We start from the raw sequence: 72089 nt of genomic DNA on the forward strand, positions 1-72089 counted from the left end.
TTTGTGCTCATCTTTCCCTCTCTCATATTCACAAAAACACAACATGCAAAACCTCCATTTTGTTCATAGTTTTCTCTTTATCAAAATATGAGTTTTGATTCAATTTGTTCATAAAGATTACTAATATTATTAGTGTAATATATGAGTATTAGTAATCAATTTTAAGGTAAACTACTAAACAAATATCTAGCAAATATTATTTAGTGGGGATAAGGGATAATCTTGGGTGCAATCAAGAGGAGTGACTTCTATACTTGAGGTCTTTGGAGGATCATCCTAATACTCATCATAGCTCAAGAACAAGTGAAGGTAGGAGACCTTACTTGTGCCCATAAACCGAAATTTACAATGTAAGGGACATTGTTTTCTTCTAAATCTTTCATTTTGTTAAGCATGCACTAGATCTAAAGAACATATAATTAACAAGTTAATTTGTTCACTATTAGAGGAGTCTAATAATAGGTATTTGAACCTAACAGTATCGTCATACAATTAATCAACTTTACGGATAAGGGCATCATCCTTTAGGTGTGACCTTAAGGGATCAACTGACCACCACCGTCCCACGACAGTAACGTCAAACTCTAGCAAGCCAATCGTTACCGATTAATGTTGATCAGTTGATTATAAAATGAATCATCCCATACGTATTCTTGATATGAGTTTTAAATATGTGATCATTATGATCAACAATTATGATCGCATTATTGTCGGAGGACACATATTCCAACAGACCTCGACTTACCACTAACTAGTTGTTTGTTGAGTATTATAAATGTGTTTGATTGGATGTGTGACGACCAACTCTTGTCCCATCAAAATGGCGCCGTTGCCGGGGATGGTGCTATGTGATTAAGTTCTTACTTGTTTGTCTATTTTGATTTTGCTTTCACCTTGAGGAACTTGTTCCTCAAGGATTATTCTTACCATTTTTGTGTAGTTTCCATGCTTGTAGTTGTTTCCTTGTCTTAGCTATGATGGCTCAAGACTTAGTTTATGGAGTATGTGGTGGATCTTTTGACTATGACTATGGGTATGGGGAGTTTGAGGAGCATGTCAACACAAACCTACCTTACTATTCATACAATGAAAATCCTAACCACTACCACAAATTTTCCCACCAAAATCACCACATCCGATATCCACAACAACCACCCACTCAATACCCACTCTATAATGGATTCCAATTGCCACAATACAACCACTTTCACACCTACCCACAACAAGAAGATGAACCCATTCAAAATGTGATTCTCCAAATGATGGGAGATCAACAAAACTTCTTCAAACAAATGCTAGAGGAGAGCCAAAAGACGGACAATGTTCTTCAAGGTATTGTTGCCCAAGGTGAGGAATTAGAGATTGAAATTGCCCAAATGAAAGAATCCCAAGCAATCACTCCCCACCGTTCTTGGGACATTGATCATGAATGTGAATTTGAAGTAGTGACTTTTGACATGGAAAATGAAAAATGGGAAGAGCCAACCTCATTGAGCTCTTGTGAGTATGAAAGTGTGATGTTTGATGAAAAATACATGAGGTTGAGTAAGCCAAATACTCTTAGCCTTTGTGAGTATGAGGGTGTGTCTTTTGATGTGAACATTAGGATGTTGGAGAAAGAATTGCATGAAGCGCCCACTTATGATTCATATGAAGATAACAATGATGACAAAACCATAAAAGGGGCTTACGAAGAATACGTGTCTTACAAGGACCTTTGGAATAAGGGAGAGGAATGGACTTGTGATATCACCTTGCTTGAGGAGCCTATCCTAGAGACATTCGAGATATCTTATCACGAAGATGAATGTCCTTTCCCTATTTTCCATGAAGACTACTTGACACCAACCATGGAGCCAATGATTGTTGGAGAGGATATGGTGGACCTTCTTCAAAAGGTCAAAGTATCATACAAAGGGTACTTGGTGGAAATGCTCAAAGAGAAACTTGCACGTGAAGCCTCTTGTGGAAAGTTGGCACCCACAATGTCAACCTCTAAGGAACTCGGTCATCAAGGTCATGAGGATTCTCCTTATACTCTTGAAGGATTTATAAATTCAAATGCTATCATCTTCACCAAAGCGGAAAAAGAAGGTAGTGAATGGAAGTCTCTGGTCAACCATGAACCATACTTCTTACCTTACAATGACAAGAATCATGGGTTAATCGGTTTGAAGCATCGTGAATATTCAAATGCCAAGAAGAGGAAGAAAACAAGAATGAATGACAAATTCCCTTGGCCAAGCTTCGTCTTGAAGTTAAGCAAACCATACTTATGCTTATTTAGAGCTTGTTCACAAGCTTTTGTTCTTCTACTAAGAGCCTTGAGCTCTATGGACAAGAACCTCTACAATTTGAATTAGTTTGGTGGAGTCCTATCTCAAACCACCATTTGTAAGATATTTCTAGGACCTTTACCTTGTATAATATTGTACATTTTCGCATTTTTGCTTACAATTTCATACATGAGAGTAGTGAGAGAGAGTTTTCTTACATTCTTATTGAGCATAATTTCAGAAAAAGATAAGGAGGAATATCAAAAGGGTGCAAGGGTACGATCTTGCAAAAGAAAAGGAAGAAAAGTTTGAAGAACGGAGGAAAACGCTCGTCCCGAGGCCTGGACTGTGGGGTAATATCCGTATAAGACCCTCTAAATTTAGGATTATAACGTAAATTTAGCATGTGAAATATTGTCATAAACGAAAAACAACAAAGAAACAATAAGGATTAAGAATTAACCTCGGGTCCTTTGTAGTGCGGCGTAAAGAACAGAAATCAACAGAGATTTCCTCCTAATTGTTGCACCCAAGACCGTCTGAGACTATGCCCTTGTGCTAGAAATGCTCTCTAATTGACTTGCAATATCGAGAGAGCTATTGTGAGGTTTTACAGATGTGAGATCTAGGAATTTCAGAGAAAATGTTCCGAAACCCTAATTATTTTTCACTAATGACAATTAGGTTACAAAAGAGAGGAGGGCTCCCTTTTGTTCCCTTGGTTCGGCCGAGAGCTTTACATGGGGAAAGTGGGCTTTCCACTTTCTCTAATTTTTAACTCATGGTACGACCCGAAATCCGCTAAATGTATATGACACGGTTTCATTATAAACTGTCATCGGTTATCGGATATTAAAGCATCAACTAATAAGACGGATTAGTTGAATTATTAATACATGTCCGACAAAGACAATATTGTATAATTATATTCAATATACATTAATCAAATATAAATCGCTTATATTTAATTTTACGAATTAACTGTTTAATTCGCCTTAGCCCATTTTATTTAATCCGTATAAAATATAATATCTCAACATCACATTTTGACTAATTACTAGTCAAATAACTCGGACTAATCGGTTAGTCAAAATTGGCATCAACATGATGATGTATTTTCATACTTGTCATATCTCTCAAACGTATCCTATAGGTGTGACTTTTAGGGACCAGTTGATCACCGCCATCTGTATGACAATAACGTCAAACTTATCTAGCAAGCCAACCGTTATTGATAAACGTGGATCAACTGATAATAATACCAAAAGTATGCCCTTTGATCCTTTTAGAGGTTTATAAGTCCTTGCACTAACTGTTAAGGACACCAACCCCAACAAGCTCCCACTTGTCCGTACAAGTGTATGTGCAATGACGTTATCCGCACTAACTGGAGGACACAAGCTCCAACAAACTCCCACTTGTCCGTACAAGTGTATGTGCGATAACCGATTCTCATATTCATTTAAAATTTCTCCCACTCAATGTAAAACAATTTGCAGATCCGGATCCGCAAAGGTCGTATTTTTACAATCGATCTGTATCTAGAGTGGTTTCCCTGACTAGAGAGTAACTTAACTGATAAAACGAATCCGTATCCGAGCATGGCCATGCATTTCGATTCTGACTCCTCGAGTGGCCCGAGAAATATCGAGTACCGATAAAGGTGAATATTTCCTTCAACTCGAACTCCTTCCGATCTAAGCACAGCATGAAATGACCCAGAAAAAATCTACTTGGCCCCCTGTTACGGATGACCGTGAGAAAGAAACCAAAGTCACCCAAAATCGGCCTTAGTCTCAAGAGACAGTCGATAGTCAAAAGAATCGACTCTTAGGATCACCATGGAGGTCCTATCCACGACCGGGCACCGAATGTTATAAAACATTTAGGACTCCACGTCGATGTCACAATTGTGTCCTACGAAATATCCGTATAAATCGCCTCTGTGATTGGTCAGTCAACCGGTTGACTTATGGCTCGTTGAACCCACCATCAACCAACGTCACAAAATAATTGCGAGTTATCACTCATGTGGGCAATTAAGGATGAAAAAAATATAATGTTTGTTCAGTTCACTTTGTGGTGTTCAAAATTGTCGTACAATTCCACATGAAAAACAAAATATATAAATATCAAAACGATGATGTTGTATAGAGTACAAAAGGGAATGAATCTGATCCATAAAAGGGTTCTACAACTTAGGAACACGTTTAATTCCCATGGAATTGACGTGCCCTTCATGCTTATCTTGTCGTAATGGTTTAGTGAGAGGATCTGCTATGTTATCATCTGTAGCAATCTTTTCTATCACTACTTCCTTTTGCTCCACGTAATCTCGGATTAGATGAGCTTTCCGTTGTACATGTCTAGACTTGTTGCTAGACTTTGGCTCCTTAGCTTGGAAGATGGCACCACTATTGTCACAATAGATGGTGATCGGGTCATTCGAACTAGGCACTACAGATAGTCCATGTAAGAATTGACGCATCCATATCGCTTCCTTTGTAGCTTCAGACGCGGCATAGTACTCGGACTCGGTCGTAGAATCTCTTGTAATGTGATTTGTTTCGAACTCTTCCGGTGACGCATAGCGCCATTAAGAGTAAAAACGAATCCGACCGAGATTTCGAGTCATCTCGATCCGTTTGGAAGCTAGCGTCTGCAGAATCGGTTGCGCATAGCTTTTGAGGGCCTCCATAAGTCAATGCCCAATCTTTAGTCCTCCGTAGGTACTTAAGAATGTTCTTGATGACTAACCAATGTGATTCACCCGGATCTTTGTTGGAATCGACTTGTCATACTCAATGCATATGCCACGTCCGGACGTGTGCATATCATGGCATACATGATTGATCCTATAGCGAGGCATAAGGAATCCGTGTCATGCGCTCTTTTCTTAGGTGTCTCGGTGCCTCGAGACTTGCTCAAATGCACCCCGGAGCCATAGGAAGGAACCCTTTCTTGGAGTTAGTCATGCTGAATCTCTCTAGGACTTTGTCTATGTAAGACTCTCGATCGAGAGATAGCATCCGTCGTGATCTATCTCGATAGATACGGATGCCTAGAATTCTCTCGTGCCTCCCGGATCTTTCATCCGGAAATGGTTTTTCAACCATACTTTCACCGAAGTTAAGAGAGGTATGTCATTCCCAATCGGAGTATGTCATCGACATACAATATTAGGAAGACAATCTTGCTCCCACTCGACTTGATATAAAGACATGGTTCCTCGACCGATCGAGTAAATCCATTTTCTTTAATCACTTGGTCGAAGCGATGATTCCAACTCCGAGATGCTTGCTTAAGTCCATAAATGGAACGCTTAAGCTTGCATACTTTCTTAGGATGTAAAGGATCGATGAAACCTTCGGGTTGTACCATGTACAACTCTTCCTCCAAAAAGCCGTTTAAGAAGGCGGTTTTCACATCCATTTGCCAAATTTCATAGTCATGAAAAGCGGCGATCGCTAAGATAATCCGAATGGAACGCAGCATGACTACGGGTGCAAAAATTTCATCGTAGTGCAAACCTGGCACTTGGGTGAAACCTTTAGCAACTAGTCGTGCTTTATAGATATCTTCTTGACCTTCCACAGAATGCTTTATCTTGTAAAGCCATTTGCATTGAAGGGGACGAACCTTAGCAGGTAAGTCAACAAGGTCCTACACGTTGTTCTCATACATAGAGTCCATCTCGGATTGCATGGCCTCAAGCCATAGCTTTGAGTCAGAACTAGTCATGGCACCTTTATAGGTTGCGGGCTCACTACTCGTTAAGAGTAGAACGTCATCTATGTCATGTTCCTCGACCATACCAATGTATCTGTCCGGAGGAATAGAGACTCTTCCCGACCTCCTAGGTTCCTCAGGAATGTTAACCCACTACTAGAATATGAAGTTATAGCAACACGATGAAAATGTTACAAAATGTGTTAAAAATGTTGCATTATACTTTAGGCAACATTTTTAGCAGTGCTGCTTAAAACTCCGTTGCAATAGCCTCATGCAACACTTAAAGCAACACTTTATCATCTAAAGCAACACTTTAACCAAATGTTGCACCTGCTTTTAATATGCAACACTTTTTTCCAGCAACACTTCTATAAGCATATGCAACACTTTTGTTGTTTGAAAGGCAACACTTTCTTAATCATTTTGCAACATTTTTGTTATTGAATAAAGCAACACTTTCGACAAATAGATGCAACACCTTTGTCAATCACGCAACATTTTTCTATAGACAATGAAACACCTTTGTCAATAACGTAACATTTTTCTATAGACAATGCAACACTTATGCAAGAGGCCAAAAATTTAATTCCATTAAATGAAATTGTAAATACAATGTTTTAATAACTGTATATATTCTATAAATAACAATTGTACTAGTATTAAATTACAACTTGCAACCTTAAATAGAGTTCATAGTCTAAGGCGCGTCTTGATTTTTAACTTAATCCTCGTAGTAAGCGGCTCTGGCCTGCCCGATAGCTCAGCATCTTTATTTGTAGCAAAGCCAAATCAACAACTCAAATGATCACTTTCCCTTTTAATCAAGATCGATGTTATACACCACAAGGAGCACTAGTTGTCTAGTTGGAACCTGAGTTCCTAATCGGTAATTCACCAAAGCCAAACACTTCAGGCTGCATAGCTGCAACAAAACAATAGATGGTTAACATTCTTAAGAGCCTACATAGAGCAAATACAATCACCATCTTGCACCAAACCCATTTTCATATTACTTAATCGATCTCATTTTGAAGAATTTGAGATAGGTGTGTTAGGCTGGACAATACGAAGGGATGGAGTAATATAAAACACAAACTATTGAAACGGCTATACCTTTGAGCGATCACCATAGCCTTTACACACATATGGTTGCTTAACGCCTCAACTTTGGACCTACTACCAACCTACAAACATATAGTAATTGACATTAAACTCGCTTAGGAAATTAAAATGATTGGATTGAAATACTAACTCTTGTCTTATAGTCTCATATCATGGCGAAGTGCTAAGAGCTAACAACTAAAATCAGTTAAATTAAACAATGAAAGCACTACAGACTAGCCTAGATTTTGGTTTGTTTAATGCTAGTCTAAGTTTCAAGAATGATTTAATATTAAATAGTAGGTATATACTCACTAGATATCATTACATCCAAGTTACCTTGATTAAATGAAAGGTTGAAAGGGATCATTGGGGCTTAGAAATGAAACAAATATCTTGATACCTGTCAAAACATTAAGCAAATGAACCTTTCACTCTTCTGCAATATTTTAAACTCCTAAATCAAATAAACAAACCTTGTTATTTTGATTCTACAAGCATTCTCATAAAAGTACCAATTCCTATTTTGATTTATCACAAATTTTCAATTGTGACGGACAAAATCCGTCACAAGCTTGTGACGTGACACAAAGAGACAAGTGGGAGGGGCGAGTGGGACTGTGGGAGAGGGTTGTGAGAGGTCACAAGCTTGTGACTTTTATATAAAAAGCCCAATTTTAATTGTACACATTCATATTTTAATATAATTAATTTGAAAGTATTAGTCAACTAACGAAATCATATTTTTCAAGAAATAACTCGCAACATCATTTTTTTAATTGACCAATTAAAAAAGACGAAATGACAACAAAAGTACCTCGGTGCTACTTGGATAAAGAGGACGACAAGTTGCAGGTTAGGCAATAGTAGGTACTAGGTGGAAGCTTAAGCGGGAGCAGGTGAAAGCAAAGGCGGCGACATGTCAAAGTTGTAGTTTGGGATGTGCCTAAAAGGTTCGACGAGTTGTGAGTGTTGGAGAAAATGAGGGCCTAAACTATGACAAATGAGAGTATGGCTACTAGCTGTACGCAGCTTAAACAAGAGAGACGAATGAAATTTCTGACCTTAAGATTGCATATAAAAGATGTGAAGCAAGTACCTAATATTTTCAGGCTTTGACAAATATACTTTCCAGTCCTGTATTACCAAGTAGCCATCTAAGGTTGTGAAATCAAATTCAATAAGGACAACGATAAATGAACTAAACTTCCATCATATATTATCCACAATGTATTCAATAAACATAGTTTCATGAAAATAGCCACTTAATATTAGTTTAAAACATGTATCCATAACTTCATTAACAATGCCAGATTCTGAAAATTAGCAGTGATTCAAACTCAAACTAGAAATTGAGGAGGAATGACTGACCTTACATAGGTGCGGTCACGGAGGAGGCATTATAGTGGAAGGCAAAGGAGCGTAGATGCGATCATGCGAATTTGATAACCGGGTTAGGTTGAGAGTAGAAATGAATAGTTAGGAAAGGGTACATTAAAAAAGGGCATGTTGATATAGTAAATTACTATGCAAAATATACTCTGTTAGAGATTTCCTCTTAGTGAAATATTAACTCTCACCTAAAGTGTTACTTGTTGCGGGTCATTGGGTTGGTTATGGATCAATGGGTCGACAACATAACACAACCAAACACGAGCACAAGCACGAAGTGCCTTCACTGTTTATTATTCCCTCCCTTAGTCTCATTCATTTGTTTACCTTTTTTATTCTTTGTGAGGAGTATTTTAACCAAAAGTAAAGACCAAGGAGTAGTATTCAAATATTTCAAAACTATGATTCTTTCATTTTCTATAGATTGACAGTAACTTGACCAAAATATCAAAATGCCTAACGTCTTACATCTTATAGTTAATTTATGTAAAGATCAAAACTTAACCTAATACTCCTAAAAATTATTCTAACCTTTATTAGAGTATCAAACACAAGACCCCTACATTAATCATAGATCTAATTCATAATGTGCTCAAATTAACATCAACCCTTACGGAATAGAATTACATAAAAACAACTGCACAATATTCAACTCTAATTTGATTTTGCGATGAAAGCCCCAATTTTATTCGAAAATTTGATCCCTAATTCTAAAACATACAAATTTTACTCTTTTATTCATGTCAACAAATTTAGTTAAACAATTAAACTTGGGTTTTATTCATAAGGACTCATAATAAGATTAATAAAACAAAACTGACATCAACAAAAAGATAGAAGGATAATGACACACACCTCATGTTTGATGAATGAAAGTAGAATTGATAACGGGGAACTAGTTGTAGGTTGTGGCGTAGACGGAGGCACGGAGCCGCTAGGGCGAAGAGGGTTGAGGTATTTTTTTGCCGCCCCTATTCATGGAGGGTCAAGGTTTTCTTGTGAAAGTCGGGTGAGAAATGAAGGGCTCCTTTTTTATTTTCTTTGGACATGTGAGTTTTATTTACATTTTCTTGAGTAGTGTTTGTTTAACCGGCTAAAGTCTAAAAATTATTTCCCAATTTCTTTAATTAAAAAATTGTTTCCTACTTATTTTGTGTGTTAAATAGTATAAGGCCTATATAATATATGGAGAAATTGTCCGTAAAGATGAAGTCTACTGGTTAAAAGTTGGGTGAAATTTTCAAGAGACTCAGCTTTAAGTAGAGATGGAAGTTGGCACACGGGCTGTTGGGCTAGCACAGCCCATCCATTTAGCACGACACGGAATTGGCCGACACGGCACGCTATGGGTCGTGCTTGGGCCGTCATTTTTCATTTGACTGACACGGCATGACAAACTTGGACACGACACGCTCGGGCACGCTCAAAATACAAAGAAATTGGGTTAAAGTGAAAGAATTGTTAAGGCACACTCAAGTACGGCACGATACACATGGGCCGTGCTTGAGCCGCCATTTTCATTTGACTGACACAGAACGGTACGAAGCCCACTTTCATAGGCATGGGCCGTTCCATTTTCTTCTCCAGGCACGGTGGACCGGCACGAGGCACGACCCACTTCCATCTCTAGGTTTAAGCTTCGCCAAGAGAAATGTTGTGAAGTGTTAATAGCCTGAGGCTATGCCTTCTACACTTCAAGCTCGTCACTCTTCTAGAGTGTTTATGGCATGGTAGCTTATTTATTTGGTATACGTGTTATAATTCGGTAAAAAAAATTCCTCAAAGTGATATATTTAGATATTTATACAGTCATTAAAAGATCCCTTTTAAATGTTTTATGGTCATATACATGATAACTTAAAATTTATTACATCGGATATTTTTCATTTAGAATAATTTAATATAAGAATTTTGAAACATGGCAGTTTCTTAACCACTATACTTTAAAGAAATTAACACTTTATTCTAAAAGAGTACAACACTCCAACAAAGTGTTGCATTTCCTTAAAACAATTGCAACAATATCTGAAAGTGTTGCCTTTATCTTTAACATATGCAACACTTTTAATAAAATGTTGCAATAAATCTTATAGAGCAACATTTTTTGTCCAAGTGTTGAATACCTCTTATAAGAAGTAAAAAATGCAACATATTTTGCTGGTGTTGCATGCTAAGTGTTGCAATAGATTCATTTTGTAGTAGTGACCGCAGCCGGGATTGAAGGAATAGGTTCCTCCAATAGTTGCTCGGTACTTGGTTCTGGAATCTCCGACAGTTAGAAGGTTCTATCACTCTTTGCATTCTCGAGAAATTCCTTCTCTAAGAATGTCGCACTAGCCGCAACAAAAACACGTTGTTCGGTTGGCGAATAAAAGTAATGACCAAGCGTTCCTTTAGGATAACCTATAAAGTACGTCTTGACTGATCGCGGGCCGAGCTTATCCTCGTGTCTCCACTTGACATAAGCCTCGCAGCCCCAAACCCGTATAAAGGACAAGTTAGGGACCGTTCCCTTCCATAGTTCATATGGAGTCTTGTCATGAGCTTTAGACGGACTTCGGTTAAGTATTAGAGCAAATTTATTGAAGAGCATAACCCCATAATGAATCGGTAATATCGTGTGACTCATCATGGATCGAACCATATCAAGTAGTGTTCGATTTCTCCGTTCGGACACACCATTCATTGAGGTGTTCCGGTGGAGTTAAGCGTAAGGCAATCCCACGAGTCCTTTAGGTGTTGATCAAACTCGTGAGAAAGATACTCGCCACCACGATCTGAACGTAGTGTTTTAATCTTTCTACCTAATAGGTTCTGTACCCTATTTTGGTATTCCTTGAATTTCTCAAAGGATTCACTTTTGTGTTTCATTAAGTAGACATAGCCATATCTACTTAAATCATCCGTGAAAGTGATGAAATACCTATAGCCTTCTCGTGCGGTGATTGACATAGGTCCACATACATCCGTGTGTATGAGTCCTAATAGGTCAGCAGCGCGCATTCCAACACCTTTGAAGGAAATCCGAGTCATCTTACCGATGAGACATGATTCACACGTGCCAAATGATTGAAAATCAAAGGCCGAGATAACTCCATTTTTGATGAGCTGTTTTACGCGTTTCTCATTAATGTGTCCCATACGGCAGTGCCATAGATACGTTTGATCTTTGTCACCAACCTTTAACTTTTTATTCATTACGTGTAATATTTCGGTGGTCTGATCTAAAACATAAATTCCGTTCATGGAGACTGCCTTGCCATAAATCATATCGTGTAATGAGAAAATACAAGTATTATTCTCTATTACAAATGAAAATCCAAGTTTGTCAAGTGCAGAAACTGAAATAATGTTCTTAGAAAGACTGGGTACATAATAGCAGTCATATAATGACAACTCAAATCCGCTAGGAAGCTGGATCACATATGTCCCCTTTGAGACGGCAGCCACTCTTGCTCCATTCCCAACACGCAGGTCCACCTCACCCTTTACGAGGGGTTCGATGTTTCGGAGCCCCTGCACATTATTACACAGATGAGAACCACAACCAGTATCAAGTACCCAAGTTCCGTAACTTGCGTGGTTAATCTCAATCATATGAATAAAAGTAGAAGAGAGAGAAGACATACCAACAGGTTTAACACGACCTGCCTTTAAGTCCTCATGATAAACAGGACATGTACGCCTCCAATGCCCAGTCTTGTGGCAATGATGGCACTCCATGTTTTCATTCTTGCTCTTTGTCGCGCCTGATGAGGTGCTCGACTCACCAGGCCCACTCTTACCTGAACCCGACTTCTTGAACTTCGCCTTACCTACTGTTAGGTCTGCTTTAGCTTTGCCCTTGCCCTTGCCTTTGTTTGACACAACGAGAACATCCTGTTTCATGCTCCCACTGAACTTCATGTCCTTCTCGGTCTGTACGAGGAGGGAGTGCAGTTCATGGGGAGTTTTCTTCAAATCATTCATATAGTAATTCGCTCTAAATTGCGAAAAACCATCGTGGAGTGAGTGAAGCATGCGGTCGATAACAATGTTCTCGCTGATCTTACAATCAAAGGTCTCCAGCTTCTCGACATTCTCAATCATCTTTGAGAATGTGTGGGCTAACTGGTTGGCCCTTTCGGAGTCTCGCATCAAAGAAGCGAGTGGTATGCTCATAGGTCACGATTCTCGGTGCTTTCGAGAATTCCTTGGTGAGCGTGGTGAAAATCTTGTTCGCACCATGGGCTATGAAGCGTTTTTGCAAATTGGGTTCCATTGCAAAAATGAGTACGTTTTTAATCGCACCCGCTTCCATACAGAAATCATTAAACTTGGTGATTTCAGCAGCTCTAGCCGTGGGACCTGGGTTTGCCGGGATGGGCTCTAATAGATATTTGAGCTTCCGTCGCAGCCGACAAAAGATTCCGTAATGCCGCCTCCCGGTCCGCGAAGTTTGATCCATCATTCTTGATCGAGTAGACCGATTCATCCGATTCATGAAGATCCGGCGGGACTCACGGTCCAATGTGGCACTTGGCATTGGGTTATCTCGTAGAACCAGCCATTTGTTTTTAGCGAGTTTAAAAGTTCGTGATCTACACCGAAAAGAAAGAAAAACAAAAACGAAATAAGAAACTCATCGAGGTGATTTAAGTCTATTTAAAAATACATTTTAACGTGTAGACTTGCACACTTGCATAATTGATCTCCCTCAAGAATGATACAAGTGATCCCAAGACTCAATTTCTGTAAATTGATAAGCCAACTGTTTAGCTAATTCTTCCGGAAGAACTCTTGGTCGATAGATTTCCGTAAATCCTATCTATAGTCCACCATAGTCACAGGATCGTACGAGTGACCATAGTGTTGAGATAAAATAGGTCAATCGGTTCCAACTTACCCGACGTAGAAGGGGTCATATTATGCCTACCGACGAAGAAGGGACTCATTGGAGTTTGACCTATAAAGACCGTTCTCAATTTTGGTTTATACGAGGAAGATCCCATCAACTTAATTATAATTCATTTTAAGTGAACGAATAACTAGCGTTTGCGTGAATGAATTAATTTAGGTGATGGCTTAGCATAGATCGTGTGACATGAGAATGTCAAAGAAAACTAACTCGTGACCTCTAAATGTGTCAGTTTTCATGCAATTATTAGGTGGTTTGGTTTTTAGGCGGAATATGATGCATATTATCGTTACGAAAAAAATAAATAAATGAATGCAATACGTAAATAAAAATTCCTAGTGTGGCCTATCCTAGTAAAAAGAACATAAAACAACTTTGGAATCCACCGTTGGACCCGAGAAGCTTGCCTTGATGTTCCATCTTGATCCATGTAGCGGGAGTGAGCGTCCGGTCTCCATCTTTGGTCTTCTCAAAAATTACAATTTAAAATTTACAAATATAAACCTATTTACATTCTAAATAAAAACTGTAATTAAAAGAAATAAAAATGGAGATACGAGATCTCAAAATACAACCAAGACCGTGTTCCATCATTACGGTAACACGTTCTACTAAGGCCACACTAAGTTACAACCGTTTGCAAAAATAAATAAATACGTAATTAAAAGCATTCAAATTAAACAAGAACGATAAATAAAATGCATCAACTAAATTTAAATTTATTCGTGACATAATTCCGTAATTATGTTAAATTTATCCAAACCACCAATTAACGATTAAAATTCATGTGATAAAACCGCTTCTATCAGTTTAATTTTAATCTAATACAATCCGTTACTTTAAATACGCTTTAAAATAACTCAATGGTACGTGTGTGAACCGTTTCACAATCATAGCGAGTGTACAATATCCGTATAAAGTACATATTAAGGCCAAAAGAAAATTTAAAACAAAAAGAATAAATTTTCAAAGTCGCAGAACAAAAATCCCTCGATCCAGGGACAAAAGTGCTCGATCGAGGAACAAAAGGGCTCGATCGATCGAACGCAAGTCGATCGAGAGGATTACTAAACGAGAAAGTGCTCGATCGACTAAATGGTGGTCGATCGAGTACTTTTATCGACAAATCTGCTCGATCGAGTACGAGGACATCTCGATCGAAAGCGTCGTGGTTTTAAAAGTGGTCGATCGAGTGCAGCTGAGGACTCGATCGAGTAAAACAAGACAGAAAAACCACTCGATCGATTTAAAAACTTGCTCGATCGAGTACAAAAATTTCTGGAAATGCAAAACCCTCGTGAAACATTTTGTCAAAACAAAACTTATTGCAATTATGATCAAAACCTTGTAAAATTAAATCAACAAATTGCAAAACATTAACATATTGCTATAATGATCGTGTAAAATAACAATATGCAACGGACAATAACCGTATCAGCCGTGTAAACACAAGACACGGTTTTAAAACCGCAACAGCCAAAATAAAAAAATTCTGCCGTGAGAATTACTGCTGCCGCACGGATTTTTAGACAAAACAAAAATCGTTTCAAAATCGTTTGATGAAAAATCACAATGATAAATTTACGTGGCCTCACTCTGATACCACTTGTGGGGTAATATCCGTATAAGACCCTCTAAATTTAGGATTATAACGTAAATTTAGCATGTGAAATATTGTCATAAACGAAAAACAACAAAGAAACAATCAGGATTAAGAATCAACCTCGGGTCCTTTGTAGTGCGGCGTAAAGAACAGAAATCAACAAAGATTTCCTCCTAATTGTTGCACCCAAGACCGTCTGAGACTATGCCCTTGTGCTAGAAATGCTCTCTAATTGACTTGCAATATCGAGAGAGCTATTGTGAGGTTTTACAGATGTGAGATCTAGGAATTTCAGAGAAAATGTTCCGAAACCCTAATTATTTTTCACTAATGACAATTAGGTTACAAAAGAGAGGAGGGCTCCCTTTTGTTCCCTTGGTTCGGCCGAGAGCTTTACATGGGGAAAGTGGGCTTTCCACTTTCTCTAATTTTTAACTCATGGTACGACCCGAAATCCGCTAAATGTATATGACACGGTTTCATTATAAACTGTCATCGGTTATCGGATATTAAAGCATCAACTAATAAGACGGATTAGTTGAATTATTAATACATGTCCGACAAAGACAATATTGTATAATTATATTCAATATACATTAATCAAATATAAATCGCTTATATTTAATTTTACGAATTAACTGTTTAATTCGCCTTAGCCCATTTTATTTAATCCGTATAAAATATAATATCTCAACATCACATTTTGACTAATTACTAGTCAAATAACTCGGACTAACTGGTTAGTCAAAATTGGCATCAACATGACTGTATTTTCATACTGTCACATCTCTCAAACGTATCCTATAGGTGTGACTTTTAGGGACCAGTTGATCACCGCCATCTGTATGACAATAACGTCAAACTTATCTAGCAAGCCAATCGTTATTGATAAACGTGGATCAACTGATAATAATACCAAAAGTATGCCCTTTGATCCTTTTAGAGATTTATAAGTCCTTGCACTAACTTTTAAGGACACCAACCCCAACATGGACGCTCATCCTGAGCCTCCCTTAATGTGATGTCCAGTTCTGTAGTAGAATCCGAGCGGATTGAAGAATGAGACGCTCGTCCTGAAAAAGACGCCCGTATTCCTTGTAGGACGCTTGTCCTGCTTGACACCTGAAGAAAAGTCTAGGACCGTAACAAAATCCGAGCGGATTTTAAAGAGAACTCCCGTCCTGATTAAGCCGCTCGTCCCAAAGCAAAGACGCTCATCTTTTGCTGCTCCCAGAAAAGGCAAAGACCCTGTAAGGAAATCCGAGCAGATTATTCACACGACGCTCGGACCATCTAAGATAAGAGGCTCGTCCCACACGCGAAGACGCTCGGATTCCTGCATTTTTCTCAGATTATCCGCCCAGGCTCGACCCGAAGCTGCTCGTCCTACCCTCTTTTCTATAAAACTACCCCCACCATCCCTCATTTCCTCATCTTATCTAAACACAATCTACTTATCTTCATCCCAAAAACACTCCCTTCTCAACAAAAACAACAAAACCCTAACTTTCTCAAATCGAAAATGATGAACATCAAGGGAAAAGCCAAGAACTTGTTGAAGACGCTACCAAGAAACGCAAGGGCTCATCTTCGTCATCCCCTCAACAAATGGTGATACCAAGAAACTTTCATCCCGTGATAAGAGGAGGGGTGGAGCAACTTGAGTACTATCCGGAGGTACTCTTCACATCCGATGCCCACCGTACCAAGTTCGTCAGTTTGCTAGGTAAGCATTACGAACCGACTCAGTTTATTGATACTAGGGTGTTAGAAACCCTAGGGATAAAGTACCAGACCAAAATGTTCTTTGACGGTCTAGGGATAGGGAAACTATTCCATGCCCATGAAGAGACGTACCTTAGCCTCACCTTTGAATTTTTGAGTAGCCTTCGCATTGTTTCGAACACGAGGGTGAATGTTGGTATAGAGTTTAGGTTATGAACATTGACCATAGCCTATCAGTTGACCAATTTGCTCATATTTTTAGTCTTACTGTGCCAACAAACAACATCAACAAACCCTCTGATTTTGATGTGGACCTATTATGGAAAGCTATTTCCAGGAGGGATTTCATTCACCAAAAACAATGCCACACCTTTGCTATTCAACACCCGGTGATTCGGATCACGGAACGTTTCGTAGCCGGAACAATAAATGGGAGATATGAGCAAGATAGGTGCACTCTCCTCGATTTGACATTCCTTGAGTCCTATATAAATGTTCGAGGGACAAGGAGGTACAACTTCAATACCCCCCTTGAGATGCGTACGAGATTCTTTGATTTCTCTCAAGGGAACACCCAACTTAAGACCTTCGTGATGGGAGGTCTAATTACTATCTTGGCAAACTACCTTTGTCCCGGGTTCAACCAATATGGGACTTATACACCCCTTGTGGGGAGTACTTTGATTGATGAGGATGCTGTCTTCAACCACCACCGGTGGTGTGCCTACACTCAAGAAGGGAGTGTAGAATGGTTCACAAAAGGGTGCACTTCTATTGTTCTTTCGGGGTGGAATATACCCGGTACCGACCCAAGGTTGAGCCAGTATTCGCCTAGGCCGAGCTACCTTCTCGACATCCAAATCCTCGGTAACCCCCCTCCAAGAGAGGAAGCACCCCGCCAACCACCACAACCTCGTGGGATACCGGCAAGGCCCATTCCCCCACCATCCTATGTGCCTATCCCACCATACCCTACTCCTCATACGCCATTCGAACCACAAATCCCCGATACCCCGGGTATTAATGACTTGATGAAACTTATGAATAGAGTTGATCTTGGGGTGCATGAAGGGAGGGTCGATAACTACATGGCCCTTTATCCCCAGTACTATCAAATGGCACAAGAATGGTACATTAACCCTAATGGCCCTCGACCATCTTGGGCTCAACCACATCTTTTGTTCCCTAATCAAGGGAACCAAGCCGGGAACTTTGGTGGTCAAGGTGGAGGATACCGTGGTCAAGGAGGAGGGTATGACCAAGGAGGAAGCTCTAGTAGGTATGGCTACCCCCAAGATGATGATGACGAGTTAGACATGCCTATCTCACCACCTCCATTTGTATGATACTCTTCTCTCTCTCTCTCTCTCTCTCTCTCTCTCTCTCTCTCTCTCTCTCTTGTATAATGCATTGCATTTAGTTTAGCCTTCACATGCGCTTGTATTATATTTAATATTGCATTTTCATATAGTATAGTTTGCATTGTAATATATTTCATATGATTCATGTAGTTAGTTGCATATAGACTAGAATTCATGCATAATCACTAATGACCAATCCTATTCTTTTCTACATTAGAGATAGTGTTTAAATCGGTTTGAGGAGGTTTGATCATAGGTGACCATAGTTAACTAGAAATAATGCATCATATAGGGTAGTGTAGATTGCATTCATTTGTTATATATGTCATATAGAATTGCATTTAGTTAGAGCATGCATTCATTCATATCATTGCATTTATTCAAAAATCTAAAAAAAAAAAAACATGTACTTTCATTTTCATTCCTACTCATACATGTACATTGAGGACAATGTCCAAAATAAAGTGGGGGATGGGAATTTATATTCCAAAAATGCATAAAAATTGAAAAATTTAGAAAATCCCCAAAGATATGTTCTTTACTTTCATAAAAACAAAACCCATAAAAATTTAAAAATTGAAAAAATCCAAAAACATGTTCATTCCCTTTTTAGTGTTGTCTTGTATATATTGTGTTTGTTCATTCTTGTTCACATTGATTGACTACGCCACATCCGAGACATGAGGATATTGAAGACCGCATGGTATGATCTTTCCAATCTCCTTTTTCCTCTTTATGTTAATGACTATGTGGCTTTATCTTGATTGATGCGGTAAAACCAATGTGAATTTAGGATTGCGTTTAGATTATTTTGCATACTAGTTGGTAGAATCATATTTATTAGGATGTATATATGTTAGTTGCATCATGGCATGTAGTTTGCATGTTAGAAAAATTTTGTGAAACCGTCTACTTGGGAAGCTTGAAAAGTGTATATAGGCCCTAGTAGATGCTTTTTATTCTTAAGACTTTGCTTGTTAGAATACTTGTAAAACACCCTAGGATGTGTCATACTAGTATCCTTTGACCCATGGATTAAGGCCTAGTCAAGAGTACCTTGTGGTGTGATAACTGCTTGGCTACCGTTTATTCCAAGGTGACCCTTGAAACCATGCAACCATCATTCATCCATGTTCTACCACATTTTGTTATCAAAGGGAATGGGCACAAAAAGAAATTGTTCAAAATTGAGTTCAAGAAAAGAAAAGAAAACAAAAAGTTTTCAAAATTCAAAGAGTAGTAACAAAAATAAAACTCCTATGCTTCAAATATAAGGCACCCTCGTTACTAATTGGGGTGACTTGGAAAATGTTCAAAAAATAAATGCAAAGAAAAGTTGAAAGTTGTCAAGTATTGAAATGCCAAACATCAAAAGAAATGGCAAAAAGAAAGGGTTCTCAAAGTGTTATATGCCACAAGAAATTGGGGGGAAAAACAACAACAAAGCAAACTCCCATATGAAACTCAAATACTATTGATCCCTTTTCAATCGTATCCACTTTTGTGCATGGTAGAGAGGGGACGACCCTTCTTCTTGTCTAGGCAAGAAGGGGAATTCCGCGATCCTCCAGTGTTTCTAACACCATAAGGAGTCTATTCTTGACAAAAGCATTTAACGACTGAGGACAAAGGTACCCTAGCTTGACACAACTTGGAGGTGATTTATTGAAATCCTTCTAGGCTTAGTAGTTTGAAGAAATTGCATCTATAAAGGAGTGTGTACCCTTGAATTGCTTCCCCTTTAGATAATATCCGTCACTTAGATGAGGAAAGTGGCTATTCTTTTGTAGATGCAACAATTACTTGATTTTGTGTGCTTTAATGATTGGATGTGTCGCCATTTTGGCAAGACCCACCTTGACTTGCAAGAAGGCATCCTACCTCATGGTTGTTATGTTGTGAGTTGAAGGAGTGGATTGAGACCCGTTAATTGTCTCACATCGGCTATATTATTATGTTAGTTTAAATAAAGGTCTAATTTTTGTCACCTCTTTACTTGGGACGAGTAAAGGTTCGGTTTTGGGATATTTGATGTGACCATTATTTGCGCACATTTAGTCCCCTACTTGAACCTATTTTGCATATTATTATAGCGTCTCATAGCCATTTTTCCCGTCAAATGCTTCCTATTTTGCTTTCCTATTGCTTTGTGTTTGATTTGTTGGAAAGGAGGCAATTAGGCAGAAAATTCCCGTCTCTTGAGCTTATTCGGAAGGACATTGACGATCTTGGTTGAACGGGTATTGAAGGAAGGGCAAGAACCAAAGACTAATATTGGGAGAATAAGGAATTTGTGAAGAGAAGGATTCTGAAGAAGAATCCGAGCGTCCAAGAAGCCAAAACGCCCGTCCAAGAAGCCTGAAATCCGAGGGTCCAAGCCCTTCAGCCGCTCGTCCCTCCATGCAACAATCCGAGCGGATTCACCTTTTGGACGAGCGGATCGTGGCGTCCTCAGCAAAGATGCTCATCTCTCCGAAATACTAGCGATTCCCTGCTTAGAGCTTAGAATTGTTAATTACTAGTTTATCCTTAGTTAACCTAATCCCCACTATAAATACCCCATTTGGATGATAATCAAAGGGGGGCTTCCACATTAAAAAAACTCTCTTAGAATAGATTTAAGAGTAGATTAGAATAGAATAAACCCAATCTTTCCACAAAATTACACATTAATCTCTCCTTAATTATTGTTCAAGTTTATTACTTTTGGGTAATTAATTATTGTTCAAGTTTATTACTTTTGGGTAATTGAATATTATTGGGTTATTATTGGAGGATTGAAAACCCTTCATCAATCAATCAAGTTCTCTTCTTTTATTCCTTGCTTTATTATTTGCATCATCTCAAGTTTGGTATAATTCCTTTACTCTTTACTCTTTATTGTTTATTTCCTTAAGCTCTTATCATATTTATACTTGTTGGTATGATTGACAACCTTGTTGGCATGTTTCCTATGATAATGAGTGAGTAGTCTCTTAACTAGGATTAGTGGGTAATTAAGGGAAACCAACATGGGATTGATTAATGCTTAATCTAATATGTTTTCATAATTAAATTGCTTGCTTGTTGTGATGTCAACCTACACACATGTTATGTTTGATTAAATGCTAAGCCTATGAATCCTTGCATTTATAACCATCACTTACCTTTTCAATGAGACTTGTAAGATATAAACCAACTCGAGTCTTGTTAGACCATACATAGAAGTTGAATAGGAGGAAAGTAAGTCGACTTGTAGGTGTTATACAATATAATCGATTCAGCTCCGGGACCCAACTCTTCCTATGAACCGTAAGACATAAACCAACTCGGTCCCTTTACAACATTAATTGCATGCAACTTTGTAAACATGTTTGTATGATCAACACCATGAATCCCCTATGACCCCATGACATCCTAGTGCGTTTAGTCATTTGTTTACGTTTCCTAGTTCATTGTTTGCTTTAATTTATTGCTTGTATTAGCCTAGGACACAACTACAAACCCAAATCAATCGTGACACTAGCAGAAATTGAGATAGATAGACTTAGAACCCAAAGCACACCGTCCCATGGATCGACCTCGACTTACCACTAACTAGTTGTTTGTTGAGTATTATAAATGTGTTTGATTAGATGTGTGACGACCAACTCTTGTCCCATCATATTGTCAGCAGGGATCGAAAAGAAACACTATTTGATTTCCTCAAAAGATACTGAACGCAGAAGCATACTAGATAAATGATCATCTATTACTCTCCATGTACGCACAGTAGCCTTATGCACCTTAACAGTAGGATTACTTGTTCCCAAAAGACTTTCATAGTACTCTAAAAAGAATTTTCTATCCCTGAGGACCTTGACGAGTGACTCCATGAACATCTTGAATTTGAAAATTTTTATTGTGAATCTGTCTTTGCTTGATCTGGCTAAGGAAATATCTGGTGTTTTCGTCACCCTCTTTTAGCCATTTTGCTTTAGATTTTTGCTGTAGATAGCTATATTTGGCTTATTGCAGAAGGGTATATAACACAGCAGCTTCTCGTTCAGCCAGACTGGTATGGTGGTCATAAGGATTTTGTTGCAGTTTGGATTGAAGCTCATCCAGTAGAACTTTAGCAATATCAGCAGAACGTTCTACATCAGAAAATTGATGCTTATTCAGGTTCTTCAGGGGCTGTTTAAGATTCCTGAGCTTGGTGACCACTTGAAACATTTTAACTCCAAGGACAGGTTTGTTCCATTGATGTTGAATAATTGTCTTAAAGAAAGGATCAAGGCTCCACATATTAAAGTATCTGAAGCAAGGCTTTCTAATGGGTTGGTCAATAGTCTTATAACATATGCAAGGGCAATGATCAAAAGTGCCCTCATTCATGAAATAAGCATAGCTATTTGGGTACAATATCATCCAATCCATATTAATGAGGCACCTGTCAATTCTAGAAAACACTCTTGTAGAAGGGTTTTGTTTATTATTCCATGTGAAGAAGGAACCATGAACTTGAATATCAGTAACTTCACAATAGCTCACACACTGCCTGAACTCATTAATTTCATGCCATGCCACCTCACTCCCAATTCTTTCATTAAAATTCAGTAAGGAGTTGAAATCACCACAAATGCACCAAGGACTAGTGCACATATCCTTAAGATTTTTCAACTGATCCCAAAGAGCTTGTTTTTCCCCTTAAGAGTTGAAGCCATATACTACTGTAAACCAGAAGGGCTCACTAGTTCCAATTTCAGTAACCCCCATAGTGATATGTTGGTTAGAACTACATATGATATGAACAGAGAAGAGTTGAGGCACCCATATAATCCATACTTTTACCCCCTGGATGATGAATATTATTATTAACACGCTCCCAATAATGACCCAGATAAAGAAGAACATGGAAAAAATCTTACTCCTTTATTTTAGTTTCTACCAAACCAAATAAACCAATTTTATTCTGATGAAGAAATCTCCTAATATCTAACTGTTTATTTGGATTATTCATACCTCGCACGTTCCAGAAGCTTAACTTATCCATTATCACTAGATATAAGGACTCTAGACAACCCTTGGTTCTTGCACAATACTCTTCCCCTTGTCTTTTGATGGTGAGACTACCTCAGCATAGTATTTCGTAGGGCTAGAAGGAGAAGTGATTACATGTTCCTGCCTAGACACTTGAATAATTGGGCTGATTGGAGTAGGTAAAAGTGAGGATTATGGTATGTGGGACCACCAAAAGGGGTTTCAGGTACAGGAACCACGAGAACAGGTTGAGAGGGCATAGTAGACTGCACTGGAATTGGCCCAGATGGTTTCACCACAGGCCGCCACACCTGAACAATCCTTGGTGCAGCAACCTTCCTTCTGCAAGCCTCTTTAGTGTGCCCTATGTCTTTACAGGCACCACAGAAGACTGGTTACCACTCATATTCCACGCAAACACGAACATCCTCCCCCCTTTCATCCTTGAAATGAATTCTTTCTTGGAACTCTTAACCCGCTTGCACTTCCACCATCAATCGAGCATAGCCAATTTTAGTTTTATCCATAGTGGCAGCATTAGCTCTCATATATTTTCCTACAAGTGAAGCAATTTTCTCCAGACAGTGTTCTCCCCAGAATCTCAGACCAAGTCCATACAGACGAATCCATACAGGCATAGCTTTAACAGGCTCATTTGCCATAGAAGTTGTTTCAGTCCATGGTTTGACAACAAGCGGTTTGTTTTCCAACATAGGGAATCCCTATTTTAACACTAAGTCCTTACATTCCATAGTCGGGAAGTGTACCAGAAAATCTCCATTGGGTAAAAATGACACTTTGTCATACTTGTATTTCCCCCAAATAGTATTAATAAGACCAGACAACTGTGCCCATGGAGGATTTCCACCCAATACATAACATATGACCGCAGTTGACCAATATTTAAGTTCTGGCTTAACGTCATCCACCGTAATTTGAATTGATTGCATAGGTTTGGGAGATTTACGCTTACCTGTAACTTAAGTCCATCCAGGTTCCTCAGCAATAGGATCTTCTTCCTCCTCCGATTCATCAACTGTTTCAACTACATCATCCAGATTGAGAACCGGGATCCCCACAATTTTACTGACCGGTCTTGAACTCTTCGCGTCAGCAGTGTGTGGAATCACTGGAAACTTAGAAGTGGAAGCCGGCATAACCAAATCAGTTGGTTCCCTCATATCGTCACTATTATCAAGGTGTAAATTTTCTGTATTAGTAAAGGATAGTCTTAATTTAGCTTTAGATTGTAATTTTTGTTTGTTGAAAGAAGTTTTTGATCGAGATTTCTTTGCCATATTGCAACTGAAACCCTAATTTTCTAGAGAGGATTTTCTCTCTCCAGAATTCATTATTTCTTGACAGTGTTTTTACAAATAAAAACTTGTACCTTCGAGATAGGATGATTGGTCAAATAGGTTTGGGTAAGAGCCAAGGAAGGCTAGATAAAACGACTTAAGAAGGTCGAGTAATGAAAAATTAACAATTGTCTCATATAAACTATTCCTAACCTTGTTCAAGTTTCACCCTAGGTAACACTAGACTTAGTCTAAGTCTATCATCCCCAGCAAAGTCGCCAAACTATGGACCAAGCCACTCGCACCCGTGCGTTATGGTATCGTGGCACTTATCCCACGGAACTTTGTGAACAAAGCACGTCATGGGTCGTTACTGATTTGAAAGGCATTGAAACCGGTGAAAGGTTTGAGCAAGTCTGCATTTGTGGAGTCGCCACAAATGTTTATGGGAAATTGGAATAGTTCGAATACTTTATGCCATGTCAAGACACAAAGTAGTGACATGAACACTAAGAAATCTGTTACCCTTAGCATTCTATGTCTAGAATGACTCTTGTGATGCTAATAAACACGGGTGTCCAAAGATAAGGGGTGAGGATACATATTAAGAAGCACTTTATTTGATCACCTAATCCCACCCGCCTCGATAGCGGCTTCTACTAATGATTAGGGAAGTCATTTATATTTGATATATTATTGATTGTATGCATGCGATGCAACATCCATGTTTTAATCCTAGCATGTGAATTTTAAATAAGTCGGTTGAACATACAATTTAGTAAACAATTGCGGTCGAATTGAATATTAAGGTTCATTTACATGCGAATTGCCATGAAAATAAATCATACAAAGATGAAAGAGAATAAATAAATTATAATAGAAGTAGATTACGATGAATTTACGTCATAAATATGCTCAAAAGGATTTAGAAAATAATAGAAAAAGAGTAAGAAAATAAAATATGTCGAATTATTGTGGTAATAAGAATAATATTCAATTAGAGTCCTAATTAAAAAGCCTACGTCAAAGTGAGGAGAGTCCAGAGGCTGAATCCAACCCATAATAGATACAGCACTTGCAACGTCCTCTGGAATAGGCGCATCAGATGATGCGTCCTCTGAAAGAGTTGCTGTTTATGCGACTGCTCAAGAGCTGGGCTCTGACTGTGAAAGTCAGACCCGCGAATTAGTTAATGTTTATTGGTTTGTTTATATTGATTATTGCACATGACTCAAGTGGAATTTATACACATTAAAGAACGTCATGAAACGAATTTAAACAAATTATACAGCGGCTTTTTATGAACTACGATTAACTACAACGCCGCATTCACAAAAGCTTGAAACTTGGATTATAAGTTGAATTTAAAGAAAGGTAAATGGGGGAAATTGGAAAACGATTAAAAATAATGTACATACCAGATTCAAACAACTCGATATGTGAAGATCGAATCCTTTGAGTCCGGGTTTGTATAAAGTGACAAAAAACCCGCAAATATTTACTATAAGGGATTTAATTAAAAAAGGATTAAATAAAATAATTTAGGAACTCGAAAGTTATGAAAATTGCAGAATTAAAGAAAGAGAAATGAAAGAAGAAAAGGAACAGATACTCGAAAAAGAAGAAGAAGAGCAGCAGCAGAGAAGTAGCCTCTGGAAGAGGCGCAGCAGATTCTGCGACTATTCCAGAAGGCGCATCAGCTGATACGTTTTACTACGTCGTCTTTCGCTGCTGTTTCGCAAAAAAGGGTTTAAAAGATGATTTAAGCATGCTCATGATATAAATTCGTACAAAAGTATAATTACAAAATATAAACAATATTTGAAATAGGTTTACACCCTCAGACTTACACGTTTAATGAAGCGAGTCTTAACTAAGTTGTCATTCAGTGATTGCTCGACTCGGTGTAGGATTGAAAGTGCCTTTTGAAAAGGATTTAGTAACAAATTGATTAGGTTGATTGAACGGAGTTGGTCAAATTGTTCAGTCAAATGCAACGAGACTAATACCTAGAAGGATCTGGGATCACGTGGTCGAGTGATCAAGCACGTGGGCATCAAAAGCAATAGCAAAGGTTTAGAATGCAAAGAGAGAAGAAAATGGTGGACACTCGTGTGAAAAATATGTGAGGCGAAGGCCTTTTTCTATACTAATCATGAGGTGGAATTTTAGGAAAAAGATAAGATTTGAAAGAATTCGGAAATATTTTGGAAACTGATTAAAATTAGCCCAGGAAGAAGCGTAACTGATGCTGCGACCTTTCCAAGAGACGCAGCACCTCCTACGTCCTTTCCTGAGGTTTTTCCTCCTCAACAAGAACGATTTCCGAGTTTTAATTTAAGAATTAGGGTAGATGTAGGCTTCTTTATTCCGTAAGAAAAGATATTTTCCGGAATTTAATACTAAAAATAATATTTAGGAATAAATTCTACAATACTCCGACTCGTACTCAAGACGATTTTAGAAGATGAATATGGTTTTTGACTAGGACTCCAAATGTACTCTAATTACTATTAAAACAACCGTAAGGACACCTAGATGGCGACTAAGGGGTTGACACGCGTTGATATAGGACACCTACATGCCAATCTAAGGATATCCAGTGGTCTGAAAGCCACGTTCGGGGACGTAGAAATGCTTTCGACCGGATCGCTTTAGATCGGTCAGTTTCGTTTCGATGAAGGTCTCGAAATGATGCAGAAATGTTCGGAGTCGCCACCAAGTAATTATGGAATGCCTGGAAAGCATTTGAATCCACTTTATACCTCAATCAACCGAAGCACAAAGCAGAGCTTGACATAGGTACTAAAGATAAGGATTCGTCCATCTTTTAGCATCCTATCGCCAAAATGACTCTCGTACACCCTGGATAAGGCCATTCACTATCTAAAGGTTCTGAGTAAGAGGTGAGAGTATGAATTAGGAAGCTCTTTAATCGAAAACCAAATCCTGCCCGAGGTAGCGGCCTCTACTGATCGATCTTGGTTGGTTAAGTGCAAAAGTTGATAAAACGGGTTTAATTCATGCATGCGCATAAACAAGTTTAAACCTAACATGTGATATTTTCTATGTCGGTTGTTTATTCAAATATCAATTAATTGATGTCGAGTTATATTTAAGAGTTGATTTGCATGCAAAGACGAAAATTAAACATCCATTTACGAAGTTAGGTTTACGGTACTTACTACGAACCATTTGTTTAAAAAGGTGTGTTTAAAATGTGAAATGTAGAACATAATATCGCCAATCTGATCCGCCATGTATTCGGGTTAACCAAAATTATGATCGTCCTAGACAAGTTCTGGAATGAAATAGAAGCAATGCCAGACAACCTTTTAAGGCGCGAGCTTATTGGCGATGCAAGGGGGCTTCCCCTGGTTTTGCAAAAGTTGAAGAACAAAAGGGTATTGGGGCTTGTGTTAGACGACAGCCCAAGTGAGCCTTCTGGGCTTGCAAAAGGTTTGTTAAAACCGTTTTAGAAGGTAGTTTAAAGCCGCTTTTGTTGAAAAGGTCGTTAATACCACTTTTGTGTTATAGTGTAGAATGTGACTCGAAATATTCATCATTATGTTGATGGTACCCATCGCAGGGTTTGAATTTGCAAGCTTGACCTGGATAGTTTTGTAAATAAATATGTAAAATGTAGTTGCTCAACCATTTCATCACCGTACTCGAATTAAGTCGACATGGCATATATGTTAGCCAAGGGTGACATGCAATATGGTTAAGATAAAGAGAAAATAGAAATAAAATGAAAGGTGTTTGATATGAACTAATTATATTAAGTTCATTGCTTTGTAATTAGTAGATATTTATCATCGTCCTCAAGATTAAACCGACATGGTATATGTGAACCAAGGATGATTATGAATATTACCAAAATGCTTACAAATGTGAATAAATGAAAAAATGAAAGAAATAGGAGATTAAAATGTTCAAATCTCTGTAAATTTGTTATTAACCAACAATATCATTGTTACACGGGATAAAACCGTCATGGTATAAATAACCAAGGCTGATTTCGAAAATGGTCAAAAATGTTTTTCGTAAAAATGATTTGTAATGGTAAAACCCGTTTAGAGAAAAGAAAGAATGAATGAAATAAAACACGAGGAATGATGAACTCAAACACGTTGAGTTTTAACCTAAAAGGTCATATGAGGCGCGAGCCCCTAGGCGAGGCAATAAGCCTCTGTCTCAGGCCAAAACTCGGTTTTAGCATGATCTTTCCATGTTTTGAATCGTGTTATGCATGTTTTATGATATTAAAGTCATGAAAACAGTAAAGGAACATGAAATAAGAGGATTAATTACACCCTCATACTTAGAAGCTCAGTTGCTTGACAAGAAATCGACAAAGTGTAAAACTTCAGAGTCGGAAAGCTCGATTTGAAAAACCGTTTGGTAAATATGGAGTGTTACTTTGCTTTAATGTGGGTGTAGTTTTTCAAAGTGGTAAGTCAAGTGTTTTTAATGCACGATGACGGCACCAAACAATGCGTAAGGCTCGTGTTTTCAATCGGTAGGTCGAGAACACGTGTCGGTTTTTGACTTTAAAAGTCAAGGTCAAGAATTTTAAGGGAGAAAGAAAAGACGGACTCTCCCGTGCTATGCAAATGGGGTGCTAGAGGGGTATTTATAGAGAAATGTGGGATGTTAGGTCGGTTGAGTTTGCATGGAGGCTAAGGAGGAGGCCAATTAAGGCGCGGGCGACTTAGTGCCTCAATGGGGTGTCATGTCCTTTTTGAAAATTTGGAATTTGTGTTTCTTTTATCCTAGGTTTTGTTAGGATGTGTTTTCTGGTTGATTGTATTTTCTAAGCTATGTAAGCTTGTGTTTGGGCGTTATTTGGGGTTGATATTTGGTGTTTGACTCGGGTTTGATTTTGTGTTGAGTCGGGATTTGAATTTTGAGTTGGTTTTTGGTCCAGTGTCGGTTTTCACTCTAATTAGTGTCATTGCGACCCCGTCGCCGTGCATAAAATACTCCAGGTATTTTTGACATGTTTTAGCATGCTTTTCATTCTCGAAACCACTTTTTGAGCTTTTCGACATGCAGTTATACAAACCATCGACCAAACGTAGCAATTTCTGAAACATGTTGCAGTCCGATAATCATCAGGTGTTTGTTGGGGATTCCACAGATACCGGGTATCTACAGAGCCCCCACTTTGACTGAGGCTTAGACAGGGCGAAAGTAAAAGTATAGCCTCATGGTCAATCGAAGATTACAACCCGAAGATTATTGCGACGTCGAGGCGAATCAAAAGGGTTTGAGTAGAGGACCTGCCATTAGGAAAGGCGACATCAAGGCGACTCGGGGATTCGAGTCAACGACTTGCCGTTGGGAACAGTTTAGAGTCTGTCGACTGTCGATGCAGGTTGTTTAAAGTCTGTTAAACTACGTATATAGGCTCGCCAGCCACAGGAAGGACTCATATCTTCGGGATATGTCCTTGATTTATTCTTGCACATGCGTAGTGGCTCGCCGGCCACTGATGGTCGAGTGATCGACTGCGGGAAACGGCCTGAATCATCGGGCCTATTTCAAGAGGTTGTATGTTGTCGGTGTGTGGAGACTCGCCATTCATTGATGGTTGAGTGATCAACTGCGAGAAATGGCCTGAATCATCGGGCCTATTTCAAGAGGTTGTTTGTTGTCGGCGCGTGCAGACTCGCCAACCATTGATGGTAGAGTGATCGACTGTGAAAAACGGCCTAAATCATGTGGCCTATATCAAGAGGTTGTTTGTTGAACCGACCTATTGGGGAGCGATGTTGGTGCCACCGGGGGGAAGGTGCTAGATTTTGCTTTGCTTGCCGCCCCCATCGTTGCTGCCTATGCAGGTAGATTTGCAAGTTAGTTGAAGGATGACTCCGTGGGGAGGTCTTCAGGGGTTCCGCTGGGGAATTTTTGTGTTTATGGGAGTTGTTTTTAGTGTTCGGATGAGATAGGCCTTTTGTAACTTGGGCCTGGCTCATGCGGATGGCGGCTCCTATTACTTCCATTTGTAATTTTCAATTTTAAGGAGAAATAGCGGTTTTTATTGCCGCCATTTGAAGTTTTTGCGAGAATAGTGAGTTTGAATTTTGCTACTTGTTGTTTTGAAAGCTAGAAAATAACGATTTTATTTCCGTCATTTGAATTTTGTAAGAGTAGCGAGTTTGGATTTCACTATTTGCAATTGCAAAGGAAATAACGTTTTTAATTTCGTCAATTGAAATTTTGTGAGAATAGCGAATTTGAGTTTCGTTATTTGTAATTGTGAAGGAAACAATGGTTTTTTATTCTGTCATTTCAAATTTTGTGAGAATAGAGAATTTGAGTTTCGTTATTTGCAATTTTGAAGGAAATAACAGTTTTTAATTCCGTCATTTGAAATTTTGTGACAATAGCGAATTTGAATTTCGCTATTTGCAATTGTAAAGGAAATAACAGTTTTTAATTCCGTCATTTGAAATTTTTGTGGAAATAGCAAATTTGAATTTTGCTATTTACATTTGTGAATAAAATAACGGTTTTTATTTCCGTTATTTTAAATTTGTATCTGCGAAGGAATAATGATTGTACCTGTGTTTGGGCCAAAGCCCAAAATTTTGCTGAAAATGATTGAGTCATACCAAAGAGGCGCATGCTCTGGGCGACATAAGGGGCTTCCTCTATTTTCTTAAAAAGATGCGAGAAGCAGCAGCTCCTCATTCACTTCGTCTTCTTCGAAAAAAAATCAAACAAAAGCTCTCAAATTGCCATTATTTATCTTGCTTGTCGCTTGGATTCATGCTATAATAATTATGTCATCTGAAGGTATGTCAATCCTCTTGATTCCACTTAGTTTTGTTTGCCTTTTTGTTATTTGAATTAGGGTGAAACCCTAATTCGTCTTAAACCAAATTGGACGTTTTTTATTTGCTCGTTTTTGAGTGCAATTGATGCTTCAATTAGGTTAGAACTTGTTTAGGAGTATAGGGGTGCTTTTAGTTCGCATTTTGGTCCCCGTTTTCGCCCCCTATGTGCGAAAAACGCGAATGAGGCATGAAACCGTCTCATTTCACAATGTTGTGCTTCTTTGCTCGAGTCGTGGGCCCCACTTGGTTGCATTGTCGTACACGAGGGGTGAAATTTTTTTTTTGTGCCTTTGCCATACGGTCTTATGCTGACGAAATAAGCACCTGTTTGGGCTCAAACTGAGTCGTCTTGCTTTGACGTGTTCCCTAAAGATAGTTTAAGTCACATTAGGACGTGATCGGGTCATATTACTCTGTCGTGGCCACTTTTGATGTTTTGGCCTCTTTCACGCTTAATTTGGTGTAATATTGCCTTGCTTGAGGTTTGTGAAGTGTTCGGCTAGGACGGGCGTATATTTTGTTTTCTTAGGCTTTGTGTTAGCCCGGGGGTTTTATTGCTTTGTTGTTGTCTTGACTTGTGTTTTGCTTGAAAAGAAGGGTGTTGGGTCCAGAATTACCCTGCTTCGTCAGACATGAGTCAGGCAATGCCCAAAGCCAAGCTTGAACCAAAGTTATCTCATACAGCATAATTGGGACGCCTGATCAGGCCTCAACCATGAGGGAAAGACAGGACAATAGGCCTGGCCTGAAAAGATACCACGTCAGCCATAAAGACAGCATAATCCGAGCAAGATAGGAAAGAATGGAAGCATGGTCAGGATATAGAAAAACAGTTCCTATAAACAAGGAAGACCCATTCAGCATTCAACACGAAAACATAGAAGAGTTGACCAAGCAAGTCTAATGGCTGGAATGTAGCAGAAGTCAAGTAACCACCTCCGGGTAAATAGGGCATGAGTCCTATTTACCAGTAAACCCTAAAACTAACCTGAAGGAGCCGTTGCAAAGCTATTATAAATAGGAGGGAAGAAGAAAAGAAGAGGACATTTGCTGACACAACTACTTACTCTCACTTTATTCTCATACTTGTGTTCAACAAGAGACCTTAGCATTACTACTAAGCAGCCTTGCTATATACTTCACCTGACATACAATTTCCCTGTCAGGATATCTAAAATTATAATGATAATCCCTCCTGACTTGGTGCCCGTGGTTTTTTCCCTTATTCCCAGGGTTTTTCCATGTATAAATCTATGTGTCATACTTTTTCATTTATTCCTTTATTTGTTCAATTATGCTAGTCAGGCTATTCAATTTGAGTTAGATCGCCCTGCAAAATCTTTTCTGGCAGGACATTGTCTTTGTGAGAATTCCTGCTAAAAGAATTGGCGCCCACCGTGGGGCATCTAGCTCAAAAATAATCAAAACCTAAATCCAAACAACACAAAAACAATTTCAAAAAATGACTAGAGATATCATTGAACAACAACTGGCTGCTACCCAGCAACAATTGTTGGAAACGGAACAACTGAAACAGAAAATGGCCCAGGCTGAAGCTGAAGTTATGAAACTAAACGAATCAGAATCTAGTCTCAAACAAAGGCTAGGAGACAAAGCCTCGGGCTCAAAATTAAAAATTCTGCCTGGCACACCATTTTTTTCGATCATCAGAAACATCGATTTCTCCACCTTTGGTACACCAACTCCATCAAAATCAAGAGCAGAAGAAGGTGATATTGACTCAGAAGAAATCCCAAATGAAGAGGCTATACCAGATCAAACCAACACAACAATAATGATGGCAATGCTCCAGGAAATCCAGAAACTCCAAGAGAAACTTGAGAAGATCCCTGGAGTACCCACACCCATTGAGGAAGCAAACCCAGCAAGTTATGCTGACTCACCCTTCGTGGATGAGATAGCAAAGATAGATCTACGAAAAAAGTTTGTGGTACCATCAATGAGAATCTATGATGGAACCACAAACCCACAAAATCATGTAGCCTACTACAAACAAAGAATGTTGGCAGCCTCCACACCTAGTGAACTACGATAAGTTTGAATGTACAAGGGATTTGGAACAACCTGAATGGACTTGTCCTACAATGGTACATAAATCTACCAAATGGAAGCATCAAGTCCTTTGCTGACTTGATAAACTCCTTTAACCACCAATTCGCCAGCAGCAGGGAACTTGAAAAGAGATCTAGTGATCTGTACAAGATCAAGCAAAAGCCTGGTGAATCATTCACAACATTCATGACCAGATTCAACAAAGAGAAAGTATCAATTGCCAGATGTGATGTTTGAACAGCTGTGGAAGCTTTTAGGCAAGGGCTACCACTGGATAGTGATTCTATGATGAAATGACTATGAAGCCTTGCCAGACCTTTGAAAACGTCCAGGCATTGGCCCTTTGCTGCATCCGGCTGGAAGAGGATAAAGGTTTCCAAGCAGATACCACTGACAACAACCCAGGATATGACAGGTCTAACAGAAAAAGTTCCAATCACAGAGGAAGCAGTTCCAGGCCATCCCCTTATACAAGGCCTGACAGATCAGAAGTCAATTATGCACATGAACAACGAGGTAACTCCTATACTTATCCCCCTATTCAAGATTATAACTTCTCTGTTGACACTACAGGATTGATCAAAAGGCTTGACAACATGGGAGATATTGTCAAGTGGCCAAAGAAGACAGACAACCTTAACTCAAGGAAAGACACAACGAGATGGTGTGAGTTCCACATGGATATAGGACACACAACAGAGGAATGTCTGGGACTACGCAAGCAAGTGGCTTACCTGTATAAGAAAGGCTACCTGAAAGATCTAATGCGATCAAAGAGCAGGGAAGACAATGGAACAAGAAAGGACCAGGAGAGACCACAACGTGACCTGCCTCCACCACCACCCATCTATGAGGTGAAATTCATCAATGGAGGATCTGAAATCTACGGCCTGACCAGCTCTGCTGCAAAGAAAATAGCCACGGAGTCAAAAATGAAATCTCCTTTTAAACCCAAAAATTTACCTCAAATTACTTTTGATGATACTGACATGCAGGGAATCCCTGATTTACATCATTATGGCCTGGTCATTACTATGGAAATAGGAACTGCACGTGTCCTCTGAATTTTAGTAAATGGGGGCAGCTCAGTCAACCTGATCATGCTTGACGTCCTGAAAGCAATGAAGATTGATGAAAGCCAGATCATAAAGAAATCAAATATCCTGGTAGGATTCAATGGCGAAACAAAGAACACTCTGGGAGAAATCTACCTGCCAACATACATGGAAGGTGTCTCCTCATATGAGAGATTTAAAGTCCTAGATTGCCTGTCATTTTACAACACCATCCTAGGCAGGCCTTGGATCCATAATTTCCGAGCTATCCCTTAAACTTATCACCAATGCGTCAAGATACAAACAGAATGGGGAATAACAACTATTAAAGGTGAACAAAAGTCTGCTTAGGAATGTTCTACTGAATCATTAAAACCCAACAAGGCAGGTAAGTCTCTCGCCTAGCAATTACAGTACCCTGTCAGGAGCACTTATGTGGCAGAAACCAAAATGGAGACAGATCAGATAATTTTAGACCCTGAGTATCCTGACAGGCATGTACTGGTAGGCTCTGATGTCCCTGACAATATCATACCAGAACTAGTAAGTTTTCTTAAAAATAAATTTTTATGCTTTGCATGGTCCCACTTTGATATGATTGGTATAAACACCAACATTATTACCCATAAACTTAATATTGACAAATCATTTAAGACTGTGCAATAGAAAAGGAGGAAGTTTGCCCCTGAACGCAACTCTATCATTAATGAAGGAGTGGACAAACGTCTAGATATGGGAATGATCAGAGAAGTTATGTACCCTACATGGCTAGAAAATATGGTTGTAGTACAAAAGAAAAATGGAAAGTGGAGAGTTTGTGTAGACTACACAGACCTAAACAAAGCCTGCCTAAAAGATCCATTCCCACTTCCTCATATAGATTCCATGGTAGATGCAACACCAGGGCATAAGCTCTTAACGTTTATGGATGCTTCAAGTGGATTCAACCAGATCAAGATGCACCTAACTGACCAGGAGAACACTGCATTCATCACGGAAAGGGGCATATATTGTTACACAGCAATGCCCATTGGCCTGAAGAATGCAAGGGAAACCTACCAACGCCTGGTCAACATGATGTTCAAAGATCAAATAGGTAAAAGAGTTAGAAGTAGCCTTCAAGATCCTGGAAGAATTCAATATGAAGCTCAACCCCTCCAAATGCCACTTTGGAGTCTCTTCAGGCAAATTCCTTGGATACATGGTGACAAAAAGAGGGATTGAAGCCAGCCCAGAACAGATAAAAGTCATCCTAGAATTAGAATATCCCAAATCAGTTAAAGATATCCAAAGGTTAACAGGAAGAGTTGCAGCCCTGAATAGATTCATATCCAGATCATCAGAAAGATGCAGATCCTTCTATGACCTCCTCAGGAAGAACAAATCATTCAAATGGTTGCCTGAACACGAAGCAGCCTTCCAGGATTTAAAAACTTACCTAACTACTCCTCCACTACTGGCTAAGCCTAACAAAGGAGAACCTCTAATGGTTTACTTATCTGTCACTAAAACAGCAGTAAGTGGAGTCCTAACCAAAGAGGTTGAAGGCCAACAACACCATGTCTACTACGTAAGTAAAAGTCTCCTGGATGCAGAAACAAGGTATAGACTTCTTGAAAAATATGTACTTTCTTTAATTATATCCTATACTAAACTTAGACCTTACTTTGATAGTCACCCAATAATTGTCAGGACCAACCTGCCTATCAAATATGTCCTGAGAAAACATGAGCTTTCAGGCAGAATGGCAAAATGGTCAGTACAACTAAGTACTTATGACATAACCTTTGAACCTAGGACAACAATTAAATCTCAGTCATTAGCAGACTTTGTGGCTGAATTTAGTCCCAACCTAAAACCAGACCTCATGAGAGGAATTGGCCTAGGATTAGTACTAAAATCACCACAGGGAGACCTAATTGCTCAGGCTATCAGTGGTGAATTCAAAGCAACAAACAATGAAGCTGAATATGAAGCCCTGATAGCTGGACTCAAGATATTTATAGAACTTGGTGTGAAAAATCTCAAGGTAAAAATTGACCCCCTTTTAATTTCCAATCAAGTCAAAGGAACATATGCAGCAAAGGATTCCAAAATGATTCTTTATCTAGACTACGTCAAAAACCTTTGCAAAAAGTTTCGTTCATTTGACATTGATCAAATACCAAGGGACTTGAATACTCAGGCTGATGCCCTAGCCAGCCTGGGATCAAATTTCAACCCCGCTGTATTTGATAAAATACCTATTGTTCACCTGCTAGAACCAACCATTGAAAAGCCTGGCCAAACTTGTCCCATCAATGAGGATACAAACTCTTGGACCAAACCATACTATGATTGGTTCTTACAGGGAACACTACCTAAAGACAAGAATGAAGCAAGGGCCCTTAGGATCAAAGCTTCCACCTATACTATTATAAATAATATGTTGTTAAAAAAGTCTCAGGCTGGACCTTACCTGCGATGCCTGGAACCTCATGAAGCTAAAAAAGTTATTTAGGACATACACGATGGATATTGCCAAAATCACAAAGGTGGCAGAAGCCTGGCAAGCAAAGTTCTAAGGACAGGCTACTTCTGGCCAACCCTTAGAGCTGATTGCATAGCTTACAGCTCCAAATGCGAAGCCTGCCAAATCCATTCTCCATTCATCCACGAACCATCAGAGCTACTGCACTCCATCTCAGCTCCCTGGCCGTTTATGAAGTGGGGGATGGACATTGTAGGCAAGCTACCCCAAGCTCCTAGACAAAAAGTTTTTATGCTAGCCGTGACCGACTACTTTTCAAAATGGATAGAGGCAGACTCATACAGGTAAGTTAAGGAGAAGGATGTCATATCATTCATCAAACACAACATCATATGTAGATATGGCATCCCTTTAGAAATAGTCTGTGACAATGGTACTCAGTTCATGGGGAAAACGACAATGGCTTTTTGTGCACAATGGAACATCAACCTGGTAACCTCCATGCCAGGCTACCCAAAAGCCAATGATCAGGCAGAATATAACAACAAAGTGGTAATCAGTTGCCTGAAAAAAAAACTAAAAAGATGAAAAGGCAGATGGGCTGAAGAAGTCCCCTTAGTCCTCTGGGATAACAGGACCACACCTAAGACATCCACAGGCTAGACCACTTACTCCCTGGTCTATGGCTGTGAAGCAGTAATCCCAGCAGAAATCTATGTACCAACCACCAGAAGTAGCCTGAACACTATAGAGGAGAACAGGCCACTACTGCAAGATAGCCTGACCCTGGCTGAAGAATTAAGAGACGCAGCCAAGATCAGGATAGCTTCCTACTAGCAAACATTAGCTAGAAGCTACAAAAAAAATGTAAACATCAGGGTATTCAAAGAAGGGGACCTAGTCCTGCGAAAAGTTTTCCCTAACAGCAAGGACAAAAATGCTTGCAAGCTAGCCCCCACTTGGGAAGGACCTTACCTGATTGATGCAATAGTAGGACAGGGAGCCTATAGGCTACAGACCCTGGACGTAGAAATGATCCCCAGATCCTGAAACATTTCCCACCTAAAACTATTCCACATATAAACCTAATTTTCTATGATCCAAATCAGGTAAAACAACTAACTTTATCTCTTGCCTAGCTATAATTTTATACGGAAAACCCCTGAATAAAATCATGTGACCTGTACATGCTATGTTTTTCTGCTAACTGCTGATGCCTATCGTTGTGTGCACCAAAGATAAAATTTATAAGTCCAAACTACTACTATAGCTAGTGGCAGTCGGGGTCGAACCACAGAGAGGCGATGCAATTATTAGTTGTCTAATTTAAGTCTAAAGTAACGAATGTGGGGGTTTGATTTGATTTGTTCTATAGCTAAAGGCAATAAAAGAAAAGTAAACTAAATAAACGGATGAAAACAAATATTAAAAGGGTGCTAAGATGGTCGGTTCACTTTAGTTTCGGCGGCAGTATACTAGGTAGGTCTAAAACAAACACGCGAGACAGGAAAATAAGAAGTCCTCTCAGTCCATTCTTACAGGTAGCATCTTTCGATCTCGCTACAGGTCCCTGATATCACTAATACTAAAGTTCGTCCTGAAAAGTGACTAAAAAGGCTTAATTAACTCATCTCTCGATCTTATTAATTTACTCGTCTTAATTAGGTAGGCTATCTCCCTTCCCTATCTTTCGATCTTTATTGGGTCGATCAATTCCTAAACATTCAACTAGTCGCGTGCACTTGATTCGTCAAACATACCAATTAAATTAATTAAAACGAAGCTAATCTCACGTGGCCAGTCGATCGACCAGGGAACCCAGTCGATCGACCATGGCATGATTTCAGGTCATGCTATTCTAGTGCCGCCTACTTCTACTGATTCCCCACATCCTAGTACAGGGTATTTAGCTACTCATACTAGAAATAATGACAGCAATAAACTTAACAATTAAAACATTCGAATTCATACTTAAATTAATTAAATGAACAATTAACATAAAACAATAATTTGGCTTCGGGAGATCTAACCTAGCAATCCTAAACTATCAGCGAATTAAAGCAATGAAACTGAATATAGGAACAGAAGAATACCGTATAAAGGAATTGTAAAGGAAAGATCAAAACCGAATGCAAATAGAAACTTTATTGATGAAAGAACAATAATCTTAAGAACCCTAATTATCCATGATAAACTAAAACTGAATAAAACTGGATGATTGTATCTGAATGAGCAGGTTACGTTATATAGAAATATCACGTAACTTTATTCTCAAAACCTAAAACACAATGGGCTTCCTAATCCTCGCTCTATTAATTCACGTCAAAATAACGTCTTGGTCGATCGACCACTGTGACCGGTCGATCGACTGGACTGCGCTGAACAGAAGCTTCTGTATGTCGTGCTCTAGTCGATCAACCATAGAGGTCAGTCGATCGACCACTATAGCTGGTAATCCGCTTCTAATTCTTTATAAAGTTGTCTTTCAGGCCTAGAAATGCGCACCAAGTTCGTTCCTTGAGTAAATACTTCACGTCAAATGCAATGCAAGGTACTCGAGGACGGATTTAGCTTGATTTCCGCTGGATTCTTCATATTTCTGCAATAATGTACAAAAACACGAAAGTAGACGGAAATGGGGAGAATAGTAGCATAAACTACATAAATGAGCTCTGAAATGCGTGTAAAATGAGGTGTAAAACATCATATAAATGACGCGCATCAAACTTCCCCAAACCAAACCCTTGCTTGTCCCCAAGCAAGAACTAGACTCGATCCTAAAACCTAATGGAACGAGTTCAATCTCAGAGCGAAATGCAAACTGGATAGCCTAAACCAATTTAATGCAACAACTAACAATCAACTAGCAATATGACTCATGCAAACGAGTTATGAGGTCGTTAAAAACTGTTGAACCGTCAATTGTAGAGACTTATCATTATGGACTCTCACGGGTCGCTCGAATCACTCATAAATACAGGTGAGTATATGTAAAGATAGAAAGAATTCATTTTGTAATGACACTCACCTAACTACGACCTATAAGAACATGCCTGCAATCTAATATGAAAATAATCTCTACAACCATACTTATGCATTCCAACCAATTAAATAACCATGACACATGCCGAGGTAAATATGGATATGTGAGGTATGGGTAAGAAGAGGCTAAGATAAATTTGGATAAAAACAGAGTTAAAAGCCAAGCTAGTAACTAAGGGAACCAAATCATAACAACTTCCAACTTCTTGCTCAAAATCCCAATCGAAAACGGTGCTAATAGCAAGCACAAAACTCACAATATCCATAATTAATCAACTCCCCCATAAGATGATAATAGAGCATGGGTGCAAAAATCGCCATTTAATAAAAACTTTGAATTATGCGATTTGATTTTTCTTTTTCTTCGCGGGCTTCAGTCGATCGACCAAGATGGGCAGTCGATCGACCTCCCTCTACAGTACAGCATGCGTTTTTTTCTTTTTCCGAATCATTTTTCTTCTCTTTTTTTTTTCAATTCTTTTTTTTCATTCTTTCTTTCCTTCCTTCAACAACTCAAAAGAGCATATGCAACCAAAAAATGAAGTAACAATCCCAAGAACATAAACTACTAGCTTGACAAGGGCAGGCTAAATGTAGGATGTAGTTAACGGGACAAAAAGGCTATTTTTGGCAGTGTGAAGCTTATGGGCAAAATGAAAAAAAGGAAACCTCTTCCACATGTGTCAACAAACCACAAACCGAACGCATACAGGTATTAAGCAGATTAAGTTCATATTTATGCAAATTGATGTAACATGTCTCATAAGGAGTAACTACTCACAATCCTAGATAAACTGGTCATGGATGACACCAGTTATAGGCTCTAAATCTCAGAAAATGATGTAGTTTGCCAAAATTCTAAGTCAAGTCTCAAGTCCAGCAAGAAATTTAACGAAAACTCGTAGACTATGCATATATGATTCTACTAATAACATGTCAATTAGCAAGGCTTAGGCATAAAAAAGCTGAAAATGCAATGTCATCATTGAAATACTACCGTTCCGACTCGACCTAAATGCTAAAATAAACGTGCATTTTTTGAATTTTTTGAATTTTTTCAATTTTTTTTTTTGAATTTTTTTTTTGTATATATAGAGGAATTAAATCACAATGCAAGACAGAAATGTAAACGTGAATGCAAGAAAATGAAATGCAACGCAAAACCCTTCCCCAAACCAAATCACACAATGTCCCCATTGTGCAAAATCATATAATGAAATAAAAAGAAAACGGGAATTTGCGAAAATTAACTACATAAGACATGAAATAAGAACTCGGAAAACTCACAAGACTTTAAGCGCAGCAAAAGGAAACCTCCCCAAACCAGCGTGAGCTAGGAGGTTTCAGTAGCCAGCGGTGCTACCGATAAGGTACCTGAAAAGAAGCAAAATTACCACACATAAATCCGAGAAAACAATTATTGAAACGCAAAATTATGTGTAAAATAAAGAAACGGAAGAAAACAGAAATGAGTCGGAGAATAAAGTGGAGAAAAGACTCCCTCAACTCCGCAACTCGACCAAACACAGCAGGGGAATGATCGAAAACAGGTACAGCAGCGAACATGGTCGATCGACCACATCACCCAGTCGATCGACCAGAGTGAACAGGAACAGAAGCTCCTGGAAATCGCAGCTCTGTCGATCGACCATAGGAGGCAGTCGATCAACTGAAAAACCTGCTGTAAGGTCTGATTTCTTCGAATTAGCTCAATAACTCGAGCTAATATGGTCCATAAACCTGCAATTGCACATAATAACGCGCCCAAAATTGCGCAAAACCCAAAGTAAAGTCTAAAGTGTATAAAATCCTAAGCAAACTTATTAAAATTGTGAAGTCTCGCGCACACGAGAAACAATAAATAGTCTTAAAAAGCAATAAAATATTGTTTGAAAAAGCCTTAATCAACTAATAGTTGATCAAGAACGGCCACGGAATGGCCCACTTGCTCGGCTTCTGGCTACAATAAGTAGCCTCTACAGTGCTCATCTTCTCAGCTGCACTCTTCTCAACTCCAACATCCGCAGAACTCAACGGATCAACAGCTTCAGCATCTCCCCAAGCAATGACCTCTTCTGGCTCATCAGAATCCAAATCGGACTCCGTCACTTTGACTGGCTCCTCATCAGGCTCCTCATCAGTGCCATAGCTAAGACATCCTAGGCCGCCTCTTTGAACGATTTGCTCCTTCACAGCTGGAGAAACATGCGGCTCTTCCTTCCCCAAACCAGCTCCTGCAACATCCAAAACAGAAGAATCTTCCTCCAATTTGCTCCCAATCTGGGGCGGAGGTGTTATAGCAGAAACAGGCATAGAGACAGGCATGTCAGATAGCATAAAATAGGATTTCTTTTCAGAAACCGTATTATAAGTGACTGGCCACATGGGGTCTTTCTTCTTAGTTGTCTGGGCAAAGACAATGGAATGCTTCCCTACTTTGAAGGTCAGAGTCCCTGAACCAACATCTATAACTGCACCAGCAGTGTGCAGAAATGGTCAACCCAATATGATAGGAATGTGGGCATCCTCGGGCATATCTAGTACAACGAAGTCAACAGGGAAAAAGAACTTTCCTATTTGCACGGGAATGTCTTCTAAGACTCCTATAGGCTGGACCGCAGAATGATCAGCCATCTGTACTGTCATGTTGGTGACTGCAAACCTAGTCAATTTCAACTTCCTAGCGAGACTCAAGGGCATGACACTAATACTGGCTCCTAGGTCACATAAGGCCTTCTCAATAGAAAAGGTGCCAATACTACATGGGACTGAAAAGCTACCTGGGTCTTCTAGCTTGTGAGGTGCGATGTGGGTCAAATAAGAACATGACTCCTCAGTTAGTGCGACAGATTGCACAGTTTCAAGTGACTTCTTTTTAGATAAAAGTTGCTTCATAAATTTCATGTAAGCAGGCACTTGATTAACTAACTCAAGAAAAGGAACTTGTACGTTTAAGCTACGAATAACATTTTCAAATTTGTTAAACGATACATGTTCCTTCGTCGACACCAATCTCTCCGGATAGGGGGCTGAAAGAAGCAACTTAGCCCTCTCCTCTAGGTCTCTCATGCCGGCATGGGTGGATTTAGGCTAAAAATCCACTACCTTCTCCTTGTTGAAGCTCGAACCCTCTTCAGACCGTCTCAAAAATGAACCATTAAGCGTCATCGGGTCATATTTTGGAACCGGAACTGACCCATCAGCATTTGGGTCTTGCCTCAATATTTTTGGAGTAGTCGTATCCGAAACAAGTGGTCCCTCAAGTTATTCGGCATTGGAGGACGAAAAGACTCACCATCAGCAGCGTTGTCAGTCGATCGACCATGTTGGTTAGTCGATCGACTGACTTCTACAGGACCAGAAGCTGTTTCACTTCGCGGACTGGTCGATCGACTGGGTATGTCAGTCGATCGACTGATATACCTGGTAGACGTCTTTTGCTTGCCATTGTTCGTCACTGCCTTCTTCTTGCTTGGTTCCGCCTCATCTTTTCCAGTAGCTTCCTCGACCATAGCGGGCCCATAAAGGGTAGACCCACTCCTCAAAGTAATAGCATTAAGGGTCTCCTTTTGATCCGTCTGCGACGGTAAATGCCCCGGAGCTCGAGTTGCACTTTTGCTAGCCAATTGAGCGATTTGGCTCTCCAACATCTTCATCCCGACCTCTCTAGCTTGAGACTTTTTCAGCAACAAATTTTTCAACTCGGCAAATTCGGAGCCTTGGGATTGTTGCTGTTGCTGTGGAACATACGGAGGCTTTTGATATGGTTGTTGCTGCTTATAAGGGGGCACATAATTCTGATGCTGTTGCTGCTGTGGAGGTGGAGTCGGATTTAGGACATTTTGGCTAATCCACCTCAAATTCGGATGGACATTCGGCTCAAAATAAGTGTTTGTCTGCCTATAATGTTGAAAGGCAGCACAAGACTCATAGGGAATACTGTAGTTGTCTGAAACATGTCCTTCTCCTCCACGTCTTTTGCAGACGAAAGGACCGTCTGAAACAGCATTCACATGATAGATCCCTCCTTTTGAAACTCCTCCCAACTCTTACTTGTCAAATCTCGCCGTAAGAGCCTCTAATGCAGCTACAGAAGGGGATTCAACACTTCTCCTTTGATTTCCCCTGGAATTCCCATACTCAGCTTTGTGGGTGGCCAAATCATCAATAATTTTCCACCCCTTAGTTTATCCAACATTCTCCTGGAATCTGCCATTGGCTACCACATCCAGGATAGTCCTCTGATCGTCATAAAGCCCATTATAAAATTGATTGCTCGAACCCATGGTGTGGAATAGTTCGCACCAGCTTCTTGAAACGGACCCATGCCTCATGAAAATTCTCATCAGGACCCTGTTTAAAGCTCGTGATCTGAGCTCTAATGGCATTTGTCTTTGAGGCAGAGAAATATTTCTTGTAAAATGCTAAGGCCAGCGAATTCCAATCAGTGATCCCATTAGCAGCTCGATCCAGGTCTCGGTACGACTCCCTTGCAGCATCACGAAGAGAGAATATGAACATGGTCTCCTTCACCTGGTCCTGGGTCACACCAGTTCGTGGGGGTATGGAACAACAATAATCAATGAATATCTCTATATGTTTGGCTGCATCTTCATTTGCAGCTCCCCCGAATTGGTTTCTCTCAACCAAGTTGATGTAGGACGGTTTCGGCTCGAATTTCCTGTCTGTCCCTGGTAATGCGAATCCCTTATAGAGATTCTCAGCTGTCGGCTCAGAGTGACTGGCTATACTTGCTTCTTCAGCCATGTCTGGAGAAGTGACAGTCTCAGCTGAAGAAGTAGAAATAGGCGACGTAGGTGGAACCTCCTCAAAAAGCTCGTTCTCGTAGTAACTAGACAGAGTACTCAGCTCTTCCTCTGTCGGCAATACTCTAGATGATCGTCTCAACTCACGCAAAGTCTTATCAATCTCATGATTGAACGGTAGTAATTCACCACCCTGTGACCTACGCATAAGAAGAAACTACAAGTAGAATATGAGAATAGTTTAAGGAACAGATGTCCCTTAAACCAAGAGAAAGACTAAAATAGAAACAACTAAAAATTTTAAACAATTGCTTCCCCGGCAACGGCGCCAAAATTTGATGCCTGTCGTTGTGTGCACCAAAGATAAAATTTATAAGTCCAAACTACTACTATAGCTAGTGGCAGTCGGGGTCGAACCACAGAGAGGCGATGCAATTATTAGTTGTCTAATTTAAGTCTAAAGTAACGAATGTGGGGGTTTGATTTGATTTGTTCTATAGCTAAAGGCAATAAAAGAAAAGTAAACTAAATAAACGGATGAAAACAAATATTAAAAGGGTGCTAAGATGGTCGGTTCACTATAGTTTCGGCGGCAGTATACTAGGTAGGTCTAAAACAAACACGCGAGACAGGAAAATAAGAAGTCCTCTCAGTCCATTCTTACAGGTAGCATCTTTCGATCTCGCTACAGGTCCCTGATATCACTAATACTAAAGTTCGTCCTGAAAAGTGACTAAAAAGGCTTAATTAACTCATCTCTCGATCTTATTAATTTACTCGTCTTAATTAGGTAGGCTATCTCCCTTCCCTATCTTTCGATCTTTATTGGGTCGATCAATTCCTAAACATTCAACTAGTCGCGTGCACTCGATTCGTCAAACATAGAAATTAAATTAATTAAAACGAAGCTAATCTCACGTGGCCAGTCGATCGATCAGGGAACCCAGTCGATCGACCATGGCGCGATTTCAGGTCATACTATTCTAATGCCGCCTACTTCTACAGATTCGCTACATCCTAGCACAGGGTATTTAGCTACTCCTACTAGAAATAATTGTAACACCCCAATATTCAGAGGAGCCTTAACTAGGCCTTCCTTAGCATATAAGGGCATTACCATCTCGGTTGCCCGAGGACAGTAATAATCAAATGTCGATAAGAGAACTATTATGTTATATTACAAGTGATTTAAAGCCAAAAACGATATAAAAGATACAACTCAAAGGCTACTCTCTAAAGCTATCAAATCTCGTGAAAACTCATCCCTGCCCGGACTCCAGCTATCAACAACATCAACACCTGCTAAGACCGACTGCTCACCATAAGGGATCACAGCAGACACATAACAAACAAAACAACCACACAAGGTCAGTACTGAGATAAGATATGACAACAACAACAGCATAGCTATCAACACGACACAACGCTATAAATCTCACACACAATCACGCTAAACCGATCAACCTCTGTCACTGACTGTCCACTGGACTAGTCCTGCCAGTGGGGGACCGCAGCCGTACCCACCAAATCCCCGCTCATCATACCGAGCGATAACCCTGTCCATTAATGTGCACATCCCCTTTCCGTGGCGGGTTCCACAAAGGGCGAAACTAGGGCGTGAAGCCACTCCCGCAAGTGACCCCACTCAGCCGAGGACGCGCCTCGCGAACCAGAGACAAACAATCACAGATAGCTGCAACGTAACAACCAACAAACTGTATTTACTAACCGACTACAGCATATATGCTGCCACACAATGCAGCAATAACACAACAACAATGATACGACAATCGACACACTAGACTATCCACAGAGACTGAGTAGGCGAACCTACCTTTAAGCAACTGCAACTAATCCATGCCAACATATGACATATCCAGCAATCAAGCAAAGCCTATAACCACAACACAACATCTATTACTACCAAGCAAACCCTAACTGCAAAGATGAGGATACGGATGATGATTATGACATACCTACAAGGAGAAATCCGGCAAAAGACCGCTACCCGACTCAAGTGACGCTCTCCTAAGGCACAAGGATCTTCAAAAGGCTTCCATGGAGGTTTTATGGTGAAGGGAAGGGAAATAGGCGACCAAAGGATAGGAGGAAAGCGGCGGAAATGATTTGCGGATTTAACAAAACGCGATTAAAAAACCTCGCTGAAAACTCGATACTCGATCGAGTACCCCACATACTCGATCGAGTACCCCCTAGTCGATCGAGTAACCACTGTACTCGATCGAGTAGCCTCTACTCTATCGAGTACCACACATAACACGTAACCCAAGATAGTTTTGGCACGCATTTCTTAGACTATTCCCGCTCCCAAGGTCAGTCAACGCTGGTCAAAGGGTCTCTAAAAAGGCGGGTATTACAGTCTTCCCCCCTTAAAAGAACTTCGTCCCCGAAGTTCAACTCACCTTTTCAACACACTCGACACGAAAAAACAACAACATCACTCCTCTTTCGACACTACTCCCCTGAAATACCATCCCCCATGTCATCATCATCACTGTCTAATGCTCTATTCATACATATATATCGACTCTTGCAACTATCATACAAACATTATCATCATCAACTGTCACTCTATATGTATACTTCAACTTTTACAAACTATCCTATATAAAACGTCAACCTCGCAATACGAACCAGCACAAACAACGATCACCCATCATATGGTAACAACTATCAACCCGAAAACCCGAAACATATTTCATATCAACTTCATGCTGCACAACTAATACCACCATGTTACTCAACAACGCGATTCTTTTATGACACATTGCACCACAACTATCTCTTTATGACCGTCCTTTAAAACATACCATCACATTCACTTTAATGGACTAAAGTAACCATTTACACTTCATATAAGCAATGTGATCAAAGTACTAGAAAATTTTGTAATTAAACAACAAAACCTTATAAGCAAACAACAACATAATTTCAAAATCAGCCTTTTTATTTTGCGACATTACTCTTCCCCTCTAAAAGGAACTTCGTCCCCGAAGTTCACCACCAAAATTAACACACATAATACCTATTACTTGCTTCATAACATAAATTAGAACCATATTATTTATTATGGACATTACTCGCTAAGCATATACTCGTTAAATTAGAAATCATACACAAACCACCGGAATAACTAGCCACCGTCGATAAAGCATGTTAATATCGTATGCACAATTGTATGAGAAGATGTAACTCCGATAAATAGATAGTAATAGGGCGGATGTAACATTAAAGCAATAAGAAACTATCACCACTTCATTAATTGTGACAAATATGCATATAAAACCCAAGCGCAACGTCTAACATATGAAATTAACGGTTCAAAGGTGTTACGACGCACTACTAACCACATTAAACATCAAACTTGCAATTATAAAACAATTGCACACTTTTAATTTTCGAAAACCTCATGTAACAGTGCTACTCGATTGAGTATGTAGTGGTACTCGATCGAGTGCCCAGCTACTCGATCGAGTGTCTTGGCTACTCGATCGAGTAGCCCAAAGGTCAGAATGCTTTATTTCTTTCTTTCCTGCAGCTACTCGATAGAGTACGGGCTATAGTACTCTGTCGAGTACCTACATGCCAAAATGCCTTATAAAACCTGTCATAAGCCAACATATATATACATAGCCGTCACATAACTTGAGTCGGGATGATTTCCCGACCCCCAAAATCAATCCTGCGACCTTGTCAACTATCAAATCCGGCCTTATGGCCAACAATAGAAGTTCATAATCAAAGTTTCGATGAAAACAACTGCCAAAATCTAACAACACTACCAACATCTACTACCAACGACCATAAACAAAGGTAGAAACAAGGAGCATCACTCCTCTTGCTGCTGCTGCTGCTGCTCAACCATCACCTCATCACCACCACCACCGCCAAACGTACCCGCTCCCGATGACCCAATACCCGCATCTACTCCTGTTCCGGCTCCCGGACTCACGTACCATGGGGTCAAGCCACCGTAGGCAAAGGACTGAAGTGTCCCCCACGTTGACTGATCCACCCCGTAGGAGTGGAAAACCACACTATAGTCCCCAACTCAACTCCACCAAACCGGATGCGGTCCCCCGGTCCCTATCCCTTGAGTGTACGCCATCTCGTGCATATTCCTGAGTGTCAAAGTAGATGACACTCTCTCTGCCAAGTAGCTAGATCGCGTCTCCGGGGTGTCGAGGTAAGGGTAGCACGGAAAAGGATGCTCTTTCTTTGTGGTGCTATCGGCCGTGGCCTAGTCTCCGAGGTCCTCTCCCTCACTCGACGGGGTCCTCTCCCCAACCTAGGTCTCTCCACCACCACAACCGCCGCGTTCTCGCCCTTCTTCGGCTCTGGCATCACCTCGAGAATCATGTCGTCGATGAGGTAGGTCTGCAACTGGCGAGGTCTATCCACATCCTCCTCCTCCTCCTCATCATCAGAGTCCACAGTCACTACCGCCGGCTCTAAAGGCTCCGTCGGTGGGAGGTGCTCAGGAGCTGGAATCTTCGTCCAACTCATGTCTCACACCCTCCAAGCTAGGCTACCGTCAGCCAAAGTTCTCAACCATTTCTGGTCGAGATAGTAGTCACGGTCCATAGTAGGCACTGGGGTAGCTAGAGGCACATACTCCGAAGAAGCCTCAAAGGAGGTTAGCTTTTCAGCTAACCGAGTGGCGATAGCGCCACCACTCAAGTACCGGGAAGAGGCAGTAGCCATCAAGGCAAGGGCAGCACAGACCATGGAAGAAGCATTAAAGACCACTTTCCTGGCCCGCTCCGGGTTGAGGTAAGACATCAGAAGCAACACCTCATGATTATTCAGTTTACTGATATCCGGTCTATCATAAAGGAGGTTTGAAAGAGAACGAAGAAAGACCCTCAAGGTAACATGCTGAACGTCATTAATCAACATGTTACTTAAGGTGGGAGCTGGCTTTCCAGTCAGACAAGGTATTAGGCGGCAGACACCGCACTCAGCAGGGATATCAGTGATAGAATCCTTGGGAGGCTTGGCCAACCCAAGGTGAGACGCAAACAAATCCATAGTCAACAGAAAACTGGTGTTCATCAACCTAAACTCAACGGTTTGGGCAGATGGGTCATAACTAAAGGAGCTCATAAACTCCAAGGTAAGAAAAGGGTAGGTATGTTTCCTCAGCCTATACAAACCCGTAAGGCCCAAAGTCTCAAATATGTGACGGACATCCGTCTCTATCTCCAAATCCTCCAACAGTGTAGTATCTATACACCTCGTCGGTCTCATTTTGCGTTTTTGCAAAACTACAAAACGCTCTCGCTGTTTGAAATCTACAAACACAACAGAAGGGTACTCCGGAACAGGGGGTACCACGGGTCCACTCCCTTCCCCAACCTCAGGTTGTGTAACCCTCCCCGGTTTACTTTGACGGGTTCCTACGTTCGGTCTCGGCATCTGTTTCAGCATATGACTTAAACAACTTACATAAACATGTAAAGCATATACTTCATGCAATTTGGCTTTTACATACTCAGCTAAGTACACCAATTCATCAACAAATTCGACATGTGAAGCACATAATTCATGCCATTAAACTTTGAATACTCAGCTAGTGTAACACCCCGGTTTATGAAGGTGCCTTTAGCAAGACATTCCCTAATAAGTCGGACTGTTACCATCTCGGTTTCCCGAGGTAGTGAGTAACAACTTAAACACCAAGGCAAATTATATAATTATTTTTAACTTAATTTTTACAAACCTCAATTACAACAAATTACAAAGAACTAATATAAATAAAAGTGAAGTCTTCTAAATAATGATCTAGCTTCTAAGTCTTCTGATCCAGTGCCTCACGCCCACCAAGCTCCCGTTCTATCTCTTAAACCTGTCAAGTCTGCTCGCCAATATTTGGGTCATCACAGGTGTTCACGAATACACAGGGTCAACCACGAGGTTGAGTAGGGAAAACAGTAAAACAACCAAAATATGATATGCATGCTCCTCCGTCACCTCCATCTCCATCTCAACTCGTATATCATAACTCATATCTCATAACTCATATCTCATAACTCATATCTCATAACTCATAACCCGGACAACCCAGCCATACCGATCCCCGGTAGACTATATATATCGACCGTAGCCGATCTGCCCGCACCGTTGAGGACACCAGGGCAAGTCCTGCAGAACCCGCCTGGGCCTTATCACAACATCATCATCACCACACCATATCACCTCAACATCCTCCATCTCCAATGCATATGAATGCTCAACAGTAAACAATGCAATACAATATGTATATCAATGAATGAAATCATGCCAGCTACCAAATGTTATGATAACACACTCAACACGAACAGTTCAGTCAACCATATCATAGCGTAACCAACAACCACGAATCAAGTCACGTTCACAATTTGGTCACATGAAACACAAACAAGTCAACGAAATTCAATAACACGATAAGAAGACAAGTGTATTTCCCTACCTCAGTACTGCAGTCAAATAGTCGGGTGTCCAGTAATATTCCACAACAATGCTCCCTCTGAAAGATAATTAAATGGTACACAATCACTTAACTATTCCCGTTCCCAAAAATAGAAGTTACTAAAAATAGAATTCCTTAAATGGACTTTCCCGATATAGTAGCTTTTCTATTAAACCCGTGTCTGATTAATTAATTATTATTAATTATTATTTTATCTTAAATAACTCGGAACTAAAACCAAAACGATAATCAAAGGATTAAACGAATTATGCGATTAAGAAAACCCGAATTAATTAATTTGAACAACTCAACAACCCGACTCAAAAACCCGACTTTAATTATTTAAAAAAACTCGGGAATTAAATTAATTAATTAAGAATATGACCAAATAACGAATTACAACGAATAAACTATGAAAAACCCGTTTCAAAACTAAAAACAACCCGTCATCAACCACCGTCCCTTCACACGCACCCCCACACTCCCACGCGCCACCACTAGGCCGTGTCAGCCACCAGCCCAAACCCCCACTCTGACCCAGCCACCACCGACCACCCCCACTAGGGTCGACTCTCGCCGGCGAGTCAAACCAGCGCCGCCATTTGGCCTGGTTCACCACCACGCCTCACCAAACACCTCTAAAACTCAACCTACAACCACCACAACCATTACCTAACCCCTTGCCAAACCACCACCATCATGCTCGCCGCCAAACCACGCACCCAGACACAGTGGCACCACCGTTTCGACCTCCTCCAAGTCCACGGTGGCGCCACCCCAAGCCTACCCGTCTAAACCCGTCTGAAAACCCGCATCATAACCCGTTTGCCACCCCCTGTCGCTGCCGCCTTTTACTGTCACTATCACCACCCAAAACCACCATAACCACCACCACTACACTCGTCACGAACCACCCTACCCATATACCCCGTCAACAACCACCAGAAACGCCTCAACAAGACACGCACAACCCCCCCCCCCCCAAACCCGACAGAAATGATGAAAGCAGAGGAGACGGGTTGCTCTTACCTTTTCCTGCCGTCACTACCGCCACCAGGGCCACCCACGGTTGTCGACAAAAGCCTCTAGCTCTTCCCTGCTGTGCCGTCAACACCCACGGCCACTCTCTCTCTCTCTCTATGCGTGAAAGGCTGAGATTGGTGTTGATGAAGAAGGGAGGCGTGTGAGATGAGGGGCGTGTATGGTTAGGGTAAAACTAGGTTAAAATTTAGGTTAAAGATCAAGTTAGATGGTAAATGGGTCACGGGTATGGTAAATGGGTCAGCTATCGTTCAGTTAAACCCGTCTCAACAAGTTTACGAGTAATTCGGTCTTACGATATCAACACGACTAAACAATTAACTCGACTCAATTAGCGATATAAAATACGGGGTATTACAGTCTTCCCCCCTTAAAATGAACTTCGTCCCGAAGTTCGCTCCCGTACTCAAACATCAGAAGAGGTATTGTATATCGTACTTACAGACGTCACGCATTTCTAACACAGTTAACACACACTTTTGACACATCAATTAAACATAACAGACACGAAATGTTACATTCTGCCCTCCTAAAAATAAACTTCGTCCCGAAGTTTAACTCGTCTTTACTTAACCCAACTAACTACGACTAATAACTACCTGAGAACACCGATGTATAACAACTAAATATTCATCTGAGAACACCGTCATCTTCCATCTAAATTCCGATCTCAGACTCAAGTAGCTCAATAACCATGGTCTCACTGGACCGTAAACGTAACTCGGCACAAAGGCCCCACAACTCATAACTCAATACCAGTAGTTTATCTACACTCTCCTTTTACACCTCAACCAACTAACAGAAGTAGGAATAAAACATATAGAACTCATTTGCATAGGTACCCCACAACGAAACATCTACTTGATCAAAACTACCATCTATAAGCAAGTGCAATATAAACATTAAGATTTTACAATCCTACCCGACTAGAAACATGGTTACGTCCTCGTAACCTCGTTTAAATTTTCATATACATATGCAACAAAATCATTATCAACCACATGTGTCAGGAAAGAACATAGGATAAAAGATTGCGCATTAACATTAAGGTCGAAACAAGGTTTTATTATGGAATTAACTGATTGTCAACAAGTAACATTTATTACTAGCTCATGCTTAACTTAAAAACACAACATCAAACTAAAGAACAACAAGAAAGGAACCAAGGTTTACACGGTTTCACCACTAAACAAATTTGATGATCAATTATAGACTATGAACGAGCGAGAGCAAAATCAACAAAACAATTTAAGAACTTCTCACATTGCAAACATATTACAGAAAATAGATCTACCACTACCATCCATCACACTCACAGGATCTTATTGACATGTCCGTACAACCATTTATTCACTCACTGGTTTAGGTCACGAATTGGGTCAATGAATTTAAGCAATCAACAACATACTCATAATTCATATTTTAAATTATAAAAATTGTTTGCACGATATCAATTCTGAAAACATATTTCCCAATAAAAGTAACTACATATGATCTATGACAACAACAACATCACTTTCATATCCCACATATGTTTCACATTTTAGCAATCATATCTTTCAATTGTGTCTAGCAACTTAGTATACTCATTTCCAGCAAAACAAAAGATATCGTATAAATAACTTAGACATATACATTTGCCATCATATACTTTGTAGAACACTAGCTATGATAAAAGATTAACAACTTGAACAACTTCTCTGATTTGTACGGTTTGAATAATTAGGCAACTCGCAGGCTTAATTAAACGTAACTATAACGACTATCATTTAAACCAATGCATATCAGGTGAATCATCAAAGGGTTATCCTATTATAATTGTCAACATAGTTATCATAACAATCTTTATTATAATATAATTGATAGTAATGACTCGAGAATATAGATATGCCAATTGTCGTGTTATATCAAACAGTTTCCTTTATATCACACCCATACAATTGCAAGAATCAATTTAGCATTTTATGACATTGTAATAACGAACATATTCAATAAGGAATAACAACACTGTTTATTATCATGTTATAGGTGTAGGTCCAACTGAAATAATTTAATGCGATGAAGGTAATAAATATAACTATAGGCACACAACTCACATGAAAAACGTTAGAACTCAGATGACATTCTACATGTGTGAACATTTAGACATACTCATTACTACCATCCATGTGTAAACATTTAAACATAACTATTGTAAATATTCATGCGAGTGTATTAGAACAATCAAGTTAACATTTAACGCCACAAATTTACCAAGGTATGATAATATAGTTTTATATTTATGTATATCCGACCACTAAACAAATTTGATGAACACCCCAGAGATATTTCAACATGCCAAACATATATAAAATATGCAAACAACTGGACTCGTATAAAATACTTCACCCTCGATTAAGATTCAAATTAAGCTATTCAATTTCACTCATACTCTCATGCCAACAATGTTATCAACTAAACTTTAATTCTATCACTTGCTAAGATACATAACTACTGAACATGCGTGCTACTATCATCATATAAAAACATTATAAGGTCACATTAATAAGGCTCGTGAAATAACCAAACAATTGTATGAAAACTCAACATAGAATGCACATTTTACAAGTCATGATTCACGTTGTACTTCCAAGGACCATGAACAAATAACCGTTCGGTTAAAACTTGATTCATATTATTTTTATAAAATACGGAGGGTTAAAAACACAGGGGAAAAAGAGTTAGGTCTAAAGCACAAGAATTCCATTTTTAAAGAATTTTACAACTCAGTTGGTCCAAATAAACATGTGACAGCAATTGGTCCAAAACTTGGGTCAGTTTGCAAAACCTACCATTTAATATAGAGACATCAAGAATTTTCGTGGCTTATCAATTTGAAAACATATGCGAATCTTCTGATCGATGGAGTTAGAATTATGCAAAAATTATTAATACAATTTAAATGAGGATTTTTACAAAATCGTTGGTCAAAACATCACTGCACAGGAACTTCCTGACCACAGCCCACTAAAATATTTATTACTCCTAATTCGTATATCCTATAAGCATGAAACCAACGCCAAATGAACACTAACTCACGAGGCTATCTCTCATAAAATTTTCATCCATAGGCAATAAACAGAAAAGAAATGGCAGTAAGGTCAATTTAAGAGTACAATCAAACAAAACAAATTTCAGCACTAAATCGTTCATTTTCTATGTCCCAAACTCTTACAACCATACTAGTGATACTGACTCATCCTAACTTAAATCTCACACTGTGTATTTCGTAACATCTACCCCACAAAATCCTTTCGCATCTCGATCTACTCCTTACATCTAAATTACGATTGCTATGACTAAAAACATGCAATTCAATAGTGTTTCTTATTACTATCACAAGACTATACTAGCATGGCTTTGGGATCACATAACCGCATATCACTAGACATATAGTACTATCAGCACATCATTCAACATCCACCTAGGTAAATATCATAAATTCGTAATTATTTTCACGCTCACGATTATCACAATCCAACACTTCATTGATTATCAGCCTGAACACGAAAATTTATTTCTCATCTCCACAACATCATATGATCACGTCATCATTCATACAAAATACTTACCGTAACGTTGTCCTGCAGAATGGTTAGAATATATGGGTCTCAAGGTGTACATCCACTCGATTATATCCAAGGTTTTCCTTCTAACTACCCCATTCACTCAATTACTCTCGGGTTACCTGGTTCAAAACTGAGAGGGCAAAAGAGCACGTATTAAGGGCACCTTCTTAACCGCACTGTGAGCTCCTAACAGTTTATTCCCAGGGGTTCATTTTATTTAGACACATCATACGTTCATTGGGTTCATTAGTTTAGGCCTGAGGATCGTTCGCTCTGATACCACTTTGTAACACTCCGGTTTATGAAGGTGCCTTTAGCAAGACATTCCCTAATAAACCGGACTGTTACCATCTCGGTTTCCCGAGGTAGTGAGTAACAACTTAAACTCCAAGGCAAATTATATAATTATTTTTAACTTAATTTTTACAAACCTCAATTACAACAAATTACAAAGAACTAATATAAATAAAAGTGAAGTCTTCTAAATAATGATCTAGCTTCTAAGTCTTCGATCCGATTGCCTCACGCCCACCAAGCTCCCGTTCTATCTCTTAAACTTTGTCAAGTCCGCTCGCCAATATTTGGGTCATCACGGTGTTCACGAATACACAGTGGTCAACCACGAGGTTGAGTAGGGAAAACAGTAAAACAACCAAAATATGATATGCATGCTCCTCCGTCACCTCCATCTCCATCTCAACTCGTATATCATAACTCATATCTCATAACTCATATCTCATAACTCATAACCCGGACAACCCAGCCATACCGATCCCCGGTAGACTATATATATCGACCGTAGCCGATCCGCCACTCGCTTGTTGAGGACACCAGGGCAAGTCTGCGAGAACCCGCCTGGGCCTTATCACAACATCATCATCACCACACCATATCACCTCAACATCCTCCATCTCCAATGCATATGAATGCTCAACAGTAAACAATGCAATACAATATGTATATCAATGAATGAAATGATGCCAGCTACCAAATGTTATGATAACACACTCAACGTGAACAGTTCAGTCAACCATATCATAGCGTAACCAACAACCACGAATCAAGTCACGTTCACAATTTGGTCACATGAAACACAAACAAGTCAACGAAATTCAATAACACGATAAGAAGACAAGTGTATTTCCCTACCTCAGTACTGCTGTCAAATAGTCGGGTGTCCAGTAATATTCCACAACAATGCTCCTTCTGAAAGATAATTAAATGGTACACAATCACTTAACTATTCCCGTTCCCAAAAATAGAAGTTACTAAAAATAGAATTCCTTAAATGGACTTTCCCGATATAGTAGCTTTTCTATTAAACCCGTGTCTGATTAATTAATTATTATTAATTATTATTTTTTCTTAAATAACTCGGAACTAAAACCAAAACGATAATCAAAGGATTAAACGAATTATGCGATTAAGAAAACCCGAATTAATTAATTTGAACAACTCAACAACCCGACTCAAAAACCCGACTTTAATTATTTAAAAAAACTCGGGAATTAAATTAATTAATTAAGAATACGACCAAATAACGAATTACAACGAATAAACTATGAAAAACCCGTTTCAAAACTAAAAACAACCCGTCATCAACCACCGTCCCTTCACACGCACCCCCACACTCCCACGCGCCACCACTAGGCCGTGTCAGCCACCAGCCCAAACCCCCACTCTGACCCAGCCACCACCGACCACCCTCACTAGGGTCGACTCTCGCCGGCGAGTCAAACCAGCGCCGCCATTTGGCCTGGTTCACCACCACGCCTCACCAAACACCTCTAAAACTCAACCTACAACCACCGCAACCATTACCTAACCCCTTGCCAAACCACCACCTTCATGCTCGCCGCCAAACCACGCACCCAGACACAGTGGCACCACCGTTTCGACCTCCCTCAAGTCCACGGTGGCGCCACCCCAAGCCTACCCGTCTAAACTCGTCTGAAAACCCGCATCATAACCCGTTTGCCACCCCCTGTCGCTGCCGCCTTTTACCGTCACTATCACCACCCAAAACCACCATAACCACCACCACTACACTCGTCACTAACCACCCTACCCATATACCCCGTCAACAACCACCAGAAACGCCTCAACAAGACACGCACAACCCCCCCCCCAAAACCCGACAGAAATGATGAAAGCAGAGGAGACGGGTTGCTCTTACCTTTTCCTGCCGTCACTACCGCCACCAGGGCCACCCACGGTTGTCGACAAAAGCCTCTAGCTCTTCCCTGCTGTGCCGTCAACACCCACGGCCACTCTCTCTCTCTCTCTCTATGCGTGAAAGGCTGAGATTGGTGTTGATGAAGAAGGGAGGTGTGTGAGATGAGGGGCGTGTATGGTTAGGGTAAAACTAGGTTAAAATTTAGGTTAAAGATCAAGTTAGATGGTAAATGGGTCACGGGTATGGTAAATGGGTCAGCTATCGTTCAGTTAAACCCGTCTCAACAAGTTTACGAGTAACTCGGTCTTACGATATCAACACGACTAAATAATTAACTCGACTCAATTAGCGATATAAAATACGGGGTATTACAGTCTTCCCCCCTTAAAATGAACTTCGTCCCGATGTTCGCTCCCGTACTCAAACATCAGAAGAGGTATTGTATATCGTACATACGGACGTCACGCATTTCTAACACAGTTAACACACACTTTTGACACATCAATTAAACATAACAGACACGAAATGTTACAGCTAGGTACACACATTCACCAACAGTTTCCCCAATTTGATATATAAACTCAGTTTATAGGTACTCATAAACCATAGTTGTGAAAAATTGATCATGGTGAATACACATGCGCAACAACTTCTAACAATCTAGCATGATTCTAAGGTTACTCCATACACACTCCTAATAACATGTGAGGCATTCGTACTAGCTCATGGAAAAGTAATTTAGGACATATCATCATCATCTTCAATATTAGAAACAAATAACTCAGTTAAACTTGTCAGACGGTCTCTACAGCTGTAACTATTTTGACATATTCTTCATCAATCATCATCACTAATATCATATTGAAGTTCAACCTTTACTTAAACAGCCATATACAACACCAAATTCCAAATATAAATAACGAATTTCCATTTGGGGCACTTTTAAGACGGAGTTTTAAGGCAACTTTCTAAGGCGAAAATCATCAAAATCCATCCGCCAACATGATATATATAAGGTATAGTACTCAATTTCGTCATCTAATCAATGTAAAACACCCAAAATCGATTTTGATTTTTGTAAACGCTAGAAATTTCGGCTTCAATTTGGCAATTTCTAGCCTATTTTACAGCAATTAATCACCAACATTCATACAAGGGAGGCATGTGAATCATATTACAACAATTAAAAGCAATAATCTATCCATATGAATCGAAAATTTCAGATTGTATCACTATTCTAACACATTCAAATCAATAAATCATGTAAATTAGGAAGAAAAGCATACCTTGATTAAGTAGTAAAGTAAAAGAACGAAATTAAACAAGGAAAACAACCCTAAGAATCACCACCAACACAAGATGAGTAAAGCTTTTGAGAGGAAATTAGGCTTAGGGTTCGAATTATAGAAGAAGAATGAGAAGAATTAGAAAGAATAAGGGTTTTAAGAAACCCGTAAGAATCACTGTACAGTAACCTACTCGATGTAGTGTCTAGGGTACTCGATCGAGTACCACCCTACTCGATCGAGTAGGCGCTATTTCGTCGAGTATCTGCAGAAATTTTTCCACATCCCGGTGTCATAGCTTCCTAACTAGATCGATTGAGGTCTACTCGGTCTAGAAAGCACTCGCACTCGGTCAAGTATAGTTAAGTACTCGGTCAGAAATACGAAGCAAATCGAAGATTCCTGCAAAAACAACATCGCGTGTTGATTCCAAACTAAGTTCGGAATTCGGCACTAATTATCACACTTGTTCATGCATTACCATTATTACTCACGCATAACGTATCGTCTCAACTAATAAGGTGTATGTCACATTATGCTACACAATTACCCAACTCGGTTTACCTGCTACCGAATCATTCATAAACATAATCACGTCATCATATTGCACTTAAACTTACTCTACACATTACTACCAAACTCATGTCCACTTAAACTTGAAGCATATAATTAACATTAATTCATTCTTTCATATATTATATGAATGCATACTCTTCATAACAAATTAATCTATCATGTTTCAAATTCAATCATAAGTAAATCATCTTACACAAATCGATTGTCACGCAGCGGAAAAGTTTCAACCAATAAACAAGGCATATACGCATTACTATATGCTATGTTTCATATTATAACCTAACAATTCCATATCTATCATCATCGTAATCACGGTAGGGTTTATAAACTCATATATGACTACCGTCATCATCAACGTATCGCAAACACCAACATGTTCACTCTTCTATTATAGCACACCCATTCACATTTCCACGTATTTCAATCGAATAGACTTTTGTCACGTATCTTGAAATCATCATGCAAGCTCACTAATCATGCCAAAACTTCACTAAGCACCATTCAGACGCAACTACCATACTTATCTCTATGTTAGCAAAGACTCAACCACAGGTAGTTCCGACACAATTAACATACACATCACACATATACACACGGACTCCACCTTCCCATACCATGTGACTGGCTTAAGTATCATCGGGCCAAGATTTTGAAATGAGGGCGCCTACTCACCCAAAACCTAGCATCAGCTGGGGCTCCCATTACACATACACCAGGTTCATTTTATTAGACTCACTACGTTCATTATTTTCATTTGTTACAGGTTCCAAAATCGTCGCCCTGATACCACTTTGTAACACCCCCATATTCAGAGGAGCCTTAACTAGGCCTTCCTTAGCATATAAGGGCATTACCATCTCGGTTGCCCGATGACAGTAATAATCAAATGTCGATAAGAGAACTATTATGTTATATTACAAGTGATTTAAAGCCAACAACGATATAAAAGATACAACTCAAAGGCTACTCTCTAAAGCTATCAAATCTCGTGAAAACTCATCCCTGCCCGGACTCCAGCTATCAACAACATCAACACCTGCTAAGACCGACTGCTCACCATAAGGGATCACGGCAGACAGATAACAAACAAAACAACCACACAAGGTCAGTACTGAGATAAGATATGACAACAACAACATAGCTATCAACACGACACAACGCTATCAATCTCACACACAATCACGCTAAACCAATCAACCTCTGTCACTGACTGTCCAATGGACCAGTCCTGCCAGTGGGGGACCGCAGCCGTACCCACCAAATCCCCGCTCATCATACCGAGCGATAACCCTGTCCATTAATGTGCACATCCCCTTTCCGTGGCGGGTTCCACGAAGGGCGAAACTAGGGCGTGAAGCAACTCCCGCAAGTGACCGCACTCAGCCGAGGACGCGCCTCGCGAACCAGAGACAAACAATCACAGACATCTGCAACGTAACAACCAACAAACTGTATGTACTAACCGACTACAGCATATATGCTGCCGCACAACGCAGCCACAACACAACAACAATGATACGACAATCGACACACTAGACTATCCATAGAGACTGAGTAGGCGAACCTACCTTTAAGCAACTGCAACCAATCCATGCCAACATATGACATATCCAGCAATCAAGCAAAGCCTATAACCACAACACAACATCTATTACTTCAAAGCAAACCGTAACTGCAAAGATGAGGATACAGATGATGATTATGACATACCTACAAGGAGAAACCCGGCAAAAGACCGCTACCCGACTCAAGTGACGCTCTCCTAAGGCACAAGGATCTTCAAAAGGCTTCCATGGAGGTTTTAGGGTGAAGGGAAGGGAAAGAGGCGACCAAAGGATAGGAGGAAAGTGGCGGAAATGATTTGCGAATTTAACAAAACGCGATTAAAAACCCTCGCTGAAAACTCGATACTCGATCGAGTACCCCACATACTCGATCAAGTGACCCCCTACTCGATCGAGTAACCACGCTACTCGATCGAGTAGCCTCTACTCTATCGAGTACCACACATAACACGTAACCCAAGATAGTTTTGGCACGCATTTCTAAGACTATTCCCGCTCCCAAGGTCAGTCAACGCTGGTCAAAGGTTCTCTAAAAGGGTGGATATTACAATAATGACAGCAATAAACTTAACAATTAAAACATTTCAATTCATACTTAAATTAATTAAATGAACAATTAACATAAAACAATAATTTGGCTTCGGGAGATCTAACCTAGCAATCCTAAACTATCAGCGAATTAAAACAATGAAACTGAATATAGGAACAGAATAATACCTTATAAAGGAATTGTAAAGGAAAGATCAAAACCGAATGCAAATAGAAACTATATTGATGAAAGAACAATAATCTTAAGAACCCTAATTATCAATGATAAACTAAAACTGAATAAAACTGGATGATTGTATCTAAATGAGCAGGTTAAGTTATATAGAAATATCACGTAACTTTATTCTCAAAACCTAAAACACAATGGGCTTCCTAATCCTCGATCTATTAATTCACGTCAAAATAACGGCTTGGTCGATCGACCGATGATGGTGATGATCGATCGATGGATCGCACCGCAAGAAGCTTCTGTATGTCGTGCTCTGGTCGATCGACCATAGAGGTCAGTCGATCGACCACTATAGCTGGTAATCCGCTTCTAATTCTTCATAAAGTTGTCTTTCAGGCCTCAAAATTCGCACCAAGTTCGTTCCTTGAGTAAATACATCACGTCAAATGCAATGCAAGGTACTCGAGGACGGATTTAGCTTGATTTCCGCTGGATTCTTCATATTTCTGCAATAATGTACAAAAACACGAAAGTAGACGGAAATGGGGAGAATAGTAGCATAAACTACATAAATGAGCTCTGAAATGCGTGTAAAATGAGGTGTAAAACATCATATAAATGACACGCATCAACTGTCATCTTGGCTGAATATCTGCCTGTCTTATTTAAATACAAATCCTACTATCTCTGCCTATTAGATTCCTGCTATGTTGAATCCTGAAAACTTGTTTTACGCCTTTTTCCATAATTTATATATTACATACAGGCTTAAACAAATGTTCAGGATTGAAGGCCACTCCACCTAACCGGAAAAGCATCTCAGAAATGCTTCACAAAACTTGGCACCTGCTTGCCTGACCCCAAAAACACATACAAAAAACTGAACTCAGTAAAAAAAAAGGACAAGTACGATGATAAAAAAGACCAGTCCACTTGTCTAAAAGCCCCCCTGACAGGCTGAGGGCCATAAGCCCTCCTGACTGGCAACTTCTCCTCTTACTAAAAAAGCCCTCCTGACAGGCAAAAATCCATGATTTCCTGAAAAGGATTGAGGGCCATAAGCCCTCCTGACAGGCATTTTTCTTACAAAATATTTTTAAAATAGCGTTATTTTAGGCAAACATTCAAAAGAACAGGAAGATGCCTTCAAATTGCATCAAAACTAAGACAGTAGATCCAAAGTTGCCCTGGGAACATCCCTCCTGGGTAGGACAAAACACTGGCAAAATCTAAAAACTGTTTGTCCAGGGAACATCCCCCCCTGGATGGGCCGAAAAACAACTACCCTAAAAACCAAAGTCAACTAGCTTGCCTTGGAAGCAGTAGCAGAAGTAATTCCTTAATCAGCTGGCTCTTCTTCCTCCTCGTGATCAGCATGCAATTTGTAGAGGTCAGGATAAGTGGCGTTGAGGTCAGCCATCTCTTGATCAGGGTTCCAGTAAGGCCTGACTTCAATGGGCTCCTTCATAGCATCTACACGACCCTTACCAAAGAAGTACAAGGCAACTTCCTTATATCTACCTTGCACCAAATCCCTCTCAGCAGCCAGCTCCTCGTTCACCTTTAGCTGATCCTGCATAGCCTGCTTCTCAACCACCAACTCTTCCTGAAGAGTGTCAATCTTGGCCTGGAGAGATTTCAGAGCATTCTGAGCAGAACCCAACTTTGATGCTTCCACCACCAACCATGCCTTCCCTGCCTCATTATCTTTCTTTAAATACTCATTCTCCATTTTTGCCACCTCCAAATCTGTTTTCAGGGATGCAACATCCTTCCTCAGGCATTGCACCTCCCAGTCCAAAGTATCCTTGATACAATTTGCAGATTCCAGCTGGCAAGCACCCCTCAACATATCATTCACATTCTACAAAAAGACCACTAATCAGGCAAAGCAAACACAAAATACATAACCAAAACAAAAACTGAGAAAAACAAAAAACATTACCTCCTGCAACATAGTAACCAGGTTAGCAGCACAATCGCTGGAATGATACATAGAAGCCAAAGCACGAGCAGACGACTCCTCAGCCTGATATTTATAGAAGGGATCATCAACCAAGAAAGAATGGGCCTGGATCTTTTCCCTGGCAAATTGAACCTCATCAAGCCTAGCCCTAACCCCCCTAACCTCATAAACCCCCTCTGAAGACTCATCAGGCCTCTTCCGCTTTTCAGCAGGACCAGGCTCATCTACCACAACCTTTAGAGGAGACATCAATTGAGTTTGCTGGGCAGGCACCTGGACCTGCAATGTGCTGTCACTCCCTGTAGCCTCACTACTCCGTGATTTCTCACCTGTAATCTGGGAAACACCTGCCTTTACCAAAGATAACCCAAAGCTAGCAATCCTGGCAGAAGCCCTGGTAGCTAAACGACGAGACCCTATATTAGTAATACGAACATATGTTCAAATAAAACAACTCACAAAACAAAGGCAATAAAACTTACTGCCTGACGAAGAAGCCCTGTAGCTTTGGCACCCTTAACAGCCTTATAGGTGCTCAACTTAGCCTTCTTGAAATGAGGCATAGGTGCCTGCCCTATACAGGCAGGCCACGTCCTCTCCTCATCAAGCAAGGCCATGAAAGCAGCAATCCGATCAACCGATCACTCAGCATCGGGATTATTAGCCCAGTCAGCCACTAGAAAGACAAATCAAGTAAGCCTATTTTAAAAAATCAATAAGTTACCTCTAACCAAAACTAAATGCAAGAAAAATAAATTAGCTCCCTCAACGGCAGGATAGTTGAGATAATCTAAGTCAGGGGCAATAAAATCAGCCCTGATGAACATATAGGTCTGTGTCCATCCTTTATCATCGCCTGAGTCAAAAATGGTGATTAAATGAGCCTTCTTTGACCTAACTAGAAGATTGAAATGCCCAGTAGAATTACTCTTCAGATGATAGACGTTTTTTAAAATCATCAAGAGTAATGACCTGCTTGTGCTTGGCACACAGTTGTTCAACGGAATGAACAATCTTCCAAACCATTGGCATAAGTTGGAAAGGAGGAACCCCGACGGCCATGAGAACTTCGGCCATAAATGGAGAAAGTGGAAGCTGACAACCCCCTTTCAACGCCCACCCAAAAATATAGAACCAGCCAAGACTACACCAATTAGCCCTGACTGGACCATTTTCAGGAATCCAAACTTCAGCCTCAGCAGGGAGAAGACCCCGACTCTTCAAATAATGCTCAAAAGCAGGCTTCAATTGATTTGCCTTAGGAAAGGAGGCAAACAAAGCCTTCACAGGGGTATAAGTAACTCCCCTGTGCGTCATGGACAGAATTTCTGGAGGGGCAGGAACCTCCACAACCTCATCTTCTGGAATGATCTCAGGAACATCAACAACGACATGAACCTTTTCAACCTCAACAGCGGCCTTGGATGCAGCCGTCTTTCTTCTTCCTTCGGCCATTTTTTAGGGTTAAATTTGAAGATTGATTTTTTAGAGAAGACAAATTTCTAAAGAGAATTATAGAGAAACAGAGAAGAATTTGGAGAATGGAAATATGAAACCAAAAGTGAACGGAGCAAAGTTATTATAAATAGAAGAGAAGTAGAAAAGAAGAGGGCATTTACTGACATAACTACTTACTCTCACTTTATTCTCATACTTGTATTCAACAAGAGACCTTAGCATTACTACTAAGCGGCCTTGCTATATACTTCACCTGACATACAAATTCCCTGTCAGGATATCTAAAATTATAGTGATAATCCCTCCTGGCTTGGTGCCCGTGGTTTTTCTCTTATTTCCATTGTTTTTCCACGTATAAATCTCTGTGTCATACTTTTTCATTTATTCCTTTATTTGGTCAATTATACTAGTCAGGCTATTCAATTTGAGTTAGATTGCCCTGCAAAATCTTCCCTGGGAGGACATTGTCTTTGTGAGAATTCCTGCTAAAACAAAGGGTGAGTCGGATTTTTTGTGGGTTTTTGTGTGATTTTTTTTTTTGAATTTTTGCTGGATGGGATTGGGCAACGTACTGTGTTGTGGCCTCTGACCATCATGTCGTCCGATGTCTACCAGACACTTTCTCTTTTTTTTTGTCTCGGAGTAGGAAGGAGGGGTTATTGTCATGGTAACCTCCTCTACTTCCACTGTCACTCCCTTTCTTTTCATGTTGCTCCCTTTCTTTTTCGGTTGGAGTGCTTGGTTCGGTAGGTGGTGTTTCGCCTCCGGTTCATTATTTTAGGCCAGTATCTGTATGATAAGTATTTGTATCGGACCTTGTTTGTGTGGTCAGTTGCGTCAAGTGAGTGTCTGTATCAGACTCTGTATGTATTAAATGTGTGCCAGTGTATTTTGCTTGAAATGGTTTTGTATTTTTGGTTTGTATTTTTTTTTTGACTTTTTTGTGTTGTGTTTCGGGAAAGTGCGGTCGACAGGCAGCTTTCGACTTGCTTTGGTATTTGTACATGTAATGTTAATAGAAAAAACAGACAACAGGTAGCACATACGCATTCATACATGCTCATAGACACGTAAAAATAGGCAAAACTGACGTCGAAATAACCGCGATGACTTGAGGTTAAAAATTTGAAATTGCCCATTTGAAATTGGATTTTTGAAAATTCCATGACAAAACGTCATGCTTGGATTTTTCAAAAGGTAATTATTTTGAAATTTTGAGAAATTAATTCGTGTTTGAATTAAATTAACTCGAAAAACCGCATCAAATGTTTGTCAAAATTGATTTGCAACTCGAATTGAAACTCAACCCGTCTTTCGAATTTAATCAGAGGTGTGGACATGGGTCACCCGCCCTGCGCGCACCTGCTCGTTTGTGAAATGTTTAAGGCGGCGGTACTTCTCCGACGGAACCTTGGATTGCCAAAGCACGTCATTAGCCGTTACCGATTTGTGAGGCATAGAAACCGGTGAAAGGTTGAATAAGCCTGCATTTGTGGAGTCGCCACCAATTTTTATGGAAAATTGAACCGTTCGAATACCTCGTGCCATGTCAAGACACAAAGTAGCGACATGAACACTAAGAACTCGTTACCCTTAGCATTCTATGTCTAGAATCACTCTCGTGGATGCCAATGAACACGGATGTTCACGGAGATCTAGAGTAAGGGGTGAGGGTATGTATTAGGAAGTCCTTTTATTGAACACCTAATCCCGCCCGCCTCGATAGCGGCGTCTACTAATGATTAGGGAAGTTATTCATATTTGATATGTTGTCGATTATATGCATGCAATGCAACATCCACAGATTAATCCTAGCATGTGAATTAAACTATATCGGTGAGCACGTAATTTAGCAATTAGTAATGTCGAATTGAGATTTAGAATTGATTACATGTGAAAGACAAGTGAAATAAATCATACATAAACAATACGATAAATAAATAATGATAATTGAAATTACAAATTAATTAATTACAAAGGTAAATTGATTTACGTCAAAAGTACACTTAAAACGCAATTTTAAAGATAAAAAGGAGAAAATGAAAGGTTAGAAAATTAAAGTGATAAAATAGGTCAGATTAAGTGTGATATTACGATTATTAGTTAATTAAACACGTAATTAAAGACTACATCCAAGCGAGAACGGAAGTTCAGGGACAAAGATCACCTCAGAATAGGCGCAACATCTGCTGCGTCCCTTGGAAGAGGCGCAACTACACCTGCGTTTGTTCTTGAGTTGAGCTCTGGCTGTGAAGTCAGAATCGCGGTCTGTTAATATTCGTTGGCATAAGTATGGTTAATTATTGATGTTTAGACTCAAGTGGAAGTGATTTAGCATATTAATCATATCTAGAACCATCACAAAAACGATAAAAACGGATTAAAACGAGTTAGAACGAATTAGATCGAATTAGATTTATTACAATGATGGAATTACAAAAAGAACAAACTTGAAAGTCGAATAAAGCTTGATAAACTGAAATTGAACAAGGAAATATGTATCAAAGAACGAATCCCAAAAACTTGATATGAACGAATCGAGTTTCTAAAATCCGGGTTTGATTTAATGACGAAAACCCGCAAATATCAAATTATAAGGGATTTAAGTCGAGATAAAACGTTATAATTGAAAAGGAATTACTAAAAGCATGGTTTATATACTAAAGAATGAAAAGAAAAGAAGAAAATAAGGCAAAAAGAAACCCGAGGAAGAAGAAGAAGAGCGGGAGCAGCGGCAGCCTCTTGAAGCGGCGCAGCAGATGCTACGACCATTCAAAGAGGCGCAGCTGCTGCTGCGTTTCTTGTCGACGTCTGGTATTCGCTGTTGCGTAAAAATGGTTTTATAAAATGGTTTTTCTAAGTCGATTTTAAGTATACTTTTGACGTAAACCTTACATTAATGGGTACAAAAAGTAAAATACAATAAATTAAAGACTGGATTTACACCCTCAGACTTACATGTTTGACCAAATGAGATTGACTAAGTTAACGTTAGTGATTGCTCGACTCGAATGTATGTAGAAAGTGCCCTCGTTGGAGGATTTTAGATTGATTGATTGATGTGTAGTGGTTAAATTGGTCGGTCATGCAACGTAACTGGTACTCAGAATGATCTGAGCTTACGTGGTCGATTGATCAAGCATGTAGGCATCGAAAGCTTAGAGCAACGCCTAGAATGCAAAGGGAGAAGAGAAGGACGGACACTCGCGTTCAAATTATGGAGACCGGAGGTCTCTATTTATACCAAAAAATGTGAAGAGTTTTGGAATAACACAAACTTTGGAAAGAAATCATGGAAATATTCCGTAAACAGTAAAAATAGGCTGGAGAAGAGTCGCAGCAGCTGCTGTGGTCCTTCCAAGTGGCGCAGCACCTGCTGCGTCATTTCCTAGAGGTTTCCTCCTGCGGAAGAAAGATTTTCGCGTTTCTGTTATAAAATTGCGGTACATCTCTACTTCCTTATTCCGTAAAATATGATATATGGCATATATTTTACCAAAAGATATAAAATTTAATTTAGGAATAAATATCTATAACATTCTAGAACATTCCGACTCGGCATTTTAAACGGTTTCTTAGAAAATGAAGCGGTTTATGACCCGGACTCCAAATGAACTCTAATTACTGTCAAAACGACTCTATCGGCGCGTAGATGACGACCAATGGGTACACACAAGTGTTTGAGCTATCACTTGACGATAAACTTATGGACTGTTATAAATCGTTCCGCGTACCAAACATACGGCCCAATCATCACTGGGTTGTTGGCGGAAGGTGTAGAAATGAGGTATCTATAGAGCCCCCACTTTGACTGAGGCTTAGACAAGGCGAAAGTCAAATTATAGCCATCAGGTCAATCAAAGATTACAACCTGACAACTATGGCGACGCAAGGCGGATCAAACAGACTGAACCAAGGACCTATCGTCGGGAACATTTTTGAGTATGTCGACTATCGGGGAGGGTCATTTAGTCCATTAGACTATGTAAGGGGGCTTGCCAGCCACAAGAAGAGATCATACCTGAGAATCTCCTGGGTGAAACGGGACTGAACGCATTTCGGCGAAACTTTGGTCTGAAGATGACTTGCGTGTCTCAAGGCTTAAAAAATTACCTGAAAAATCTGAAGAATTATCTGAAAGATAACAGATTATCTGAAAGGACTGAATAATTTGAAGGAGGTCAGCAGAAATTCGAGAGAACTGCTGAAGAATTTGCTTACATCGGTCTTCAAGCGAACTCTGCTTCTGAGAAATTCGTGGACTGTAAATGGCAACGAAATCTCGCTTGGGGAAATAGATGATGTCTTGATTGTCAACAGTAACACTGCAAAATATCGTTGGAGAAGCATATGTCGACGACTAGGAACATCTTGATCGTCACGAGCAACACTGTAAAATATTGTTGGGGAAAATATGGATGACTCTGTCTGGATTGAGTCATTCCTGGGAGATCTGCTTGTGTTTGCTTTCAAACGAACTCCGCTTCTTGAGAAGTACATTGGCTGTCATGAACTATCCCTGTGAATATAAATATATTGATAAAGGTGTGTTTTAACACCGTCGAGGAAAATGAAGAGGCTTGACTGATAGCAGCGTCTCCTGAGCACCGCTGGAAATCTGCTCGGTTGTTGTAAGCGAAATTCTGATAAATATGGATGAGCTTGTGAATTGGGTTCAAAGGAGCTGAGAGGGGACCCTCATATCAATGATATAAAAGTATTAGGGACTTGATTGGATTGACCAAGGCTGAGGTGGACCGTCTTGTGACCTCAAAAGGAGTCTGTATGTTTGACTTTATTGACCGATTTATAAATGGGGAGGACCCTACTATTTCTTATGTTGCGAGGTGCAGGGCCTTCGGGTTTTATCTACTGCATTGTTATGTCCTTCGAGGGTATGTTGATAAGGAGATGAGAGGAGACCCTCGTTTTTTGAACCTAGTGGAACAAATGGAGCTACGCAAGAGCCCAGCATAGCTAGTCTTAGGGGAGACCATTCTTAGTTCGGATAATAGAAAGGCCAACCGCGAGCTTCCTTATTTGGGAAGTCCCATCATCCTGCAAGTAAGAATCTATATTTTTTTCTTTTTTTTTTCAACCGCTTATTTGTTTTTTTTCTTTTCGTTTTTTTTGTTTCGTTTTTTGTTTTTTTGCTTTTTGCATTTTTTTGTTCGGCATATGGGCATTAATTCGCGTCTTTTTTCTTTTGCAGGTTTGCCTGATGGAACGGCTGGGGTTGATCGAGCCCCTAGTTAATGTGTCAGGATATCATGCTCGATCAATTGCAATGAGAACTAGGCTGTACATGGTGGACTTCACTCGGGTATGCAACTACTGGGAAAATAAGTTGAAGAGCGAAGGTGGTCCCTTGATCTGATGGATTGTGCCATGGTGGTATCTTAGGTCAGTCACTGGAGTGTCATCTTTAGATCCGACACAGTCAGTTCGTGTCCCCGGCTTGGAATTCATGGTTTGCATTTTTCCGGAGATATTGATGAGGCAAGTGGGCCTTAAGCAGAAAATTCCGAAGTTGGATACCGTTCCTCAAACTGCCCTGGCACATACTTCAGAGTCTTGTCGAGAGTGGATAATTCGGTGGACCCAGAGGAACATGTGGTTCATACCAGTTCCGGTTGGCTCCTTATGGGTATCTGACTCATATTTGCAATGGAGAAAGGCTGGTACTCCAGAAAAGCGTGAGAAGCTGAGAGCCCGTGGATTATAAAATCCGCGAAGTAGGAAAGGAGAACCAAAAGTCCTTAATTGAGGAGATAGAAGAGGCCGGATTCCGATTCATTCATCCATCGAAGAAACCGAAAAATGCTTCCGCCGTGGAGATGGTGATGGATCGAAATGGTAAGGCTAGACCGCGAGAACGACCATTGATGATTAGGTCGGAGACAACGCAAAACGCCCGACTCGTGGTCGAGTTAAGAAATATGACAAGGGTGACAACGGCAAAGGGAACGTGGAAGAATAGCCTTAGTCATTTATTATAGTATTATTTATTATTAATTTGTAATAAATGGTGGGGTTTTTAGAATCCTAGCGTAGCATTTAATTTCAGCATTTTTATTTTATATGTATTTGGCGTATTATTACTATTTATGGAACAATGAATAAAAGATTTATTAGTTAAGAAACTGTTATGATTTTCTTTTATTATTCTTGTCGAATTTCAAATGCAAATGCAAATGTTCTTCTATTTACATTTTAAAATAATGGGTTGTATCCTGTAAAGGATTACCTACGTATTCATTAGAAAAAAATGAAATCAAACCCTGTGCGTAGTTCGAGTAAATGTAAAGGAATAATTGTTGAAAGCAAGAGCTTGTAATGAACTTTAGAAAAAAATAAGCATGTGCTTTTTACTTACTCTTAAAAGAAGTACAATTTAATTTATTTAATGATATGAGGATGTCTAGATGTCAAAATACAAGAGCATAGTGACATAAGCTTTCTTTCAGTGGGCCAAGGGCCTTTTTTTATTTCGTGTCGCATGAGCAGCACGAGTGTTACGCGAGCCACGTTTTCCTGTCCTTTGCTAACGGTAGTATCGTTTCAGTTGGTCTAGAATAGTAGGATT

General features: G+C 39.8%; 1 protein-coding gene, 1 long non-coding RNA gene and 1 other non-coding gene across 4 annotated transcripts; 1 reads left to right on the forward strand and 2 right to left on the reverse strand.

Moving 5' to 3' along the window:
- Positions 1 to 6580: 6580 nt before the first annotated feature.
- LOC141623905 (uncharacterized) lies at positions 6581 to 9571 on the reverse strand. Of its 2 annotated transcripts, none has more exons than XR_012533724.1 (6): positions 8481 to 9571; positions 8174 to 8246; positions 7927 to 8055; positions 7449 to 7512; positions 7122 to 7192; positions 6581 to 6930 (listed from the first exon to the last, which is right to left on the reverse strand). It is a non-coding gene; the product is annotated as an uncharacterized LOC141623905 (long non-coding RNA). The 2 variants fall into 2 exon arrangements; XR_012533723.1 differs by having other exon boundaries at positions 8209 to 8246; positions 8481 to 9563.
- Positions 9572 to 22074: 12503 nt separating this feature from the next.
- On the reverse strand, positions 22075 to 23101 carry LOC141619930 (uncharacterized). Its single transcript, XM_074436935.1, has 2 exons — positions 23071 to 23101; positions 22075 to 22754 (listed from the first exon to the last, which is right to left on the reverse strand). Exons 1-2 carry the CDS (start codon positions 23099 to 23101, stop codon positions 22075 to 22077), a joined length of 711 nt encoding a protein of 236 aa, XP_074293036.1.
- A 21049-nt stretch (positions 23102 to 44150) lies between these two features.
- On the forward strand, positions 44151 to 44257 carry LOC141625550 (small nucleolar RNA R71). The gene has a single exon (XR_012535324.1). It is a non-coding gene; the product is annotated as a small nucleolar RNA R71 (small nucleolar RNA).
- Positions 44258 to 72089: the final 27832 nt, after the last annotated feature.

The sequence above is a fragment of the Silene latifolia genome, chromosome X (genome assembly GCF_048544455.1).
Source record: "Silene latifolia isolate original U9 population chromosome X, ASM4854445v1, whole genome shotgun sequence".
Lineage (NCBI taxonomy): Eukaryota > Viridiplantae > Streptophyta > Magnoliopsida > Caryophyllales > Caryophyllaceae > Silene > Silene latifolia.

Coding starts and splice junctions, on each gene's coding strand:
- LOC141619930 (XM_074436935.1), bottom strand. CDS start 23,101: ATGGATAAGTTAAGCTTCTGGAACGTGCGAG. Junction 22,755..23,070: donor AAGCTTCTGGAACGTGCGAG/GTATGAATAATC, acceptor TCAACTCTTAAG/GGGAAAAACAAGCTCTTTGG.